We start from the raw sequence: 70696 nt of genomic DNA, 5'->3' as shown, positions 1-70696 counted from the left end.
CTGTGTATCAGCCCTGACTGTCCTGGAACTCGCTCTGTAGACCATGCTGGCCTCACAGCTGAGGCCTGAAGTGTGCTGTGAAAAACCGGACTGGCTTCCAGAGAGCGCCTGTCCCCAGAGAACTCACTTCCCCTTCCTGGAAATAATTCACACACACGTACACGGGTTGGGAATAGCTCAGTGATATGAGCACTGGCTGAAAGTCCCGTCCTGTGAAAAACGAACCGAACACCCAGTCCATCCTGCCTTGCTTCCTATGTGAGCAGTAGTGTACCACAGGACTTTTGCCCGAGACAGAATCTCATCATGTGGCCCTAGCTGGTCTAGAACTTGCTGTGTAGACTGGGCTGGATTAGAACTCAGAGAGCCACCTGCCTCTGCTTCTCGAGTGTGCACCCCTGTCCAGCTTCGCCTTTTGTTCTGTACTGCGGCACATCAGATGCGCAGCCCGTAGAAGGCCAGCTCCGCTGCTTAACGGAAGGCTTCCAGTGCTCGCCTGCCAGCTTTCTGGGTTTGTTCTCTGTCACCTGTGTAGCCAAGGCTGGCTTCAAAGTTCAGGTCTTCCTGCCCCCTAAATTCTGGGACAAACAGGTATGTGGCACAGCACTTGGGCAGGAGAAAATAATTTGAAACACTTTTATGAAAGACATCATGGATCAACTAACTAAATCCATGTAAGTTTTAAAGACAAACGTAAGATTTCTGCTTGAATTCCTGAGGGGTCTTAGAGGCTATGCCTAACATCCTCAGACAGAAGGAAACTTAGGAGGAAAATGTGGGTGGCAGGCACAGAAGACAGCAGACAAACAGAACCAACCAGCTCCTTCTCCAGATCTGAGGAGGTGGATCTGGGTGGCTCACAGGACAAACTGACAATCACTTATTTGTTTTTGTTTTTTTTTTAATTGTTTAAGACAGGATTTTAGGTAGCACAGGCCAGCCTCAAACTGACTATGTAACTGAGGCTAGCCTTGAACTCCTGACTCCTGATCCTCTTGCCTCCATTTGGGAGGTAAGTGCTGGAATTATAGTGCATCATGCCTGTCTTCTAACACCTCCCTGGCACACTGCTGTGAGAATCTTGCCGAGTCCTAGTGCTTTTGATACCCACGTGAGTGGCCAGCGTGGGCATTTCTGCCTGTTCCTGCCATGGAGGTGGAACCTGGGGCAAGCCCCGGCCATCATAAATACACCTAGACCACAGCAGTCAGAGCCCAGTGAAGAGTACAAGCAGCTATTCAAGAATGGGAGGGAGGAAAGAAAGGAGGGTCCCCAGGCACACCCTACCAATCACACACACACACCAGCAGACACACTCATGAGGGCCCGATGGAATGAGGCACACACGCAGCCAACCTTGGCAAACCGGTTGCTGCCGGTCCTCTCCTTGTGCAGGCTGTAGTCCAGAAGCCTCTTGCAAATGGTCTCAGTGACTTCAATTAACCGTAAGTCCCTGCGGAGACAGCAGCACAGAGGAGCTGAGTTCTCTTCCCAACCCCGCAGCGTAGCAGAGTAGCGGTCTGTCCCTCCAGCCCTGCTGCCTGACAGAGGCCTGCACATCTCACCAAGGGGAAGGCAGGGCCAGATGGAAGACAGGTCATCTGGCCTGGGGGTCTGAAATACAGGGACACAGACCAGAGAGACAAGGATTTAAGAGATCTAAGGGAAGGACCTGTGTGTGTGTGTGGTGGGGCTTATCTATCGAGCCTGGGTCAAAGCCAGTGCCTTGCACAGGTCAGACAGAAGCCCTACCACTGAGTCCCACCCCAAACAATCTATTTGTTTTTACTTAAAAAGAATGTGTGTGTGTGTGTGTGTGTGTGTGTGTGTATACATATGCCACGTGTGTGCAGGTACTGACGGAGGCCAGGAGAAGGCACTGGATCTCTGGTGAGCTGCCTGACATGTGTATTGAGAACTGAACACATGTCTTCCTCTAGAAGACCCTTGGTCCTGGGGATCAAATCCAGGACATCACACATAGGAGACAAGTGCTCTGCACCTTAAACCTTTTTCCTGTAAACAAAATGTGTCGGTCTTTTAAAAAAAAAACAGTACTTTTAATTTGTCACTATTAGTGAAGATATCATTTATTTACTTTTTTTTGTTTTTTGTTTTTTCTTTTCCTCAAGACAGGGTTTCTCTGTGTAGCTTTTGGAGGCTGTCCTGGATCTCACTCTGTAGACTAGGCTGGCCTCAAACTCACAGAGATCCACCTGGCTCTGCTTCCCAAGTGCTGGGATTAAAGGCGTGTGCCACCACCCTGCCTTAGTGAAGACATCATGAACAGGTCTTTCTTAGTGCTCCCTGGAAACAACTTATTAACCATTTTTTAAAAAATATATGTGTGTGGTATATGTGTGTACATGTCCATGTGTGTGCATGTATGTACAAGTACACATGAATGCATACATACATGTGAAGGCCAGAGGTCAACATCAGGTATCTTCCTTGATCACTTTCCATTTTTTGAGACAGGGTCTCTCTGAATCTGCAGCTCACTCTCTGGACTAAACTTAGGTATGGAGCAAGCCGCAGGATCGCCCTGATCCCTCCCGTCACTGGGATCAGAAGTGAGCACTACTCCGCCTTCCTGTAGGTGCTGGGGACCAAAGTCAAACCCTCACGCACAGCAAGCACTTTCCCAACAGCCATCCCCCAACTCTGATTAACCACTGCCTTTTTCCTTTTTGTTTTTTGGAGGTCTCACTGTGTGTAGCCTTGGCTGGCCTGGAACTTGTCATGCAGAACTCAGAAATTCACCTGCCTCTGCGGGATGCTGGGATGAAAGGGGTGCACCACTGCACCCAGAAAACCATTTCTTTCAAGTCATCTGTCTGCACCTCTTGGGTCCCGACCTCATCATTTTTGGGATCTGGCAGACCTGTCTATGCCAAGCATGGCAAAGCTTACCCATCTGGTTGGAAGGCTCACCTGCCTGATTGTTGCATTTTTTTAGTAAAACCAACATGAAACAGACGGAGGAAACAATGACCAGTATCTAGACAACAATATGAGCCCCAGTCATGGTGAAATGACCATTACATTCATAAATCGCCGTGTGCTGTTTGAACTCACTGAGAAGCGAACTCCGGAAGCGGGTTTGTCCCACCTACTGCACCCCAACCCCACTCGCTTAAGCGTGCTCAAGGCACCTGGTTTGGGGAAGGGCTGGTCCCCCAACTGTGGCAGGGAAGGAGAAAACAATAAACCATCTCCCGGGCGATCCTGGGTTCTGCACCCTTGAACACAGCTAGAAGATAAACTGTTCCGACAGATGCCGTCACGTCACGTCTATCCCCTGACCAAAATAAATAAATAAAATGAAATAAATGCTCGCATGGGACAGAGAAGCAGGGAGGTCACCATGACTGGCTTATGCGTGGACAGAGAGCCGCTTAACTGGGAGCCCCAGCTGACCGTCTCAGCTCCTCTGGTTTCCGGTGGATGTTGGTGAGAGGTTGATCTGACTTTATCTCTGTCATTTACTGGAAGCCTTGCTTGAGGGACACTAGCCTGTAGGGACTTCTGATGGAGAACTCTAGCGGGCCGCTTCACAGGGCTCCCCAGTCAGTTTCTCCGAGAAGCTTTGATACCTGATGTAATGCCGTCAGACCCTCCCCTCCCCTCCCTTCTATCTCCACATCCAGCTGCTGTTTATTCTTTCACTTTGCCTTGCTGGATACGTAATCATTCACTCATTCAAAACTAAAAATACGCCTTTGATCCTAACACTTGGGAGGCAGAGGCAGGAGGATCCCTCGAAGTTCTCAGCCAGCCTAGTCTACAGAGTGAGTTCCAGGAAAATTGGGGCTGTTGCACAGAAAAACCCTGTCTCGTTTAAAAAACAGTAAGTCTTGCCACATAATTAATGGTTTGTAATAAAGATAAGTCTCCATAGGCATTCTCAGAGGATAACCTTAATCTAGATAATCCCTCAGACATGCCCAGAAGCCCATCCCAGGGCAATCCAGATTCTGTCAAGCTGATAATTAACACTAACCATCATGCCCAAGTAGGGCCTGAACTTAAATTTGTCACCATCCTGCCTTGGCCTTCGGGTTCGAGATGCGCCATGCCCAGCACGTATCTTGTTTGTCTGGGCTTCTGTTCTGTCCCTATGTAGCTCTGGGCAGCCCTGAACTCTCAGGGCAAATCAAGGGGCCTCAAACATGCAATAGTCTTCCACCTCCACCTCCCAAGAGTCTAGGGTATACCCACTGCACCTAGACATGTATCATTCTGATGGCAAAACATGTCTTTTTTTTTTAAGTTAAAAAAACTTTTATAATGAAGGTGTTTTCGACAGGCAGTGGTGGTGGTGGTGGTGGTGGTGGTGGTGGTGGTGGTGGTGGTGGTGGTGCACGCCTTTAATCCCAGCACTCGGGAAGGAGAGGCAGGAGGATCTCTGTGAGTTTGAGGCCAGCCTGGTCTACAAAGGAAGCTCCTGGACAGCCAGGACTGTTACACAGAGAAACCCTGTCTCAAAAAACCAAAAAACCAAAAACCAAACCAAAACTAAACCCAAAAACAATAATTTAAGTGGTGTGTGTGTGTGTGTGTGTGTGTGTGTGTGTGTGTGTGTGTGTGTGTGAGATATATGGGCATGCCTATGGTGTCCAGAAGAGGGCATCAACATCCCATGGAGCTGGAGTTACGGGTGATGGGTGAGTCACTTGACATGGGAGCTGGGAACTGAACTTGGGTCCTCTGAAAGAGCAGCAAGTGCTCTTAAGGCAGAGGTTTTCAACCAAAACCCTACAGGGGTCACATATCAGATACCCTGCATATCAGATATTTACATTACAATTCATAACAGTAACAAAATTACAGTTATGAAATAGCAAAAAAAATAATTTTATGGTTGGGGGGGTCACCACAACATGAGGACCTGTATTAAAGGGTCGTAGCATTAGGGAGGTTGAAAACCACTTTTAAGGGCTAAGCCATCTCTTCAGCACCTTCACTGTGTGTGTGTGTAAAAAATTACATTTTATTTGTGTGTGTGTGTGTGTGTGCGCGCGCGCAAATATAAGGTTTGGTGGCAAGTGTCTTTACCTGCTGAACCATTTTGTTGACCCTTATTTCACTTTAATTTGTTATTTATTTATTTATTTGCTTGTTTTCTGAGACAGCTTTTCTCTGTGTAGTCCTGGCTGTCCTGAAATTCACTCTGTAGCCCAGGCTGGCCTTGAAGTCTCAGAGATCCACCTGCTTCTGCCTCCTGAGAGCTGGGATTAAGGGCATGTGTTCACCATCACCGCTGGGCGTCTTTAATTTCTTTTCATTTTTATTTTATGTGTATGGGTGATCTGTCTGCATGTCAGTCTGTGTACCATGTGCATGCAGTGCCCGAACAGGCCAGAAGAGGGCGCTGGATCCCCCTGGAACCGGAGTTACAGATGGCTGTGCACTGCTATGTGGTGCTAGGAATTGTCATTTTGAAACGATGATCTTAACTGACAGAAGCTGGGTTTTTTGGTTTTTTGTTTTTGTTTTTGTTTTTGTTTTTTGTCTTTTTTTGGTTTTTCGAGACAGGGTCTCTCTGTGTAGCTTTGCACCTTTCCTGGAACTCACTTGGTAGCCCAGGCTGGCCTTGAAATCACAAAGATCCGCCTGGCTCTGCCTCCCGAGTGCTGGGATTAAAGGCGTGCACCTGCGCCGCCACTGCCACCACCCCCGCTGCCACCCGGCTGTTTTTTATATTTTTATCTAGCTAAATAAAAGTCTGATAATCCAGCTTACACACCTTTAATTTCAACACCTGGGAGGCCAAGGCAGGAGGATCACTGTGAGTTTGAGGCCAGCCTGGTCTACAAAGTGAGTTCCAGGATAGCCAGGGTTACAAAGAGAAACCCTGCCCCCAAAAAATAATTAATTAAAACAACAACAACAACAACAACAAAAAAACGTCTGGTAATCCCATGTTAGCAATTTTTGTTTATTTTGTTTTATTTTTTGAAACAGGGTTTCTCTTTATAGCCCTGGCTACCCTGGTTCTGGATCTGCTGCTGACCAGGCTGGTCTGAACTCAGAGAGTGCCCTGCCTCTGCTCCCAAGCGCCAGGATTAAGGACACACCACCACTGCCCAGCAATATTTTTATAAATTACACTGGCTGTGAAATCTATGGCTTCAGGGACTCGTCAGGGACCCGCCAGGTCTCCTGTGAGCAGTCTTACTTTTCTAGATGAGGCACTTAAGGCACACAGAAAGGCCTTATGAGGGTCACCTAACCTTTAGTGGCAGAATCAGTGGGCAAATTTGAGTCTATCATTGTGACCAAAGTCTCTGTTGTACATTTGCCTGCATGGAAGGAAAACAGGGGCCACAACTCAGCCCTCACCCCAACCCCACCACACAACCCAAAACAAACACAGCCCAGTCACCAAGTCCCCTTTCACTTACGACTTGGTGTACTTGACTCCAGAGGCCTTCCTGTCCAGAATGCCATAGCCTGTGTCGATCACTTCCTTGGTCTTCCCGGTTTCTTCAAAAGCTGATTTCAGCTCCACTGCGACATACTTGCACACTGGAGAAGGTAAACATGGAGCAGCCTGCTGAGTGCACATAACTTCTGGGAGGCCAGCATGCAACCAAACAAAGCCAAAGGGGCACCCTTCCTAGCCTGGGCCAAATCAATATTCAGTTTGAAAATTAGTTCCAGGCCACAAATAGAGCTCATTAATGCACATCCATTCCTGGCCTTTATCTATATAACTCAACTCCCATCACTTTACCAAAGGGGGGAAAAACACAATGGCTAATATCTCTAATCTGAACGAGTTGGGAAGCTGAGGCAGGAGGATTGTAAATTTGAGACCAGCCTGGGCAACACAAGAAACAAGGGGGGAAAAAATCTCAAAACATAGCCAGGCATGGTAGCACACATCTTTAATCCCAGCACTCAGGAAACAGAGGCAGGAGGATCTCTGTGAGTTCAAGACCAGCCTTCTGTACCTAACAAATTCCAGGACAACCAGAGCTCCACGGTGAGACTTATGTCTCAATAAGTAAACAAGCGGTGAGGTGCCATGGTTCAGAGCACTGACTGCTCCTGCAGAGGACCTGGGTTCCGTTCCCAGCACCCACATGGCAACTCACAACCGTGCTATTCTAGTTCTGAGGAACCAATGTCCTTTTCTGGCTTTTGCAGACATTACATGGATGAGGTGCACATACATACACATATACACACATACTTGCAGATAAGTACATACACACAAAATAAATCTTCAAAAATAAAATAAAAATAAATGTGCTGGAAATGTGGCTCAGCAAATGAAGGGGTCACTACCAAACCTAGTGAGCTAAGTGCCATTCCCAGGACCCACAGACTCACATAAGCTGTCCTCTGAGCTCCACAGGCACACTGTGGTATCTGCCCCTGGTCACCCCTCCAGCCGCCCAACAAATAAATGTAAACAAAATTTTAAAATAGTAATGCTCATTACACTGACAGAAGAGGATGAACATTTTCATTCTTCTCCTTTTATTCAACAACTGTGAATGATTTGCCCTGCAATATCTATACTTACTAATCCATCTCAACAATTATACATCATCATGTACTGCCTGTGAACATGAACTCCATATAAACAGAAAGAAATCATGGTACTCGGGAAATTCATGGGAATCTTCTTGATTTCACGTACTCCAGCTCTCGCTGGCTGTCAAGTTACTCTGTTCCAGAGAGGCCTGCTTGTGTGCATGTTTTTTCCTCCCCTGCTCAAGTGGGTATTAAGCAACTGCTGTGTGCTGAGCACTGGGGACAGGGACATGGAAAACATGGTCCCACCTTTCTCTGCTCACTGTCAAAGAGCAAAGCATGTTACCAATTAACCAGGAGGCCACCACCCTCCATGTCAGCACCTCCAGTGTGTGATGCACCTACGGCCCTGGGAAAGGGGTTAATGCTCTCTAGAGGCTTCTTTGACCCAGTCTCCTGACACTCCATTAAGTGTCCACCCCAAGAAAGTTCTGAACTAGTCTCATGTGCGCCTGCCTTTATTGGGCCTCAGTGAGATGGCTGTGATTCCTGGAAGACCCAGCTCAGACATACAGGGTCTTCAAGGGTAAGCATCGTCGCTGGACTTCTGTGTTGTCCTGGTCTGGTGCCCTGTATATGTTGAACGCTTGATAATTATTGCTGATGGAGTTCATGTTGGATTGTCTGAGTGGAATTTCATCTGCAAGCTACACACACACACACACACACACACACACACACACACACACACACAGAAGATAATGATGACACTACCCCCCGAAGGCTTGTTTGATGTAATTTTATGTAACAAGTCCATTAATTGATGCTTGGAGAACTTGGAACACAAACGTCCCAATTACCAATTATAAGCTGGTGATTTCAGAGTCCTCAGTGTACCAAGGTTTTCACCTCCCTGCTTCCCCATCCTGAACCATCTGGCTCCCTCCCCACCCCTGCTCTGTACTCCCTGAAAACTCATCACTCATTGTTCTGGCTCCTCTACCCCATTTTCCCACAGCCTCAGCATGGGGTACTCCAGAAGGGAGAAAAAAAAAAGGTTTTGAACATCCTTTCTCTTGTACCCAGCAAGTACACCTGCTTTGCCACTCTTCCAGAAATCACTTCTTCAGGACCACCCCATGGGGAGGAGCCCTCTCAGAGCCAGACTTGGGAGAGACTCATGGCACAGACCCCAGACCCTCATGGACAGCCGCCTACATTTTCTGGGCAGGTTCTCCTTCGTCTGTGCTGAGGCCTGTCCCACTCAGACTACTAAGCCCGAAGGCAGGCTCTGTGAGCCAGATAACAGTCAACAATTCATAGCAAAGGCGCAATAATAATAAACATAAATAAATACAGTATTAAGAGGAGCCTAAGGGTCAACGTTTGCCAAACCACTCCATGACTGAAAAATCCTTTGTAAAATTAATCTTCACTGATTACAAAATCAGTTTGGGCTTGATGGTCTCTAAGACCCTTGCCAATGCTATGCTTCTGGGTCTCTGAAGCTTTCCTAAGGAAAAGAAATGAGCTTGTGAATAAAATAAAATAAATTTAAAAAAAAAAAAAGAAAAAAGGAAATAAAAGCCCAGAACTAGAGGAAAAGAGATGGAAAGCATCGTGGTACAGGCAGGACTCTTTTTTTTGGTTTGATTTGATTTTGTTTTGTTCCAAGACAGGGCTTCTCTGTGTTGCCCCAGCTCTCCTGGAACTCATTCTGTAGACCAGGCTGGCCTTGAACTCACAGAGCTCTAACTGCCTCTGTCTCCTGAGTGCTGGGATTAAAGGTGTGCGCCACCATGGCCTGGCCAGGTAAGACCCTTTACCGGGTACCTTTCCAGTGAGGTCTGAAGAGTCTAGAGAGTCTACTTAAATAAGAAAATTCCAAGGCAGAGGCAAGAGGATCTCTATGAGTCTGAGGCCAGCCTGGTCTACAAAGAGAACTCCGGGACAGCCAAGGCTACACAGAGAAACCCTATCTCAAAAAACAAAAAAAAAAACAACAACAAACATCTCCTGTGTATTCATTGACTCACTTAAAAAACAGAAAAAGATCCTGTGTATGTGTGTGTATGCATGTGTGGGTAAGCACATGGAGGCCAGAGGTGCATTCTGATACTGCTCTTCACCTTATTTTTCTTCAGACAAGGTTTCTCACTTGAACCTGGAGAGTGATTATTTGGCTACACTGGCTGGTTAGCAATGTCTAGGGTCCTCCTGGGTATGTCTCCCAACGCTGGGATTACAGGCACACAAACATTGCAGCATCTGGCATGTTACATTTGTCTCGGGGATCGAATTCAGGTGCAGCAATCATTTTGCCCACTGAGCCGTATCTCCTGACCCCATTCTCACTTTTTAACTGCTGAAATGGAAGGATTATATGTCAAACCAACTGCCCCACGTCCCAGTGCTTAGGGAACATCTGGCCTGGTGAAGATCTGGCTTGGTGCAGGCTTTGAATGAACATAAAATGGATTTCCGGAATACTTTGGGGAAAGCTTCAAGCTGGGATGAAGGGGGTGGGTGGTGGGTGGGATATGACTGTAAAGGCCGGAGAAGAAGCCAGAAAAACGACAAGCAGGACAAAAGGGAGGTCTGAGACCTCAACAGCCGAGCTCCTCCTGACTCCACTCCTGGTCCTCTCAATTTATAAAATCTTCCTCCTTCACCTAAATCTCTCCTGGGCTTCCCCAAAGTGACCTCTGATCCTCTGAGCCTCCTCTCTCCACACACATGTAATCGTATGTATTCCAAGAGCTTTTTTGTTCGTTTGCCAATAAATATCTGCAACCAAGTCCTTGCCCTCAAGAAGCAAACAACTATACACACATTAGGTTGCAGTGAAGGCACACCGGGGAATGTTTCACGTTCCTTTTCTGAGTCGTATGGACCTTTTCAGTTCCTCAAACTCGCCCTTTGCCTTCTTGGCCTGCAGGGCCCCTTCATTTGCCTGGGCTTCTGCGGTTTACGCGGAGTGGGTTTTCTGCACTTTCCTTTTCCTGGCCAACTCTTAATTTCGCAGCAGGCTTAAATTAAGCCTTCCCTCCACCCCCACCTCCAGGCTAGATAAGCAGCTGCGCCTCGGCCGGCCTGAAAGCCCGGACATCTATGTAGTTTATCCCAGAGGCCCAGCGCCTAGCAGTGCGGAGCACACGGCAGGGTCAGTGAGACCCCGAGCCCAGGACCCTTCCCCACAGGCCCCGCCCCACCCCGCCCCTCGGCCGGGGTACGCCCCGCGGCCCCGCCCCCTCACCTTCGCATTTGCTGGGCAATCGCACCCAGTCGGCCTCCTCCGCCCGGGCGCGGCTGGGGCCCAGCAGGAGCAGCAACGACAGCAGCAGCAGGGGAAGCAGGAGGCAGCGGGGCGCGAGCTCCGACATCGACTCCATGGCCCAGCCGGACCCCGAGCGGAGCGGACCCGGCGGCGCTTCCTCCAGCAGCGCGCGCAGAGCTGCTTCCCCCGGCCGCTTCCGGGACTGCACACGTGCCTCCGTGTAACCACGGCAACAGCGAGCCATGGCCCGCCCCCTCCCTCGCGGCCTCGGGCGGCTTTCGAAACGGACCGAGGCCCCGCGGGCTACGCAGCCAATGGGTTCGCTGGGCGTTTGCTTTTTTTAGCAAATGGGGGGGAAAACGATCTTTTTTTTTTTTTTCCACCTCGGCCAATCAGAGAGCGGATGGTGGCTGCGGCGACCAATCGCGATCTCTCTGCCTTCTAACGGAGCCTTGGAGAGGCTGGAGCGTCTAGTCCTCGGGAGTAGGTGGACCGGGTTTGGCCGCTCTAACCCTGGATAACGTGGAGCGGCCTATCTTTCATAGTTTTTGTTTGGGGGTTGTTTGTTTTTCGAGACAGGGTTTCTCAGTGTAGCCTTGGCTATCCTGGAACTCACTCTGTAGTCCATGCTGGCCCCAAATTCAGAGATCCACCTGCTTTTATGTTGGGGAACGACTGAAATCAGTTGCTTCCTTCCACCATGTAGGTCCTGGGCATCAAACTCTGGCCCTCAGGCTTGACGGCCACCTCTTTTACCCGCTAAGGCATTTCGTCAACCCTCTTCATGGTTTTCTTTGCATCCCTTCATAGACACCTGCTTTTGAAATTTATTATTGCAGCCACCCACTCTAATACATGCTAAGGGACTCACAACAGCCCCGATGCCCATTACCCTTGCATTAGTGACTTCTCTGACCAGAAGGCTATTTGTTTGATGACAATTACCTTCCTCCTACATCTCTGTGAACCTTGCCTGTTGGGAAGCTCAAATCAATCCATGAATTAATGGTTTGGTTTGGTTTTTGAGACAGGGTTTCCTCTCCGTGGTCCTGAACTCACTCTGTAGACCATGAACTTAGAGATCCGCCCTAACTTTGATCTGCCTTTTCTGACTGCTACCTTTTGCCTCTGTCTCCCTTCCCTTCCCTTCCGTTGGAAACATGTAAATCTTGTCTGAGAGTTTCCTAAGGGTGCAAAGCCTATGCAGAACTTGGTTGGGGGGGGGGGGGACGGGACTCCTAACTGAGAATTTTCATTTGGCATTGTCTCCTTGGGGAACTTAGACTTATCTAAGGTGTTGGTTTATGGAAATTGACTTAAGTCCACCAAAGGCTGATTCCCCTGCAGCTGGAAGGGCTAAAAAATCATCCTTAAGTGCCTCTCTCTCTTCTTTCCATGCCAGACACAATAGCCTCTGCCTCCCTGGAATTAAAGGCTTGCCCCACTACCATATAGAATTAAAGGGCCAAGGAAAGAACACCCTGCCCCTGACTTGACCCCCAGCCTAGGGACAAGAAAAAGAATCCCACCAATCCCTGAGCTTGCCCCTAGACCAGGCCACCCTGGAAAGCTCTGCCCCCTCCCAAGAAACCCTATATAAGCCTTGCCTCCTGCTCAGTTCCCTGCTGCTTCTCAATCAAGCAGAGGCAGCTACCCTCCTGCTTTTTGCCTCCCAATCTCTTGGGTGAGGTTTGTTGTGCATTGTGACTCTGGTATTCCTTAGCTTCGGATAGCTCCCGATGGCTCAGAGCTGGAACACACCGAGGAAACCTTCCCCCACAGGAGCAGAGCTGTGTTACACTTGCACTGGGGAAGCTTTTCCCCTCAGAGCTGTAACATTTACACACCCCCTGGCATAAGGAGGGATTAAAAATGAATGAACAAGCTATGGGTAGCTCAGTGGTAGAGCCCTTGCCTAGCATACACAAATCCCTGGCGTTCCACCTCCAGGCTGGCATTCGATCCCTAGGCTGGCATAAACTTGGAGCTGGGTGGTGATGCAAACCTGTAATCTCAGCATTCGGGAGGCAGAAGGATTAGAAGTTCAAGGCCATCCTTGGCTGCACAGTCATGGTGTGCAGCCTGAGCTGCAGGAGACCCTGTCTCCCAAATAAAAATCCCTTGAAATGTATGGAGCAGATGGAAAACATTCCAGTATTTTTAGCATGCGATCTCAGTCTCTTTATTTCTTTGTATTCTGAGCTTCTAGAAGGCAGGAACCTGGCATTGAACATTTACATTTCCTTTCTGCCTCTGTGACATCAGGGTGCCCGGCACTAGCTCTTTGTTAAACAAAGAAAATTTCAGCCAGGCGGTGGTGGCACACACCTTTAATCCCAGCACTCTGGAGGCAGAGCCAGGCGGATCTCTATGAGTTCGAGGCCAGCCTGGTCTCCAGAGTGAGTTCCAGGAAAGGTGCAAAGCTACACAGAGAAACTCTGTCTCGAAAAAACCAAAAAAAAAAAAAAAAAAAAAAAAAAAAGAGAGAGAGAGAGAGAGAGAATTCCCTGACTGAACATTGCCTTGTATGCATAAGGTTCTGAACTCAATCTGGCACCAAACACAAAAGTGAGCAACATCAGTTAGGTGTGATGTACCAGCACTTTGATTCCAAGTCTTGGAAGCTGAAAGCAAAAAGACCAGAGGACTCTCTGGGTTCTTGGCATTGCTTTAAACTGACTCTGGGCTCAGCTTCTCGGGAAGCTGTCCACAAATGCAGCTTCTCCCACAAAGCCCTGTTTTCTCCCTCAAGTCTAGGTGTGTTTGCTTATGAAGCTCTCCAAGCCCAACAGGTTGCGGTGTAGTGTCCTCTTTAAAGCAGTTGTGTCTGTAAGCTCCTCCAGGAGAGTGGCGAGCCCTGCCTCCAGACTTCTCTGGCTGTGTTACAGCTCTGAGAGAAAAGACTTTCCCAAAGCAAGTGTTAGAGCTCAGCAGGGGGCAGAAGTCGGGGGTGGGAGGCAGGGGGCAGGGCTGCCTGGTAGCAGCCTCATGGAGTCAAGCCTGACCCCCAGGTCTCCAAGGGTAGGGCTTGCAACAGGTATCTTCCAGCAGCAGGAAAGCCAGAAAGCCAGACCTGCCACCCAAATTGGCATAAATAGCCAACAACACAGTCCCTGCTCTATAGGAAAAAAAAAAAAAAAAAAAAAAAGCCCAAGACGAGGGCACAAAATCCCACCAATCCCTGAGTTTGCCCAAGATCAGGCCATATAATCCCTCCAATCCAAAGCCACCCTGGAAAGCCCCCACACAAGAAATCCTATATAAAGCCTTCCTCCTGCTCAGTTCTTTGCTGTTTCTCCCCCCAAGTAGAGGCAGCCACCCTCTTGTGTCTCTACCAATAAATCTCTTGTATGAGGTTTGTTGTGTTGTGTGACTTGTGATATTCCTTGGTGTAAATGGAAGTTTCTGTTCTACCAGCATCTCCCAAATACCCATCAGCCACTTCCCAAATTACCACTCAGAGGCTTATATTAATTATAAATGCTTGGCCGATGGCTCAGGCTTGTTACTAGCTAGCTCTTACACTTAAATTAACCCATAATTCCTATCTATGCCTTGCCATGTGTTTCGTGGCTTGTTACCTAATTTTCTACATGTCTTGCTTCCTCAGTGGCTGGCTGGCATCTGCTCAACTCCGCCTTTCTTCATTTCCATCTTCAATTTGATTGTACAGCCTAACCTTATTCTGCTTCATCATTGACCAAACAGCTTTATCAACCAATGAGAGCAACACATATTCACAGCATACAGAAGGACATCCCACAGCACCCTGGCTTCTGACTGTCAGGATGACTTTCCCTTCAGAGCTGTAACACTCACAGTGTTGGTATCAGGGCACATTGGCTAGATGGGACTATGGCACCTGGAACACAGTATTGGAACAGTCTCTAGGGTGTCTCTACTTTCTCAAGGCTCTTTTAGACTTGGGGAGGCTCAAAAACTGGCCATTGTCCTTGACTCACAAGACTTGGAAGCCCTCCTGGAGACTATTCAGCCACAGTGGTGACTTAAGGGACTGGAGCAGGACAAGGTTGAGAGTGAAGGAACTCAGCTTCTGGACCAAGGGCTGCTGAGGGGACATTTACAGAGGCAAACAATTAGCTTCGGTTCAAAGCCTACACTGATAGCTGGGAAGGGACAATGTTTAAAGAAATAGAGGCTACAGCTGGACCCCTCCTGAACTTGACCATGGAAGAAAAATCAATTCCTAAGGAGGTAGGGACAGTCTCATCTCTAGAAGATGTGCCCCTGCTACCCAAAGGATCTGTAGAAAGAGGCAGGAGATGGGTTGGGGAGATGGTTCAGTGGTTAACATGCTCACCACACAAGCATGAAGACGAGAATTGAGATCCTCAGAACCCATGTAAATGTCGCAGAGGAATGGTATCGTACTGGGTAATTACAGTGTTCTGTGGAGACAGGATCCTCAGAGCCCAATGAAGCTGGACTAGTCTTTATCTGTGAGCTCTAGATTTAGTTGAGAATTCAGGGGCTGCAGAGTTGGCTCAGCAGTTAGGAGTACTTGTTGCTCTTGCAAAGGCCCTGAGTTCAATTACCCAGCACTACACGGCAGCCCATAATTATCTTTAGCATAGCAGTGGTGGCTCACACCGTTAATCCCAGCACTCGGGAGGCAGAGCCAGGCAGATCTCTGAGTTCCAGGCTAGCCTGGGCTACAGAGCGAGTTCCAGGACAGGCTCCAAAGATACAGAGAAACCCTGTCTCAAAGAAAAAAGAGGAGTTCAGAGTTCAACCAAGAGACTCTGCCTCAATATATACAGTGGACATAGATTAGGAGTCTCAGGGCTGGATATGATTGTCAGGACATGCCTTTAATCCCAACACTCAGGAGGCACAGAGAGGTGGATCTCTGTGAGTTTAAGGACAGCCAGGGCTGTGTAGTGAGACTCAGTGTCTTTTTTTTTTTTTTTTTTTTTTTTTTTTTTTTTTTTTTTTAATGTGAATTGGTGTTTTGCCTGAATCTGTGTCTGTGTGCAGGTCCCAGATCCCCTGGAGCTGGAGTTACCATTGTGAGCTGCCATGTGGGTACTGGGAATTGAACCTGAGTCCTCTGGAAGAGCAGCCAGTGCTCTTACCTTCTTAACTTCTAAGGCATCTCTCCAGACCCAAGACTCTGTCTTAAAGAAGCAGAAGTGGAAGAAGATGCAGAAGAAGGAGGAGGAGGAGGGAGAGAAGAGGAGGGAGGGAGGAGGAAGGAGGGAGGAGGAGGGAGGAGGGGGGAGGGAGGAGGAGGAATGGGGGAGGGAGAGGAAGAAAGAAAGAAAGAAAAGAAGGAAGGAAAGGAAAGAAAGACAGACAGACAGGCTCAAGGGATGGAAAGATGAGCTTCCAGAAGCCTGTGTTGAGTACCCACACTCATTTTAGGTGGCTCACCACCATCTATAACTCCAGCTCCACCTCTAGTCTCCATGGGCTCCTACTCTCACATGCATGCACGCACGCGTGCAGACACACACACACACACACACACACACACACACACACACATGATTGAAAACAAATTCTTCTCTACTGTGGGAACCTCATCCTCAGGCCATGTGAAGGCTGTCTTTGGGGAACAAGGGAAGATCAACAAAGCCAAATCTCTTTAGTACCTGGCTCCCGGCGGATGCTGAGTTACTACCTGTCAAATGAATAATGACCTTTAATTAGTGTGAAGGTTTGCAATTACTGTCTTACGCTGCTAGCATTGGATGTGATCCTGACACCCGGGAATCCTGGCTCTGCACCTTTCCTTCAAGTCTGCACAAGACCAGCAGATGAGCAGTACCTCCTTGGCTCCCTGACTCCGCCTTGCCCTCTCAGAGAAGCTGTGCCAGGGTAAGGGGGCGGAGAGGACCCTTGTCCGGTGACTGACCGTAGGAGAAGCAGACTCCCTACAACCTCTCCCCCCCCCCCACCGCCATCCCCAGGCCCACCAGGCAGTTTCCAGGTTCCCGCTCTTCTTCCAGAGAGCCCCCCCCAGATCTCTGCTTCCTCTTTATCTGGTACACCATCTCCCCCAGGCACACAAATGAAAAGCTTTGCAATGTGTTTGTGTCATCTAAGCTCTTCTGTATTGTGCCTGATTACACACACCAGGGCACATCCTCACCCTCCTACCTGCTGATGGGAGAGACACAGTCCTTTTCCTCCCAGAACCTCAGGCTATGAGGGAGGCAGAGCCCCGTCCCAGAAAGCCCCATTTACAGGAAGAGGCCAACCACATACAGGAAAAAAAAAAAAAAAGTTCCACAACTTGAGTAAGGAACACAAAGCAGGCAGTCCTGAGCTGCGGGCCCAGCCGGCCTCCTGGAAGCCAGGGTTTGTGTCCAGCTGCAGGCAGCAGGAGTGTCCAGCGTCGCCATCTAGGGCTCAGCAAAGAGCCTCAGAGGAATGGGTAAGACAAAGCTGTGTCCCTCATTACGATGTCCAAATTCGGTGGGTGGGACGCAGGGACCCGCGTGGGGGTGGCGGCAGTGGGTGCTGGCCAGCCAGCACACAGAGGCGGCTGCAGGTCAGAAGCACATCGGACAGAAGCAGCTTGAAAAGAAGTAGTCGCAGGGCACTCAGCCGCAGGAACTGACCCGGTGTCCCTGCAGAAGAAAGAGTGGGGGAGTCCCCAGGAGCACAGACCACCCAAGGGACAAGGAGGGCCATTCTCCATCTCCAGGGAGATTCCTTCCCGGTCTCTAACCTTAGTCTCTACTGGTGATAACGCATGCCTCCTACTAAGCCCTCATTTTACTTTATGAAGGACCCCCACCAAGGGCCCAGACACAGTTCCCCCAGAAACCCAAAAGAGTTTTTTTGTTTGTTTGTTTTTTGAGACAGGGTTTCTCTGTATAGTTTTGGTGCCTGTCCTGGATCTATCTCGCTCTGTAGACCAGGCTGGCCTTGAACTCACAGAGATCCACCTGCCTCTGCCTCCAGAGTGCTGGGATTAAAGGTCTGGCAGGGAAGAGATATCTTAAAATAAACAGAGTCAGTTCCCCCTTCCTGGAGAGGGTGAAGTCAGGTGTTTTCAAAAGAACAAAGTCAGGATGTCTGGTGGTGACCGATTAACCATGAGATGCCCCTCTCTGGAGATAACATGACCAGACCCCAGGGATGGGCTGTAAAACTCCTGACAGGGCCAACAGATAAGCTAAAATAAGACAAAGTCCAGTCCCAGGAAAAACTGGACCAATCAAGGATGGACCCGTACTAACCCTCTCTCCTCTAAGAAATTTTGTGGTTTTTGCTTATAAAAACTAACTTCCCCAAGAAAGAGTAACTCCTCCCTGCCTCACTGCGGCCAGTGAGTGCTTGAGATGAGTTCCCTGTGGCGACTTGTAACGGAAATCAACCTTGCTATTGCATTCTGGACATCTTTGGTCTCCAGTGGTCTCTTTGGGGGTCCTGATCTGGGCAGAACACTTTATTTGGTGAGGGAGGCAGGCATTCAGGAAGGAGCATCTGATGCAAAGAATAAATCGCTCAAAATATCTGGGCAAGAAATGGGTGTTGTGATTACTAGCCCAGTGCCCTTCTCAGGCCTCCTGAACACCTCAGGAGTTCAATAATGCATAGGCCCTCATCCTGAGCCCACCAACCACCCCTACCCACATGTTGGCTCTCATCTGTGCTGCTCCATGGGGTCTAGGAATTAGGATGGTATCTGAAAACCCCACCGTATCCCAGGGAAGCTCAGGCTAACCCTTAGCAAATCAATCCCTTAATTGGAAACTCCTCAGTCTCCCAACTGCAACTTCAGGAGACCCACAGTCAAATTAGAGCTTAATGCCACCTGCCAGGTACCAGTACTCAGACACTTGTTCCCAACCATGCCACCTGCCAGATACCAGTACTCAGACACTTGTTCCCAACCATGCCACCTGCCAGGTACCAGTACTCAGTCTCTTGTTCCCAACCACCATGCTACCCCACCACCTGACTCACCCCTATGAGGCTCCTGAGAGCAGGTCCTGGCTGTGGAAGCTTCTCCTGTGAGCCAAGAAGAAGGAAGTGAGTACCATGGGATGGGGGCACCTCCCAGTCCAGGCCTATGCCTGGCCCTAGCCAACTTGCAGGGCAGACGGACATATGTGGAGACACTGAGCCCGCTTGTTGGCAGGTCCTGAGAAGCCAGCGCGGGCTCCCCTCCCTGCTTGACAGTTCTGTCCCTAAGAGGTACCTCAGTCCCTTCCCACAGGGAGCCCACTCTCTCTCAGCGCTTGCTTGCTGGAAGGCAGGGTATTTTTTCAGAAAGCTACCCTCTTTGGGAGGTAATAAAACTGAGGTGATCCAAATGGCTCCGTCATGGCAGTGCTTGTAACACAAACTCAGGACCTGAGTTCCATCCCCATGTTAAAAAGGAAAGAAAAGCAGAAACAGAGCACGGTGGCCCATGTTTCTAATCCAGTGCTGAGGAGGTGGGGGCAGGCAGACTCTTGGGGCTCACCCACTAGCCAGCCTAGTTTGTTTGGCTTAGGAGGTGGCTTAGCTGGTAAATGCTTTCTTGAGTTGGAACCCAGGACCCTCATTAAAAAGCCGGCAGAGGTGGCGCACACCTTTAATCCCAGCACTCAGGAGGCAGAGGCAGGTGGATCTCTGTGAGTTGGAGGCCAGCCTGGTCTATAAAGCGAGTTCCAGAACAGCCATAACTGTTACACAAAGAAAACCCTGTTTCAAAAAACAAACTAACTAAAAGCAAAACCAAAACTAAACAAAAAGTGCATATTGCTTTCCCAGAAGACCAGGGTTTGGTTCCCAACCTTGTTTGTCAGGAGGCTGGTAAGTGCCTGTAACTCCAGCTCCTGGGGGAGAGGGAGTGAGGGGAAGGTAGGGATGGGAGGTGGGGAGGGGAGGGATGGGGATGATGATCCAATGCACCTGCTCTCACACACCACACCACACACACACACACACACACACACACACACACACACACTTCAAAGTAATAGTCTTTACAAACTTTAAAAAGAAGCAGCTTTAGGACAGGTGCTTGGCATAGATAAACTTGGTAAAAGGTGATGAGTTTATTCTTTTTTTTTTTTTTTTTTAAAGACACAGTTTCTCAATGTAGCACTGGCTCTCCTGGAATTCACTCTGTAGCCCTAGCTGGCCTCGAATTCACTCTATAGACCAGGCTGGCCTCGATCTCACAAAGATCTGCCTGCCTCTACTACCCAAGTGCTGGGATTAAAGGCATGCACCATCATTGCCCAGTGATAGGGGTTTATTCTTTAATTATTGTTTGGTCTTACAGGATTTGTTTATATATATACACACATATATATGTATATACATATGAACTGTTTATATAGATTATATATAAAACATATGTATATATGCACTTATGAATAAAACAGTTATTAATATATCGCTGGGCAGCAGTGGCACACACCTTTAATCCAGCACTCGGGAGGCAGAGGCAGGCGGATCTCTGTGAGTTCAAGGCCAGCCTGGTCTACAGAGCAAGATCCAGGAAAGGCACAAAGCTACACAGAGAAACCCTGTCTCAAAAAAACAAGCAAAAAAAAAAAAGTTATTAATATCTCTTAGCAATCACACATCAGAGCCTGGATTTGCTTTTGTTTTGGTTGTGTGTGTGTGTGTGTGTGTGTGTGTGTGTGTGTGTGTGTGTGCTTTGTTTCTTGTTTTTTTCGAGACATGGTTTCTCTGTAGCTTTGGAACCTGTCCTGGAACTCGCTCTATAGACCAGGCTGGCCTTGAACTCACAAATACCTGCCTGCCTCTGCCTCCCGAGTAAAGGTGTGAACCACCACCACCTGGCTTATTTTGAATCTGAAACAGAGCTTCCTGTAACCCGAACAGGCCTTGAACTCACTTGTCAAGGAGCCTTTATCCTCCTCTCTGTTTCTGAAATGCTGGGATTACAGGCTCAAGGGCAACCTGAACCATATACCACAGCTGTCAATCCCAGGAATCACGGCCTCAGAACCACTCTCCCTGGAGCCAGGGTCTCCCCTTACACATCCTTCATGCCTGGTGCCTGGAGCCTCCCTTCCCTCCCCACTGTATTCTGACTCCAGGGTGTGGAAAGGGACAGGACCCCAGGCTGCTTCCCCACCTGACAGCTGGAGGGGGAGTGTGCTCCGGCTCTGGCCCCCAGCCCCAGGCCTGGCGTGGCACACCAAGGACTCCCAGGCTTCCAGTTCTTCAGAGAGCAAGGAAAGCTGGGCCAGGCTAGTCCAGGTGCCGTCTGGTGCCGGGGAGGGCCCATAGGTGAAGGCGTCCAGTGCACTGCCGTTGCCTGCTGAGAACCAGATGGGGCTGTCCAGGCCAGGGGGTGCTGCATCAAGGACCAGGCAGACCACCAGCATCTGAGGCCTCCCATCCACCAGCAGTGTGATGGGCGGAGCCAGAGAAGGAAAGGGGATGGCGGCCAAGCCTGCAAGAGAAGAGAGTGTCTGTGCGGGCTCCCTGGGCTCCTGCTTCCAGATGGGAACTTTCTTGAAGGTTGGAGTTCTGGGTTCTGTCGTCTCACGCTGCCCTCATACCATTACCGTTCAACATCGTATTCCTCAGTCTACCCCTTCCCTTCCTGAATCTACTCATTCTGTGTCCCTTCTTCGTGTGTGTGTGTGTGTGTGTGTGTGTGTGTGTGTGTGTGTATGAGTGTTTGTATATGTGCCGATGTGTAGATGTAAATACCATTTACACATGGAGGCCTGTTCTATCACATGTCACCTTATTCCCTTAGGATAGGATTTCCCACTGCTCCTGGGCTAGGCCTGCATTCAGCCAGCCCCATGACCCTCCTGTCCCTGCTGTCCACAGTGCTGGGATTACAGACATGCTTAAGCACTTGAACTCAGGGCCACGTGTTTATATAGCAAGCATTCTGACTCACTGAGCAGTCTCCACAGCTCTTGGAGGCACACATCCATCCATCCCCACCGTTCTTCCTACTGTCCACCTATCTACCCTCCTGAGCCCCTTTCTCCGGCAGGTGCTGGGTATATAACATTGAGGAAACCATTGCCAGGCCTTTGGAGGAACTCCGTCCTGTGGGAAGGATATTAGCTTCACAAACAAGTGCTTCAGTACCTAGCTGGGCTGCCTGAGGGGAGCTGGTGCCTCTGGAGCGAAGGGCCTGGAGTGAGAGCAAGGGACTTCAAGTATGCCTGGGCCTTGCCTTCTTGGACAGACTGCTTAAGCGTGGTGCGGCCGGCCGGCCGTGCCCGTAACCCCAGAATGTGGGGGTCTGAGGCAGGGGTATGATATGAGGCAGAGAGAAAGCTAAATTGTTTCAGAGGGAGGGGGAAGCAAGCTGACAGGATGGCTCACTGAGTAAAGATGATGCCAAATCTGAGTTCAATCCTAGGATCCTTTCTGGTGGAAGAAAAAACAAGACCTGACCCCTGAAAGTTGTCCTCTGATGGCCACACTCCTGCCCCACACACATGTGAAATTTACAAATTCATGTGAACTAAAATAAAAGCAGGAAGAGGCAGGGTGCTTGTCTTTAACGCACACAGCCCTGAGTTCGGTCCCCAGCACCATGGCGGGATGACAGGATGGCCTATCAATTGACATATAGGAATGAGCTGGAATAATGGAGGTTAGAAAATGGTTGACATTTTACCATAGTCAAATCGGATCTTTTTAACTTCATTTTGGTTTGCTTTTGAGACGTCTTACTATGTAGCCCAGGCTGGCCTCAAACTCCCAATGGAGTCAAGGACCCCTTTAAACTCTGGATCCTCCTGCCTCTGCCTCCAGAGTCCTAGGATTGCAGGCATGTGCACACCACGACAGATGATGGGGTGCAGCGAATTAAACTCTATCAACAGAGTCACACCCCCAGTATGTAGTCTTATTCTATTTAAGATTTAATTTTTATTTTATTATATATGAGTGTTTTAACTGTAAGTATATCTGTATACCATATGCATGCAGTGTTTGCACAGTCAGAAGAGGGCATCAGATCCCCTGGGATGATAGGGGTCTGATCACAGATGGTTGTTAGCCACCATGTGGGTGCTGGGAATGAAACCCAGGTCTTCTGGAAGAGCAGCCAGGCTCTTTTTTTTTTTTTTTTTTTTTTAATTTATTTATTATGTATACAGTGTTCTACTGCATGTATCCCTGCAGGCCAGAAGAGGGCGCCAGATATCACCACAGATAGTTGTGAGCCACCAAATGGGTGCTGGGAATTGAACTCAGGATCTCTGGAAGAACAGCCAGTGTTCTTAACCTCTGAGCCATCTCTCCAGCCCACAGCCAGCCTCTTAACCATTGAGATCTCTCTAGTCCCCCCCCCTTTATTATTATTATTATTATTATTATTATTATTATTATTATTATTCGCAGGGTTCTCTGTATAAAAGTCCTGGCTGTCCTTGGAACTTGCTCTGTAGACTAGGCTGGCCTTGAACACCCAGAGATCGGCCTGCCTCTGCCTCTGAGTGCTGGGATTAAAGGCGTGCGCTACCGCTGCCCAATATCCTTTTTCCTCTTCCTAAAAACATTTACTGGGCTGGAGAGATGGCTCAGTGGTTAAGAGCACTAGCTGTTCTTCCAGAGGTCCCAGGTTCAATTCCCAGCAGCCAAATGGCAGCTTACAACCATCTGTGATGAGATCTTGCCCTCTCTGGCCTGCAAGCATACATGCAGGCAGAACACTGTATACATAATAAATAAATAAAACTTAAAAAAAATGTACTCTGTGTGTGTGGGGGGGGGCATGTGTCTGTGGAGACCAGACTACAACTTGGGGAGTCAGTTCTATACTACGCTTCCCCAATGGAAGTCCCAGGGCTTGAACTCGGGCTGTCAGGCTGGCGGGGAGTGCCTTTGCACATGGAGCCATCTCACTCTTGTCTAATTCTTTCAGTAAAGATGACCCATTCAGGACACAATTAAAGGTTGTTTTTAAATAGGATTTTAAAAATCATAAATAGAATCTCAAATATTAACAACTGAAAGTAAATTCACACTATGAGCTCTGAGTGGCCAAGGTAAAGGAGCGCCCCAGGGTGCCAGAGAGCCTTGTGGAAGGTGAGCTGAAGGTATTAGGGGCCAAATAACAGGTCTAGGGCACCGAGCAGATATGCAGTCAGCTTTTGAACCTGAGCCTCTGCGACCACAGGTCTCATAGTCTTCTTTGCCTTAAAAAATGTCTGAACTTTTGTCATATGACACAGGAATCAAGCCTTAGACAGGGCTGAGGTTGGTCCCTGACTCAATCCTCTTAATTGACTGACATTAAAATGTCCCGACAATATAATGGCCCAGGAGAATCTTTGTGAAGAGTATTAGCTACTATAATGCTATTATTTATATTAATATTCCTAAAGCCCTTCAAAGAGACAACAGGTGGCCAGGAGTGAGCCCCAGGACCCTCAGCCTCCTCAACCGAATCAGCTTCCACCTCCACTATGAGGCCTCCCAGATTTCCCCTCCATACCCCAAGTATCTCCTTCCCAGAGCTCAGGCCTCCTGCTGTATCTTCAACAATCAAGGAAGTCCCACGACACACTAGGGGTGAATTTAGATCAAGTAGACTCCCTGACTCAAAAGTCCAAGGCCTCCTCACCGTATGTGTCCATGCTTCAGATGGACTGGGACTCTGGCTTTGATCCTTGCCTAACTGGAGCTAAACTTTTGGCAAGTTGCTGACACCTCGGGACCTCACTGAGTTGGAAGTGAACTTGAGACACCCTGGTCCCTGTTGGAAGAGGGTACTCTGAGGGCAGGAAGGACAGCCCAGGAGCTCACAATGTTGCCCACAGTGCATCACCCTACATCACACAACACGGCCCTGGCTGCTCCGTGACTCCAACTTCCATGGGATCCCATCCAGCTTGCTCTTTCTCTTTTTCAATTCAGTTCTGGGAATGAACCTAGGCCTCACGCATGACAGCGAGGCAAATGCTTTACCCCTGACCTATACCCACACTCCTCTTTTTACCCTTGAACTTGGATTCTCCTGTCTCAATCTCCTGACCAGCTGGGGCTGCAGGCCTACACCACCAGACCAAAGATGCTTTTACTTCTCTATGCTTCCAAGAAGGACAGCAGGCCCTGCTGACACTCCATTTGGAGGAACCAGGTAGGTGGCCATGGATCCCAGCATCATTGTAGAGGCTCAGCTGGTACCAGGGGATGGCTCAGTGGCAGCCAAAGAGGGAGGCAAGAGGGACTTACCTATGGGCAGAGTCTGACCCCTGAGGGCCAGGAAAAGCAGCAACCATGTCCTAGCCATGGCCCACTCGAGAAGAGGCATGATCCAGCTTCAGCCCTGAGGTGTGGGCTGGGGGAGGAGGCTCCCTAGACTCCCTCCCAGGCCACGGGCCCAGCTGCAGCCCTGAGGTGTGGGCTGGGGGAGGAGGCTCCCTTGACTCCCTCCCAGGCCACGGGCCCAGCTGTATCTCAGCTGCTCTGCCCCGAGCTGAGCTGTTTCCCTACTCCCTAGTTCTCAGACCTCTCTGGGGAGGAGGGGTGTCAGGGAACTCAGATGCCACTCCCATCCAGGAGCTGGGTGCCCACCCCAGGTGCACGGCAGGACCTCCACACATAGCTCTTCATGTCATCCTTCAGCTGCTTCAACTCCCAGACGAGGCAACTGAGCCTCAGGGAGCCTGGGTGGCCTACCCAAGGTCACAGCTGGCAGAGCCAAGGTTGACTTTTTATTATTATTATTTTTTACTTTATGTGTGTGGGTATTTTGCCTGTATAGATGTCTATGTGCCAAGTATGTGCCTGATGCCCAAGGGGAACAGAGACAGGTAGATCTCTGTGAGTTTGAGTACAATGTGAGTTCCAGGACAGCCAGGGCTACATAGAGCACTCTCTCTCTCTGTCTCTGTGTCTCTGTCTCTGTGTCTCTGTCTCTGTGTCTCTGTCTCTCTCTCTCTGTCTCTGTCTCTCTCTCTCTCTCTCTCTCTCACACACACACACACACACACACACACACACACACACACACACACAGAGTTTTTAGTTACCTGACATAGGCACTGGGAACCAAACTCAGGTCCTCTGCAAGAGCAGTATGTGCTCCTAACTGCTGAGCCGTCTCTCCAGCCACCAATTTGTTCTCTTGAGGTCTCATTTAGTCCAAATGGCCTTGAGTTTGCTATGTAGCCAAGGATGGTCCTCCTGCCTCCTCCTCCCAAGTGCTGGGTTATTTCTTTAATATATTTATTCATTCTTTGGCAATTCCACATCTGGATCCACCCCTAATTCTCCCTTCCCTCTCCCCTGCACATGCCCCAGCTCTCCTCCAATAATCTTTATGACTTCTCCCATTTTTTTTCTAACCCCGAGTCTGGTTAGTCGCTGGACTGCTGACTGATCTTGTCAGAATTGTGTGCAACTTGGCACAGCTGCAGTGAGTTCATGAGCACCAAAGCATCTTACTCTAGAAGAGAGCGTTTCACAGCACTCCTCCCCGTGCTTCAGCTCCTTCTCCACAGGATGTTTCTTGAGCCTGGTGAGGGGTGGGGTGGGGTGGTGGTGATGGAGATGTCCTATTTGGAGCTGAGCACTCAACAGTAGCTCATCTGGACCAGCCCTGAGTCTCTGCATTAGCTGCTGCCCCTGCAGAAGAAACGTCTCTGGCCAAGGTTGAGGGCAGCACTGTATTGTTTTGTTTTTGAGACAGGGTTTCACTGTGTAGCCTTGGCTGGCCTGGAGGTCCATAGACCAGGCTGGCCTTCAAATCGCAGAGATCTACCAACCTCTGCCTGCCGAGTGCTGGGATTAAATGCATGCACCCCACCCCCCATGCCTGGCTGTAGTTACTTTTTGACATGGGGTCTTGCTGTGTTGCCCCCCCCCCATGGCCTCATAGAGTCTGAGCAGGAGGCTGGTAAAGTACTTGCCTGCCATGTGTGAAGCCCTAGTCGGCCCTATGGTCAGGATGAATCTCTCCCCCCACACCCCACAGCCACTTGGTCCCAAGTAAACACACAGAGGCTTATATTACTTGCAAACTGTATGGCTTATGAGTCAGGATTCTTGCTAGCTAGCTCTTATAACTTAACTCAACCCATTTCCATTCATCTATATGCTGCCATGTGGCCATGGCGTTGTGGGTCTGCTGACATCTTGTTGCTCACTGGGTGGCGGACTGGCATCTCCTCTCACTCTTCCTTTCTTCTCTTCAGTTTGAATGTCCTGCCTAACCTTATTCTGCCTAGCCATTGGCCAAACAGCTTTATTAATCAACCAACCAGGGCAACACATATTCACAGAGTCCAGAAAGACATCCCACAGCACCCTATTTGATCCCCAACTGCATAAACCAGGTAAGGTGGTGTGCTGGTAGTCGTCACAGCTCTGAGTGGAGGCAGAAGCATCAGAAGTTCAAGGTACAAAGAGAATTTGAGACCAGCCTGAGATACAGGAGACCCTGTCTCAAAAAACCAACAATCAAAAAGCAAATTCTGGTCCTCCAGAAGAGTAGCAAATGCTCTTAGCAGCTGAGCCATCTCTCAAGTCTTTCTTTTTCTCTTTTATGTTTTTGAGACAGGGTTTCAAGGTATGGCCCAAGATGGACCCAACTCTCTATCCTCTTGCTTCAAACCACCCAAGTGCTGGGATTACAGGCCCTGGCAGCCACGAGCAGCGGATTTCCTAGGCCCAGATAGCTATCCTAAGTGGGTGGGCACAAGGGATATCTCTGGGGTAGTCACCAGAGAAGACTGCTCGGACATGGGTTTAAGCCAATAGAAAGTCTTTATTAGCTGGCCAGCACCTATACTGAGTGTTGGGGATCCTAGTGTAATGGTGAGCCTTTCTTGGGGTGAGCTTTTAAGCACAAAAAAACCATGTTCTGGGCTGACATACTTCAGTGAACAAGCACAACTAGCCAGAAGAGGAACTACAGAAGCCAAAAAGCAAGGTGGGTCCACTGGAGACTTTCCCAGAACTGTGGACTTGGATGGAGTAGGCCTTTGTTTTCATTTTGGCAGGTGGTATTGTCTACATGCTGAGTTTTACCACGCCTCTTCCATCATGGAGTCAGCTGTGCTAAGGTCTGGGGACCTAAAGTCTGGTGCCCTGTTAGAATAATTTTGTTGGCTGGGTGGTGGTGGCGCACGCCTTTAATCCCAGCACTCGGGAGGCAGAGGCAGGCGGATCTCTGTGAGTTCAAGGCCATCCTGGACTACTGAGTGAGTTCCAGGACAGACGAAAAGCTACACAGAGAAACCCTTTCTTGAAAAACCGGAAAAAAAAAATAATAAAAATTTTGTTGCATTTTCCTAATGGTTGGTAACATAGAGCATAAAGGCCTTATCTATTTAGAAAAGGTTTTTTGTCGGGATGTGGTGGCGCACGCCTTTAATCCCAGCACTTGGGAGGCAGAGGCAGGTGGATCTCTGTGAGTTCAAGGCCAGTCTGGTCTACAGAGTGAGTTCCAGGACAGCAAGGATTGTTACACAGTGAGAGAAACCCTCTATAGAAAAGAAAGGAAGGAAAAAAAAAAGGCTACCACCTCCAGAATGCTGGCATGCCTGCCCACTTTTTTCAAACCTGTTTGTTTGGTTTATAGGGACCAGTAAATGGATTTTAAACCCAGAAAGCCCTCCCCTGCTAGATAATTGATATCTTCTCAATTCTCCTTTCTACTGGAGCTGAGCACAGGGTGGGAGTTTGTGCTACCCCAGTATGCCAGAGGGTTCCAGGCCAGTCATGACTGCAGCCTGAGACCCTGCCTCAAAAAACACAAGGAAAACAAAAACAACTGTTTTTATTTGAGAGTGATTAGTTCAATCTAACCCACTCCATCTTCTCTCCCTGATAGATAATTTTGGCTTGCGTAAAGCACACAGGTTTTCCAAAGAACTAATTAATTACTCCAAATGACTCGCATAATAGCACTTCCTGACCCTTGATGGCTCCTTATTACATGTTGGTGTCTATTTTGCACAGAGCTTTATTTCTTCCTCCTCTTCACTCTTGTAGCCAGCCTCACCCGATCGATCGTGTGCCATTGTGCCACAAGGGCAGCTTCAATGGCCACTTCCCTGCCCTCTCCTGGCCCTGTGCAGGTGCTGTGGGTTCCTAGGCGTTCCCAGGCCCTGCTGTGCCCAGGTGCAGCAGCGGGGCGGCTTCCCGCCTGGGAGGATGGGCAGCAGGTGTCCCTAACGACTCTGCCTCTGCATTCTCCAGCCTGGGGGGAGTGCTGCCCAGGCCCTGCAACCACAGTGCAGATGGGAGAGGCCCCTGGAGATGCCTTCAGGGGACAGAAAGGTGGGCTGGTTTGGCGACCCCCCACCCAGCCCAGCTCCTGCCTCCCTCTTGGACTGGCTTCCCCTGCCTGTCCTCATGTCTGTTTTCTCTCTCCTGAAGCCCCAGCTCTCCCTGGCCCCAAAGTCTCAAGATCTTCGCCCAGGGCACACCACATGAGCCTGTCACTTGCAGGTTGGCTATGAGACCCAGACAGCTTACAAACCCTGCCCAGGGCCTTAATTGCATGTTTTCAGCTGAGGAACCCAGGCTGAGGAAAACCAAGCTACATCCCCGAGGGTATTTATTCTAGCAAGCCATGAAGGGGCGTAGGTGTGCTGGGCAGACCCTCTACCTGTCTTTGGCTTCTACATGGCCAGGATGACGTTAACTTTGTTCAGTCCAGAGAATCCAGTGCTGCTGACCTGGCCAGCAACTCATCTTTAGAGCAAGGCCAGGATGCTGGAGCCCTCCTCTTCCTCTTCTTCTTTTGTGTGATGTATACTGCATATGTACACATATGCATGTGTGCACATGTGTGTGAGTGAGCGTTCCTGCTTGCACAGAACATATATGAGTCAGGGACAACTCCAGGTGTCCACCCTTGCCTTCCACCTTGTTTGAGACAGGGTCTTCCTGTTGCCCCTCCAAGCTAGCTCAACAAGCTTCCATGATTTTCCTCTTTCCACCTCCCATCTTGCCTAGAGTCACCGGGAATCTGGACACATGCTGCCACGCCCAACTTTTAGGAGGATTCTAGGGATTCGAACTCAGTCCTCATGCTTGCTGGGCAGATGCTTTACCTCTGAGCCATCTCTTCAGCCTCCTCCTTCCCTCCCTCCATTGACCCCCCTTGAGACATCTTGCTATGTAGCCCAGGCTGGCCTTAGACTACTATTCTCTCCTGTCTCACCTAGGATCACAAGCATGAGCTGCCACATGTGGATCACCCCTACATTTCTTGATGACTTAGTTAGAGGAATGTGTTCTGGACCCTTCCATGTGTGGCTAGGACTAAAGTCCGCCCAGTCCACCATTCTCATCGCCAAAATTTCTGATTCCTTCTTCAGGGTGCCAGGGCAGTTCTAGCATTTCAAGCTTCCTAACTGTGGGCTGCTATTAAATCTTTACGGCTTTAATTAACCAAACAACAAACTACTAGTGCCCTCCCAGGTGCTGAGCCAACATATTAAATCCCAAATCTTGGCTGGGCATCCATGAAATGAACTTGGATAACCTAACATTCCAAGGGTCTGTGTTCTCCCCCCCCTCCCTCGGAGACAGGGTCTCATGGAGCCCAGTCTGTCTTTAACTTGAACTTCTGACCCTCTGCCTCCATCTCCCAAGCTCTAGAATTACAGGAAGACACCGCTGTGCGTGGTTTAGGTGGGGTTGGGAGTGGAACTCAGCTTCATGTACACTAACGCTCTATCAAGTCAACTACAGCTCCATCTGAGTTGTGTGTGTGTGTGTGTGTGTACACGTACATGTATATGTGTGTATGTGCATGTATGTGTGTGTATACATATACATATGACAACGCATGTGTGGAAGTCAGAGGACAACTTATACCCAGAGTTAGTTCTTACTTTCCACACTGAGTAGGGTCTCTCTTGTTTTTGTCACTGTGCAGCACATCTATCTTCATCTAGGACATAGATGTAGATATGTAGATACAGATATGTAAAGTCTCTGGCCCATCTCAAGGTCCCTGCCCTCACTAACTTACCTTTCTTACTTTTGCAAATGAGAGCTGAGATGCCAGGTGTGGGATTTCATGCCAGAATCCCGGACTGGAGATTAAGGTGGGAGGTTGGCAAGTTCAAGGTATCCTGAGCTATAAAATGAGATCCTCTAAAAAGAAGTAGGGTGGGCGGCTCCTGGAAGGGCTGAGCATTTAATCAGTACTGGATCTTGGTGAACTTGGTGATCTTATAGTGACATCTCAAGGCCAGCCTTCATCCAGGGTGCCATTCCCAGCTTCCATCAAGATGCTCTGGTGCATCCTCACATTCTGGCAGATGTTGAGGACCCCTTGTGCATACCCCTGTAAATACCAGAACAAGCAGAGTGGCCATGCAGAACCAATTCCATCACTTGTGCCCTCTTTCCTTACAAAGAATGAGATCATCAGTCATATGCTTGTCCCCTTCTGAAACATGGGAGGTCCAACCCTAACTCCCCACCCCCCATGCCCTGTCTCAGGTCTGCCCAGGAGGAACCATGTCTAGCGTTGGTAAGGAAAGACACAAAAATGACACAAGACCCTGGAAAACTGAAGGAGGTTTTAGCAGACTCCACTGACAGATGTGGACAAGGACAAGGAAATTCCCAGAGGCAGTGTACACATGAGGGAGTCATGTGTACATTGGGAAGTGTCAGGCCCCTCAAATCAGAGCTGTGTGGAGGGGCTGCTGCCAATGTGATCCCCCTGAAAAGGGGAAACAAAGAAACGTGTTGCTGGCCTTCTCTTCCTCCTGCTGCTCTCTCCCACCTCCTTGTAGGCAAGGGAGCCTACTGAACCACGTGAGGGTGTTAGGTCCAAGAAGTTGGGTGAAGTAGGACAGAAAGAGGGCCTGTAGGGGCCACAGGAGAGATCACTGAGGACCCTTAATAATGGCCCTCAGTGCTGGAAAGGTGGCTCAGTGGATAAGAGCATTGGCTGTTCTTCCAGAAGACCAGAGTTCAAGTCCCAGCACCCACATGATGGCCAAACAACCAAGGACTCTGTTGACCTCTGCTGGCTTTTGAGGGCACTGCATGCATGTGGTGCACAGAAGCACATAAAACGAAAATGAAGGGAAAAATTAAAAAGATAACGGCCTTCATCAAGCAGCCCTTGGGATCCTAGCTAACCAGCAGGGGTATCTTGGAAACAGGACAAAAGTCTGCAGCTGAGATAAATAAAAGAATTGGCCCCAAAGTTTCACAGTGCCAAGGTGGGAACTGGACCCAGGCTTGGACCAAATACACTTGAAAGTCTCTCTTTCACAGACTCCTTATTTCACCTGGCAGGTAACATGGACATCTCATCATGTGCCACACCATGTTATTTACGTGAAAACTACATGTAGAGGATGTTGTCATAAGCCCTTACTCACATGACTTTTGTCCCTGGCAGGCTGTGGTGTTTCCAGGTCATCGACCTGTAGGCCAGCCCTTGGCACTGAGCACAGGCTCTCCATCAAGGTTGGATGTCAACGTGACAGAAGCTGGAGTCGTCAGAGAGGGAGGAGCCTCAGCTGAGGAAATGCCTCCATGAGATCCAGCTGTAAGGCATTTTCTCAACTAGTGATCAATAGGGGAGGGCCCAGCCCATGGAGGGTGGGGCCATCCCTGGACAGGTGGCCCTGGGTTCTATAAGAAAGCAGACTGAGTAAGCCATGAGGAACAAGCCAGTGAGCAGCTCTTCCTATGGCCTCTGCATCAGCTCCTGCCTCCAGGATCTTTCCCTACCTGAGTTCCTGCCCTGACTTCCTTCAATCATGAACAGCAATGTGGAAGTGTAAGCTGAATAAACCTGTGTTTGGTTATGTTGTTTGGTCAGAGAAACCCTAACTAAGACACAGGAGCTCCCCAGAGCAAACAGGCTAAAGAGACTAGCCGTACCAGCAAGCTCTAGATTTGATTGAGAGGTTCTACTTTATTAAATAAGGTAGAAGAATGATCTAGAATGATTCCTGATATCTACCTCCATATGCTTGTACACTGTGTGTCCCTGGAGTACACACACACACACACACACACACACACACACACACACACTAAAACAAACAAATCAAGACTGTTTCGTGAGTTCAGGGCCAGCCTTAGGGACATACATGAGACCTTGGAAAAACCCTGGGATAAAGTTGCTGGCGTACCTGGTGAGCCACCTCACTCCCTTTTGTGTTTTTCACTTAATGAGTTCCAAGGGTTGCTTACAGTGAGGGTAAACACACTGGGTCCTTTTTAAATTACACCAGTTACGCATTACTTACTGATTTCTGGGGTGCGCAAAATTAAGCTGTTTATACTATTTATTTACCTCTTTCAGTTTGTACCCCAGGCTGGCTCCACGGCTCTAGCATATGATATTACAGGCATGGGTCACTGCATTCTGTTCAGGCTTTGATAACTTCAGAAACCTGAACATCGGAGCCAAGATGTATAGCTCAGCAGACACTGTGGGAGGTGGTGAGAGCCCTTGTCTCCAAACCAAAACAGGTAACAGAACACCTAAACAGCGGCAAAAACAAACAAAAGCCTGCGATTTGATGCTTAGTACACAATGAACGAAAGAGATGTCTAGAGAGTACAAGCGCTTGGGAGAAGCGGACAGAATCACAGCCTGGACCACAGAGCAAGGCCAGTCTCAAAAACAAAGAGGACTCGGCGGGTCCTGCTGCAGCCTGTGCGCGCGTCTGCATGTGAAGAAGGGAAGTGTTTTTGCAGCTCTGCTTCAGCACACTTGTCCCAGAGGGCATACAACTTTACTTTTTGACTCGTCCATCACTTTTTTGTTTCTTTTATAATTTCTTCTAAGCACATCCCACAATGTGGGATGAGAGGTGGGGGTTAACCGAGCCTGCAGCTTCAGCAGGAACAGCTCGTGTCCTGGAGGTCTAACCCGGGCTAGACCGTTTGGTACGGTCTGAGGTCTCCCCTCCCCTTCCCGCGAAGGTGGTTGCTCCCACACCGCCCGGAAGTGCTCGCGGTCGGTCCCGGGGGTGAACTGGTGGCAGGACTTGGAGGTGCGGGGCAGTGTGGACAGTCCGAGCGGAGCACTGGCGTCTGCCGAGCCGGCTCCGCCGACCCTGGCGCAGCTCCTGCAGCTGGTCCAGAAGGGCCGGGAACTCCCGGGTCTGGAGAAACGCCTCATCACCGCGATCCACGGCGTCGCTGCTCGCGCGGAGGCCCAAGCCCTGGGAGGACGTGGGCTCGGCCGCAGCAGCCCGCACCACCGCGCACACGCAGCCCCGACCGTCGGGGAACTGCCCCGGTCCGGCAGATTCCTGAGCTCGAGGGCTTTTACAGCCGAGAGCCGGAGGACGGGACTGGATCCTGCAAGAACCCGAGAGTCTGGACAGCTGTCACCCTTACTATCTTTCTGCATCTGGGCTGACCTGTCTCAACCGAACCCAGTCTTCCCGGGAGACTCAATGTTGCCCAGGAATTTTGGGTTTGGGCGCTGAATTTCAACTGCATACCATGTTCTAGTCCGTTGTGTGATTGAAAAAGCTTATTTTACCACCTGCGGTCTGTTTCACTTGCCGCAGTAACCTCCTAATGATACAGATAAAGTAAACCCAAGAGCCAGGTCATTTCTAATTTTGCAGTTGTTTGGGTTTGATGATAGTACTCGGTTCTGGAATGATGCAGCAAGTGAAATCTTTGTTATTTTGATACAGATTTTCCTCTGTAGCTCTGGCCGTCCAGGCTGGCCTCCTCTGAGTGCTGGGATCAACAGTGTGCACCACTTCCGCCTAGCCCATCACATTAAAAGCTGAGCGGCAATAAAACCCGAGAAATCCTGGCTCTTGAAACCAACTCCCCCCAAAACCAAGCTGTGGCTTGGCAGCAGGTGCCTTAGCTGAGCCATCTCCAAAGCTGAAACAGGAGCGCTGGGAATTACAGCATCAATGCTCTCCAACGGAGAGTGCTCCGCGTCAGATGGGGGTTGGGACAGGCTGAACAGGTCTTAGTCACTGAGCTATGCTTGGGCTCCCTGAAATCGTTTGTTTATTAAGACCCGGTCTCTTTACATACCCCTGCCTGGCCTTGAACTCAAGAGATCTGATCTGGCCCCGCAGTGGTGGCCCACGCCTTTAATCCCAGCACTCGGGAGACAGAGGCAGGCGGATCTCTGTGAGTTCGAGGCCAGCCTGGGCTACCTACCAAGTGAGATCCAGGAAAAGTGCAAAGCTACACAGAGAAACCTCATCTCGAAATACCAAAAAAAAAAAAAAAGGCTGGCCTCAAACTCAGAGATCCACCTGCCTCTCTGCCTGCATTAAAGGTGTACTCCACCCCCCCCCCCCCCCCCCCAGTAACTTCTGATTTTTTGAGGCAGTCTATGTAACCCTGGCTGGCCTAAAACTTGTGTGTAAATCAAAGTAGCCTCGAACTCATGAAGATCCATCCACTTGGCAAACACAATCACCCAAGACTCTAAATACACTTTAATGTTGGGGTTGGAGACACCTGTTAAAAGCCCTTGCTGTTGCAGAGGACCTGGAGTCGCTTCCAGCACCTCCGAGCTTTCATTTTGCCCTTAACTCCAGCTCTAGGGCACCACACATTTTCTGGCTGCTCTGGGCCTCACTCAGGGTACATACTCACACACAATACATCTAAAAATAGTCTTTTACTTACGATTATTTTAAAACTTGTTTTAAATTCTGAGCAAGGCAGACATCCAGGAAAACACTAGCTCCACTTTTCAGGCCAGGATCTGAAGCCATGCCCCTTATCTTAGATCAGAGGCCTCACACCTATTAGGGGAGCACCCTGACACTGCCTAGGGGTCCCTCATTTAGCATGGTACCCTGACTGCAAGGCATTTTTGATCACTTCATCTCCCAATGCTCTAAAACAGCAGTTACTGACGTCTGGAAGATCCTGGAATCCACTAACCTTGTAACCGCATGTTCTGAGGCACTGATAAAATTTTCTTTCCTTTTTCCCAAGACAGGGTCTCACTAGCTGTCCTGGAACTTGCTCTGTACACCAGGCTAGGAATGAATGACATGTGCTACCAGCACCCGGCTTTGGCTCGTCATTATTTCTAACTCAGATTCACAGTGTGCCAAGGTTATAGGAAATCTCAAGGGAAAGCAATAGTTAAAAAGTAGACCCCTGGCGGTTTTTTTTTGGGATAGGGTTTCTCTGTGTAGTTTTGGTGCCTGTCCCAGATCTCACCCTGTAGACCAGGCTGGCCTTGAACTCACAGAGATCCGCCTGCTCTGTCTCCCGAGTGCTGGGATTAAAGGCGTGGGCCACCACCGCCCGGGCTGGTGTGGGTTTTAAGGAAAGGCTGATAGGGGAGTCTCCAAGGAAATCCTGAAAGCCAAGGTGAAATTTAACGGGCAATTCCCGGACACATTTTCGTTTGAGCCATTTCTGTGTGTGGCCCTGGGAGTCCTGGAACTCTGCATAGCAGGAAACTCAGGATCTCTGCTGCCTGTCTCCCAAGCACTGGGATTAAGGGGTATAACATAAGGCCCAGTTCTAACAGGAAACAAGCAACACTAAACTTCTAGTCTCTTCTAGCACAGAATGCTAGACCAATGCTCATAAAAGCAAGCTGAACTCATGTAAGAGGCACCTTGGAGTTCTCAGCACAGTGGGGGTGTGTGTATGATTATGAGGCATGCGTCTTCCTACCCCCATCTTAAACAGTGGGTCAGGGTTCAAATGGCACCACACCAACTTAGGACAGGCAAGCCTGACCAAAGCTGACACAACGTCACACCACGGCCTCACAGCACGAGACCGCACACTGCTTTCTCTAGCCACCTTTCATGTCTGAGGAGTAAGTTCCCAGGCTGGGGGTGCACACACCTGTAATCTCAGCACCTAGGAGGATGAGGCAGGGGACTGCTATGAAGTTTAAAGCCAACCAGGACTGTACACAGTGAGACCCTGTCCTAAACAAACAAACAAGCATGCCCCGGGTCTGGTCCATTGCTTTAGTCTGAAGCGGGGAGGGATGTCTGAACTGACTATGTGCCCACCCAACACTACACAAAGACACCAGGCAGGACGAAGCAGGGCAGCCCTTCCCATGGAACTGAGATTCACAATGCTTGGACCCTGCTTTCTTTCTCCTGGCCTCTTCCTTCCAGTGTGTGAAAGCAGAAATCATCTTCTCTGAAGATAGTTGGTCATCTGAGATACAAAAGCACTCTTCCAGTGCACCGTGCTTTTGGGAATCCTAAGGGAGGAAGACAGACAGTCGCATCAATACAACCTGGTGCAGTAGCAACACACGGTACCCGGGGTGAGATCCTCTCACCACACAGCTAACTAGTCCTCAAATTCCTTCTCAGAGTAGCTTTGATGGGATCCCTCTTCCACTGCGGGCTAAATGTCCACAGCACACAGACGATTTCTAGCCTGTAACCTAACAGGGACAGCCTCATGTCCTCATCAGGCGTTGACCTCTGACAGGTCAGCATGCTTGTTCCCATCTTAACAGGATTCTCAAGTACCAGCACACACAGGAAGAACTTCTAGCATTGTAGGGACTAAGAACTTGCATCTGTAGTAAGTTCTCAACCACTAACTATACCTCCAGCTCACAGAGGGACTTACAATGGACAAACCAGACCCATGAAAAGTCAGACCAGGGGCTGACAAGATGGCTAAAGACATTTTGCTACCAAGACCAAACTATTCAACTTTGATCCTTGGAACCAATATGGGAGGAGAGAACCAACCCCCACCCCAAGCTGTCCCTGACCTCCACATGAACATTATGCTATACACATACACACACAGATGGGGGTGGGGGGGAGATACGGGACGTGGGGGGGGGAGGGAGAAGGAGAAAGAGAGAGAGCACATGAGCAGTCTGCAGCATGGCCTCACCTGGTCCCACTCTAGTTCAGCTGGCAGATGAGCTGATTGATGCGTTCACCCCGATAGCCTGGAGAACGCATCTCCTTGAGGAACCCCACTCTGTTCTTGGTAGCATGCTGGGCCACAGAGAGGTGGAAAGGGCACAAGAATGAGGATATCTCCTCAAAATGCTTTCCCGGGAAGGCAATTTCATGGATGAGGTCTTCCAGGCAAATGACACCAAATCTCCCTGAGAAGAGAAGGGCATCAATTCCTTTGTCCATCATCTAGCCAGAATACAGGAAGTGCTCATATGGCAACTGGGACCACAGGGCTCAATGATATGTATGCCCTGGACCCCAAACCTCAGCTGCCAACACCTGGCTTTCTACCCCAGCTGACTCCAACAGCTGCACTCACCCAGTTGCTCCTCAATCACTGTGTTGTCTGTCAGAGCGATAGTCTTATTGTTAATCCTTGCTTGTCCACGTTTCAAGATGAGTTCCCGGACAGACTTCAGATTTGGAAATCTATGAAGGCACAACACAGCATCCTGCATTACACTGGCCTCAGTTCTGCAGCTGGCTGAGAGGATTTAAAGGGCCCTCCCAGTCGGGCAGTGGTGGCACACGCCTTTAATCCCAGCACTCGGGAGGCAGAGGCACGCAGATCTCTGTGAGTTCGAGGCCAGCCTGGGCTTTGGAGTGAGTCCCAGGAAAGGCGCAAAGCTACACAGGGAAACCCTGTCTCGAAAAACAAACAAACAAAAAGCCCAAAAGGCCTCCCACCCCAATTTCCCAAAACCAGGGAGTGAATCACGGTCTCATTTTTGCTGGATTTTCAGGAGAAATAATTGACAGGAAGGATGAAAAAGTGGGGTGCCTGCCACGCTAGCACCCGAGAGGCTGAGGCCAGGGGATTCTGGGCTGCACAGTGAGTGTGAAGTGCGCTTGGGTTGTCCAGCAATAGCTTGACTCAAGTAAGCTAAAAACAAGCCAACCCACCAGTCAACTAAAACCCCAGAGTGGGCCTGAGCATACAATTAGTCATTACGATATTTCTTTGAGACCAGGTCTTATTCTTGTTGCCTATGCTGGCCTCAAACTTGCAGCAGTCCTCCTGTCTGTCTTTGGTGCATAGGATTCTGGGCCTGAGGCACCACGCATAGTTCTAAATTTGGTTTGAGAAAGAGTCTTACAGCATAACCCGGGCTGACCTGGAATCCACAGCAACTTCCCTATTTTGGCTTTCTAAGTTCTGGGGCTATAGGTGTGAGCCACCACTCAGCGAAGCCCACACTGCCACACAAGCACTGCCAGTTCGTTGGCTTCAGGTGTTAATCTCTCTGTCATTCATTTTACTTAGTTTTCATCTACAACTGAGTAGTAAGTCCTGAAATGATTCTGTTGGGGCCATCATCAGCATCACTGGGCCTTCCTCATACCCCAAGGCTCTCTATTTTTGGTGACTGGCCAAAGCAAAATGCCCAACACAACACCAATCTTGGAAAACAATACCCATGTGCCTTAAACACTCAAAGTACAAGGGGATTCACACGGAAAACTATACTCACCCCCAGGTCACATAAGGCTCCACTGTGCGCAGCATTTTCACACTCTGAGGGGTGACGTGGACAAAGACACCACTGAACAACTTCTTCAGGCGAAGTTTTGCTATGGTCTTCTGTACCAATAAACTCACGCCTTCTGTCCTGAAAAGAACAGCCCTCAGTGTCTGACTCCGGGCTATGCTAGCCTGTCTGGCAATTCTGAAACACACGACTATTTCTAGACACACAGAACCCACCTTCGAGCTCAGTGTCCTGGAAGGCAGATTGGAAACAGACCATTTTCCCATTCTACGGAGCAATCCTGGATTCTACAGGACAGTCTCTGAATGGCGGACTGGCATGGCAGGGCAGGAGGGCAGGCTAGAGTATTAAGTGTGTCTATCTAAGGAAGCTGAATCACTTCAGTGGGTGGGTAGTAAGAGCAAGGAACATGTTTAGATTTCTTTTTGCCTGTCGCCTCTAGGGCAGAGCCAGGGCTGACCTCAGAAGCAGGGAAATCCAAATCCAGGAAAGAGATTATGGGCAGCGGCAGGAAGGTTAAAGACGGCAGAGCTTGTAAATACTTACATCTCAGAGGTTTTACATCAAATACAGCTTATTTGATGGGAACAAATACAAAATCCTGCTAAGTATGGACGCTACTTCCTAGCACTGTATATCCTGTATTGTCAAACCCTTCACCAGGATACATGCCCCTGGGCACACTGGACCCTTCACGTCTTTTGTTTCTCTGATTCAGTGCTGGGGTTAAAGGCACGTGCCACCACGCCGGGACTACTCTGCCTACTTTCGTGTCTTGTGTCAAGTTGCTGTTCCTGTTTTGGAAAGAGTATCACTGAACAACCCCGACTTCACCTGAGTGTCTGCATCACAAATGGACCTTATTCTACCTATTGTCCTAACAGCACCCCAGCACAATTTGCTATAGCACGTTAGGCTTTACCTCCTACCTCCCAAAGCCAACCCAACAGTTCACCCATCTCAGGGACTCTGAGAAGACACTGGTACCCTACCTTTCCATGCGTATAACAAAGGCCAAGGAATGTTTATCAGGTACTTCCAATGCACGAGGTTTCTCTTCTAATCTCCGGACACGCACCTTGTCACGCTGCTGCCGCCAGGAATCATGTACGAATGATTCCAGTCGCTTAAACCTGAATACTTTTGATTTCCCCTAAGGCAGAATACAGGCATCACCATCTCTTCCACAATTAACCCAGGAGCCACGAAAAATAAACACTTTTAGCTGTGTGTGGTGGTGCACACTTTTGATCCCAGCATTGGGAGTCTAGTAAAGGCAGGTGGATCTCTGTGAGGACGAGGTCTACAAAGTTCCAGGACAGAGAAACCCTGCTCCCCTGCCTCCACCAAAAAAAAAAAAAAAGAAAAAGAAATACTTTCACCATTACATAAGGAAACACAAGAAACCCAAGTGAAGGTAGAGCTAAGAAAATTTACATATTATGAAGAAAAGCTTGTGGTAAATTAAATTATATGTTGGTAACAATTACTTTGTTTATGAAACCCAACACCATATTAGGCGTCATTAAATACAATAGGTCTTTCTTCTGTCCTCAAAAAAAATTTATATATTCTGTGCACAGACGACACATACAGAATAAACATTAAAAATTGTTGGATACTTTTGGTTTGAGACAGGTTCTCATTATACAGCCCAAGCTGACCTTAAAAGTCTCCACCCTTCTGCTCCAAGCCCTCAGAATGCTGCTGGACTTTTACTAGTATGCCACGACTGGCAATTTAAACCCAGACTCTGGAGGCCGAGGCAGGCTGATCTGCTAGTCTGAGGTCAGACTGGTCACATGGATTTCCAAATCAGCCAGAGATACAGAGAGAGAGGCCCTGCCTAAGGAAAAAAAATATTTTTCCCTGCCAAATTTGGTCTTTCACCACTTAATTTGAATCAGAGTCTTCACTTTTTCCTTTAATGCTAACTCACAGAAAGATGTTGGGTAAATCTTTGCTAAATGGAGACCTGAACTACACTGTTTAGGGGAACAACTTGGGGGGGGGGGCAGGGGAGTCTGATAACAAATCTAGTTCAACATATGCTCAATAAAATGCATCCACTCCAAACCCTAATATCCCGCACCCCGGTTCCCCAGAATTACCTCCCGCTTTGCCAAAAGGGCCTGCTTTGCCTGGGTTGCTTTGAGAGCCTGATAAACCTTCCTCTTTTTCAGGAGATTTTCCGGAACCAAAGGGATCTTTTTTCTCTCCCTGATAAGGAAAAATTGACATCAATGAAAATAACAAAATGAACATTCAATGGCTTTCCAAACCAATTCTGGATCCTGGTCTTTTAGGAACACGTCAGTCTTTTCAGATTGTCCGGAAACCTGTGGTTTCTGATCGATCATCACCGTAGACCTGTAAAGCTCACTGGTCCCAAAAGCCTTAAAACAAGGACACCTTTGGTCCCTGGGTTAGTACAGGTCCGGGGAGCTTTCCGGAAATGTTTGGGGCGGTTACAGACCCACCCAGGAGAATTAAAGCCAGGGTGGGGGAAGAGACTTGAAAGGAAGAGGTTGGGGATAAGGGATAATGGGGAGTCTTTTTTTTTTTTTTTTAAATACAATTTATTTAAAATCAGTTGAGTATCAATATCTTTTTGTTGTTGTTGGGTTGTTTTTTTGAGCTGAGGATCTAACCCAGGGCCTTGCTTGCACTTGCTAGGCGAGTGCTCTACCACTGAGCTAAATCCCCAACCCTAAAGATTGATTTATTTATTATGTGTACAGCATATATGACTGCACACCAGAAGAGGGCACCAGTTCTCATTACAGATGGTTGTGAGCCACCACGTGGGTGCTGGGAATTGAACCCAGGACCTCTGGAAGAGCAGTGTTCTTAACCTCTGAGCATCTGTCCAGCCGGGGAGTCTTGTATGATCAAAGCACACCGACACACGTGTATGAAACTGTGAAATACAGACTTAGGACAGCCAGCGAACCCAACTCCGGCACTCCCCAGCCACTCTGCCCTCCGAACCTGAGTTTCCTCACTCGCTGTCTCAAAAGTCGCTCCAGATACCCGAACCTCGGTCGCGGCCGCTCCGCAAGCCCCAGCCCTACAGCATCTCAGTCCCCACCTTTGCTGGATAATACGAGCCTTTATTTTCCTTTCTGCAACCCACAAGTACCCTGTAGTATCACCGGAGTATAAACAGACAGGATGGTATCGGATACGCAAAGCCGGTTTGAAAGTTTCAACCACCAAACACTTACCCTTCCTCCGCCATCTTTCCGGTGCGATCGCTACTGCTCATGCGCAGTCTGACTGGGTGGGGTAGATGAGGCTCGCTCTATGGCTCCTTGATCATAGAGACGCCGCTCTCGCCCACTCTGGAGGACCCTGGCAACCTGCGATCCTTTAGCGGCTGTGAACTTCCGAGAAATGGTCTTGCTAGCCCTGAATCCAGCCAGAAAATCCCAGTTTCCTTCGCATCCCTTCCAAAATTCCTAGAGTCTATGACATTCATCAAGACCCAGCCCTTTTCAGTTAGGCTGTAGTGTCTGGAACGCGGCCGTTTGGCTGTGCACAGGAGACGATTCCCACAATGCACCTGCACTTCCGGCAGGGTCCCTGCAGCACTCTGCGGAGGACCTCCGACGTGCTGAGGGATGGTGTTTGGGCTCCACGGAGACTGGAGAGACCATCCTGGTACTCATTCGGACGGGATTATTTGTAGAGGCTTTTGGGGAAATAAAAAGGTGGTGTCTCGGACTCTGAGCTGTTGAGCCTCCTACCTTTCTGCACCTGGGTATGAGGACTTCCCCGGTAGCCGCTAGAGGGCGCTATGAGATTTATAGTGTTGGCACACCGACCGTGAACAGTCAGCCCTGATGTTACTGCCTCGTTTTCATCTCAGAGCCTTCCCGTGTGTAAGTCTCGCGGAATGTACTCACAGTGCCACGTGTCTAGCACAGTGCGTTCATTGATGCTGAAGTCTAGGACAATGCATGGTTTGACCGCACTTGACGCCGACACCTTTGACTTACCGTCCCCTTAACTGGGTTGAGTGCTCTTTGAGGACACAAGACTTATTTCCTCTGTGTCTCTTCTACGCCACCTCACTACAGTGAGGATCTGCAAGGAATTGTTAAGTTCCTGCCGCTTGGGGTATCATTTTGGTCCACACTAAGGTACTAGCCCACTTAGAAAGCTAATGCCATTGCCTGGGCTCATTACCAGAAGAATATTAAAGGGGAGTAATGGGCTAGGGAGGTTCAGCTGTTAGAGGACCCAGGTTTAGTTTCCAGCACCCACACGGTGGCTCCCAACCACCTGTAACTCCATTTCCAAAGGCTCCAATGACCTCTTCTGGCATCCGGCAGCAGGCACAGCGGCACAGACAAAACATGCATACACATGAAATAAAAATAAAAGATGCTGGGAATGTTGGCACTTGTCTTTAATCCCAGCACTCAGGAGGCTGGGGCAGGTGGATCCCTGTGAGTCCAAGGCCAACCTGTCCATAGTAAGACCTGTCTCAAAAATAAATGTGAAAGTCAAAAGGGACAATAACATGGTGTTGTTACGGATGGTGGCCTGAGGCTATACTCTTAGTACCTTAACTATGTGTCTTTGTAAAGAGAAGACTTACCAAAGTGCAAGTCATTCAGTGGGCAAAGGTAAAACAACAATATTTTGTAACTTCCTGTAGATAAAAGTTAGGTCCTATCATATTGACAGTGTCAAGGGAAGAGGAACTCAATGTCACTAACAACTCCCCACTAATTGGGACTTCTAAGTTCTCAAAGCAAAGCCACCTCTCCACCATTCTGATCCAGACACTGGTTCCTTCCAGGTTCCCTGCCCCACTCCCTCGTCCCCACCACACTGAGCACTGACCATGTGTCAGTGTGACTGGGGAAGACACAACACGTTAGTGAGAATGTGGCATTGATACTTAACAGTCTTAGGAAGTTTACTCCTTTTTTGTTTGTTTGCTTTTCGAGACAGGGTTTCTCTGTAGCTTTGGAGCCTGTCCTGGACTAGCTCTGTAGCCCAGGCTGGCCTCGAACTCACAGAGATCCACCTGCCTCTGCCTCACGAGTGCTGGGATTACAGGCATGCGCCACCACCGCCCGGCAAGATCTACTCTTTTTAACCTTCTCAAAAGTTCTGCTCTTGACGTTTCAGCTGTCCTCTACTAGAGAATGATTAAATTGTGGGAGGTTGTGCAATTGTGCGGAGCCACATGGGTTTTCAAGTCCTGAAATCTCCTGTGGCTGTTTTTATTTTCCACTAGTAATGGTCATTCTCATGTCCTAACACTATTCTGCTCCATTGTGAACTGCTATCTCCCTCAGCAGACTTACATCTGCAGTCCATTTCTGCACCCATCATCTTCTTCAGAGTGTGATCCTCCTTGTGGTCCACCTCTCTGTGTTTCAAGTTTTCCTGGTTGTGTGCAATGCTGGCTAGTTTTATGTCAACTTGACGCAGCTAGAGTCATCAGAGAGGAGGAGGCCTCAGTTGAGAAATGCTTCTATAAGATCCAGCTGTAAGGCATCCACCAGGTTTAAATGAATCCCCAGGGGAGTCTTGGCCCTGGAGGAGATGGGAATGGAGGAGAGGGGCTGGGGGAAGGTGGGGCGGGGATGGGAGGGGGGAGGACAGGGGAACCCATGGCTGATGTGTAAAATTAAAACACAAATATAATAAATAGCAAAAAGAAGGCATTTTTAAAATTAGTGATCAGTAGGGAAGGATCTACCCAGTCCATTGTGGGTGGTGCCACTCCTGGACTGCTGAGCCTGGGGGTTCTATAAGAAAGTAGGCTGAGGGCTGGAGAGATGGCTCAGAGGTTAAGAGCACTGACTACTCTTCCAGAGGTCCTGAGTTCAATTCCCAGCACCCACATGGTGGCTCACAACCATCTGTAATGAGATCTGGCGCCCTCTTCTGTATACATAATAAATAAATAAATCTTAAATTCTAAAGTCTGAAAGTCTACTTAAAAAAAAAAAAAGAAAGAAAGAAAGCAGGCTGAGCAAGCCATGAGGAGCAAGCCAGTAAGCAGCACCCCTTCATGATCTCTGCATCAGCTCTTGCCTCTAAGTTCTTGCCCTGTATGAGTTCCTACTCACACTACTTTTGATGATGCACTGTCAATATGGAACCGTGAGTGAAATAAACCTTTTCCTCCCTGTGTGGCTATTCTTGGTTGTCAACTTGACTATATCTGGAATGAACTACAATCCAGAAATGGAGGGCACATCTGTGAGAGACTTTCTGCTCGGTTTGAAGTGGGTGAATCCACTTCTAGTCTGGACCTTTGAAGTAGGAGGACATACTTCTGATCCAGAGCTTGAGTCAGGAAGACACACCTTTAATCTGGGCCACACCTTTTGCTGGAAGCCTGTATAAGAACATAGAAGAAGGAACCTTTTGCTCTTTGCCTGCTTGTCCTCACCTTGCTAGCCCATCCATTCTTTCACTGGCATTGGCACCTACTTCTTTGGGATTAGAGCATATGCAGAAGACCAGCTAAAACATCCAACTTTGTGGGACTGAGCAACTACTGAATTCTTGGACTTTGTGTTCACAGCTAACCATTATTGGAGTAGCTGGACTGTAGCCTATAAGTCATTCCAATACATTCCCTTCACACACACACACACACACACACACACACACACACACACACACACACGAGAGAGAGAGAGAGAGAGAGAGAGAGAGAGAGAGAGAGAGAGAGAGAGAGAGAGACAGAGACAGAGAGAGACAGAGAGAGAGAGAGAGAGAGAGAGAGAGACAGAGAGAGAGAGACAGAAAGAGAGAGAGACAGAGAGAGAGAGAGACAGAGAGATATCAGCAGATGAGCCTGGAGTTGGGGGAAAGGTTATCAACAAGAGCTATTGATTTGGATTAAAAAAAAAATAAGCATGGAGAGTGGTGGGGGAGAGCAGGTAATGGTTTAGCCATTAAGAATGAGCACTGCTTTTCTAGAGGACCTGAGTTCAACTCCCAGCACCCATATCAAGTGGACAACTGACTGTAACTCCAGCTGACTGGACATCTGAAGCCTTCCTCTGGCCTCCACTGGAAGAAAGCATGTGGGCAGGAGCAGGTTTTTGGGGTGGAGGACAGACACAGTAAACTAGGAGAGAGGTGGACAATGGGTAACAAGTTAAGCTCAACACAAAAGAGAAAAGCCCAAATTGTTTCCAAGTTATTTCAGATGAATGGAACATTGGCTCTTTACTATAATCTGTCCTTCAGTTACACCCCATATTATACCCCAAATACAGGGCCAGGACAAACTGTACTGCTTAATGGGCAAAGAAACTGAGGTAGAGAGCAACTTGTACAGCTGATTCCAAGGGGGAGTGAGGCCCTGGCCTCCATTTGATTATGTCATCCAAGCCTTTCCTGCCTGCCCAGCCGCTCTGCTCCCAGGATCTTCACAGCAACATTTTCCCTAAGTGATTTAAAACAACAACAACAAAATTTGTTTTATTAGTTTTATGTGTTTTTTTTTTCCCTGCATGTATGTATGTGCACCACATATGTGTCAGATGCCTGTAGTGCTCAGAAGAGGGTGCTCAGAAGAGGGCATCAGATTCCCTGGAACTAGAGTTACATAGGACTGTGAGCAGCCTTGCAGGCTCTGGAAATTGAACCCAAGTCCTCTGCAATAGTTCACTCTTAACCCATGAGTCATCTTTCCAGCCCTAATAATTATGATATGTTTGTTTGTTTGTAGTTGTTTTTCAAGACAGATGTAGTACAAATTCTAATTGGTCTTAAAAATAATAAGAACCTGGAGCCAGATATCAGGGTATGCGGAAAGACCAGAGAAACAAAGGAGCAAGCCACAGCCCCCTCTTACCTTGACAAGTCCTCAGCCAAAAAGGGGTGAGCTCCTGTCTCCTCTCACCTTATATTCCTCTCTCTGCCCAGACATATCTCTACCTCCATAGTGCTGGAATTAAAGGTGTGTGGCTCCACTGCCTGGCCTCCATGGTTAACTATTGGCTAGCTCCACACTCTGATCTCCAGGCTAACTTTATTTGTTAGAGCACAAACAAAATACCACCACATTTCCCCTTTTTTATCTAAAATAAAAAAGGTTCTAACTAATATAAGAAAAACTATACACAATAAATACAATAACTATATACAATATATACAGGCAATAATACTTTAACAATGTCTAGTCCATTAACAATAGTCAAATTCAGAGAAAATACTCCATATCTATTCTATCTTGGTGAGCCAAAAAGGTTGTACCTAATTCACTTTCTAACTTACACTACCAAAATTATCTTTTAATGTCTCTCAAGTTTATATACTTTACACTTCTTTAGTGAACTTCTTTTCTGAATCTGGTAACAAGGGAAACTATAACTATAAAGTTTTCAACTCCATAAGAGACCCAAGAAGGAAATAATATTACCTGAGTAAGCAGGAAGTGCAAGCAAGTAACTTCCAAAAACATGTAAGAAATGACAGAAACAGCTGGCTGCCTGGACAGTCACCCAAGGTTCCTCTGTAACAGTGGGGTATCCTTCTTTGACCTACAGGCCTAATATATATGACAGACTTTTCTGTGAAGCAGGTTATTCTAAAGGACTGTCCTACCTTGTCTTGGCAAAATTCAGCAGTCCTTTCTTTTGTGTCCTGCTTATCCAATTTGGACAGAATAACTGTCAGCATTTGAGGCAAAGGGACTTTCTTGCCCAGTGGTGCTTGCAGTAGGTGACTAACTACTAACCAGCATTTATTATCCTAAATAGTTTATAATAATAAAATCTCAAGGATTAGCAATTTGTATTACATTGTTAAATGAGATATATAGATACAATACCTTGAACAAGATTAGTAATGTATGTACAGTATATTCTAACAAAAATAATCCCAACTTTGTATCAATAAACAAAGATTCATATTAATGTAAAATATTTAAAACAAGTAGTTGTGTTTTTTTTTTTTTTTGTATGTGGAGCTGAGGATCGAACCCAGGGCCTTGCACTTGCTAGGCAAGCGCTCTACCACTGAGCTAAATCCTCAACCCCAAGTAGTTGTTTTTTAAAAGCAGATTCAATAATCTACCCTTTTATCCTTTCATTTCTATATCCCTCTATGTGCTTTTCAGAGTAGGCTCAATAATCTATCCTTTATCTTATCATATTTATATCTTTTTTTCTCAGAATAAGAACCCTGAATCTAATCTCCATTGTTCATTTTTTTTCTTTTAACCATTACCAATAACTTGTAACTAACTACCCTAAACAATGACAAATATCCACAACTCATTGAACAACCAAAAACCACCCACCCCACCTCTTGAGAATGTGGCATCATGTTCTTAAGTTTACTTCCTGCTGACTGAGGGTGATAGCATCTTTAGGGGATCCTGAAAAGAAAATTTTGGGTTAATTGTCAAGTCCTGGGAGAGGTAGCTGTATTATTTATTGTCCAGTCTCTGTGTGATGGGAAAGTGCAGGGCTTGTCTCAAGTCCTGGCTAGAGTAGTCTGTGAGGCTGGATCATCTCAGCTAGCCATCTTGGTACTGCCCTGAGCAGTTTGTAGTCCAAAGCTGATCTTTGGGTGATGTTTGTCAGCTTAGTGGTGTTACCATAGTCCACGTGGAATCATCACTGTGGGGCTCCATCCTCCTTTTGAAGACTTCAAAGATTGCTGTTAGGTGAGGTCATGGTTCACTGCAGAACACTTAAACTTTTTTGTTTGTTTGTTTGTTTTTCTGAGACAGGGTTTCTTTGTATAGCTTTGCGCCTTTCCTGGAACTCACTCTGTAGCCCAGGCTGGTCTCGAACTCACAAAGATCAGCTTGTCTCTGCCTCCCAAGTGGGATTAAAGGTGTGTGCCACCACTGCCCAGCTCACACTTAAACATTTTAAAAGTCATATGCAGCAGATTTTGAAGAGGTTAAAGGATCAATATTAGTTATGTACATCCAGAGTACAAAAACGGTTAATTCCTAGTTACCTGATAGAGACTCAAACCTGAAATCATGAACAGGCAGCTAGATGAAGCCTTTTTCTAGAATTAGTTAGTACTCTGTATGACCATTCATATCATGACAAAAACTTTAATATATATATATATATAAATCTTTAAAAATTTGGGATAATATTTATACTTTAAGAAAATCTTTAAAGAAAGAGTTAAAATAAGACCAAAGGATCATGAGATTAGTAGCAATAGAATAGTCCTGAATTTGTTTTGTTTTGTCCCTTATCAGGTGGCTCTCCTGACCTGAGACAGAGATTTGGGATTTTTCTTTAACAAGCATGCTTGGGTTTAGAGAAGAAGAGGGCCACACTCCAACTCCAAAGCCAGCTTTAGTTTTCAATTGAATTGGACTACAAAAAGACCATTTGCTTTATGTGTCTGTAGAGAACAGCAGAAACAAACATTTGGGAAGATTTATGAAGTTTTATCCTGGTGGGTATGTGATATATCAATAGGCCAATTTACTCTTTTTCTTGGGACATTTTTTTTTTTTTATAACTTGTCATTTTCCTTCAGATGTCTCATTTGTCCAGTGTTCTTCAGATTCCTTAGCTGGATGCCTTCATTCTCCTGAAAGAAAAAAAACCAAACCAAACCCTGCCCCAACCCTAACTTGTATGTTATTAAAAGGACCAGCCGTAATAATATACTTCCCAGGGACTCAGAAGAGAAACTACAAATGCTGAGAATTATTTTTGGGAAGTGCATCTAACTACACCAAGCTCTTTGTCCATCTACTCTATTCCTCTGGAATAAAATCCTATCTACACAGCTACAGCTCTGTACTCAAGCCTAGCTCCTTTCTTGCCTGATTTCTCTCTGAATTTATCTACGGTTCCCTCTAAGTTCTATCTTAATTCTCTCATCTTAATTCTGCCCCGTCTAGTACTTCTCATCTAGTTCTTACCCAGCTAGTATTTCTCCTTCTGGCTCTTCCTCATCTTCCATCTGTTAGGATTCTGCCACTCCAGCTATATGACCACACATGTGCAGTTCAGTAGCTAAGTAAGGGGTCTTATGTCTTATGTCATCAGTGTGCTGCATGATTGTGCAAATGTGCCCAGCACAGTCACACAATCAGCACATGTGTGGCAAAGCTCCATAAGTCCACCTGCGCATGTGCAGGGGAATCCTTAAAAAGCCGGACACAGACCCCTCCCCTCTCTTCTCTCTGTTCTCTCCTCTTCCTCCTCCTCCTCCTCCTCCTCCTCCTCCTCCTCCTTCTCTCTCTCTCTCTCTCTCTCTCTCTCTCTCTCTCTCTCTCTCCACGTGTGTCTCCTCAGGCCTGCTTACTCTCTTCCGACCCCCACTCCTCCTAATAAAGCTCTGGTATTGGGTTTTGTTATGTCTCATGACCTTTTTGCCCGGTAACAGCACCGCTTATGATTTTTTAAAATAACATTGGTGCCGTGACAAGACAGACTCTCCCAGTGCTCTGCATCTGGGGCTCCATGTCTGGGACCCTGTATGAAGGTTCCTTGGACCTGCGACTGTCCGCTCTGCCTTTTTCATTTGCCCAGTTGCCACGACTGCTCTGTACATCACACCGGCTACCCAGATTGGTGAGTTTTCTCTTTCCAATCTCTCGCCATTTCCCACAACTGTAGCATGAGATATATTTCTTGCGCCAGACCACCGGGGTGGGGGGGTCCTTGGGCTGTGTACCATGACACAGTCTCTCTTGATGAAATATTAGATGCTATCCGGACTCCCAGGAGTCTCCCACTACATAGGCCCCCCAGCCCTTGCCCCACCCGTGATGACGAGTGGGGTAATTTGTGCTGATGCCGGTCACAGATTACCTGCCCTTGGGGATACCCGGGATGGGAATCTAGGATCCCATTTGTTATTTTAATTTTTTATTTTTTTCTCTTGGCTTCCTCCTCTTGGTCCCACTCCTCCTCTGAGAAATGCCTTAAATATTCCCAGATGCAAGTAAATTTGGCCTCATAATGGCTTCTTGAACCCCAATATTTCATGGAAATTATCTAACTTCTGCCAGAGAATGGGCACTGACAGGTCTGGAAGCAGGCTAGGATGCATGCAAATAAGTTTACAATCAGGCCCACATTGGGATCATAATAATCTGGATGGCTCTCTAGCTAGAGATCAGTTTACAACCTGCCTCCTAGCAGAGGACATGGACTAAAATCCATCTCTTGTCTCCCAGAACTCCCTGACATTAGGGCTAAACTTAAGCATCTGGAGAGCAAGGCTCCTGATCCCACAGGCAGATGTTTCAGCTGTGGCATTTAAGGTACTATGGAAAAGATGAGAAAGCCTGGGAACAGAATTGCCAAACGCTGGCACACGCTGTCCAAGTGGCTGCATAAGGGCACCCAGGTCCCTGTTTTAGAAAGCCACCCGGGCTAGTGCGTGCCCTGCCCCTTGGGATATCAATTGTCCTTGCTCAAATGCCACCTAGAGAGATAAGAGGTCAGCTGACTGGCCCTGTGCACATCAAGGTATGGGGACATCAAAGACCTCCAGCAGATCTTCTAGGCTTGGCCATGGGCTCAGAGGGAACCCAAGATGCAGCACGGAGGCAATCCATTTCCCTCCTTCTGGACACCGGGGCCACTTTCTCAGTCCTGGGGGAGTTTTGGGGTCTCACCTCCTCATTTCCCTATTGTTGGGGTAGGGGGACAGCCTCACCAGACTTAATTGTCCTTTCAGGGTTATTTAATGGGAAGAGATTTTCCAGGTAAGGTAGGAGCTTTCATTTCATTGCTCCCGCCATGGGCCTCACTCCAGACCGGTCAGCAGTGCTTCTCCTCCTCATGCACAGGGACACAGACAGGGCCCTGATCTCTCTCAAGTTCCAGAAAACATCAGGATCCACTGCCTTGTCACAAATTCCAGAAGAATGAGGACTTAACCCACAAGCTTTTCTCTTCCTGGTTCCCTCTTCTAATTAACTACTCAGCTAACTGTTACAGGATCACCACAGAGCTGGAGTCCAAGGACCATCAAGTATACCCAGATGGTAAGGAATTTAACAGTCAAAAAGTATTCATTCTAACCTGTAAAAAAAAAAATACCCCCTGACCCAAAAGGGTCTGGGCCCTGAAAAAACAGACTTTAATATAACCATTTACTGTTAAATGTTCTCAACAATTGATCATTTGTGTTTCCTGGATGCTAAACTAATAAAGGAAACAGGTGCCTTAAATATAATTTGTCTCTGATAAGGCTTATCTCAGGTAAAAATTAAAGACATGTTCCAATCTCTCTCTCTCTCTCTCTCTCTCTCTCTCTCTCTCTCTCTCTAACACTAATCAATGTAAACAGTACTTAAACACTTAACACTACAATGTCATGGTCACTAGCACAAGACTTTAATTTTTGGGGGGGGGTTTCGAGACAGGGTTTCTCTGTGTAGTTTTGCGCCTTTCCTGGAATTCGCTTTGGAGACCAGGCTGGCCTTGAACTCACAGAGATCCACCTGCCTCTGCCTCCTGAGTGCTGGGATTAAAGGTGTGTGCTACCACCTCGGACAAGACTTTAATTTTTTCATGGCTGCTTCTTAATATGTTCAAAATTTTTCTGAGCTCCAGAAAATCCACCTGGACATGTCAGTGAGCTCTGGAACTGGCTTGAATCCACCTGGACAGCACCTTGTCAGACAATTCCCAAAGCAGAAAATGACCCCAGGATGCCTGTCTACCTTCCCTACCTACCCCCTCAAGAGTCAACAGACACCCACCAAGTCAGCTAGAAGCAGTTTTCTGGGAGAAACAACACCCCTATTCCTGTTCACATGCTTTTTTTTTTTTTCAAGACAGGGTTCTTTGTGTAGCTTTGCGCCTTTCCTGGAACTCACTTGGTAGCTCAGGCTGGTCTTGATCTCACAGAGATCCGCCTGCCTCTCCCTCCCAAGTGCTGTGATTAAAGGCGTGTGCCACCACCACCCAGCTTCACCTGCTTTTTTATAATAAGCAAAAAACTTGGAATGTTAGGATTCTGCCACTCCAGCTATATGACTACACACGTGCAGTTCAGTAGCTAAGCAAGGGGTCTTAATCTTACATCATTAGTGCACTGCATGATAGTGCAAATGTGCAGGATGTGGTCGCAAAATCAGTGCACGCATGGCATAGCTCCATAAGCCCGACTGTGCATGTGCAGGAATCTTTAAAAAGCTGACACAGATTCCTCCCCTCTCTCTTCTGTCTGTCCTCTCCCCCCTCTTTCCATGCATGTGCTGACTGTGTGACCGCACTGTGAGCATTTGTGTGACCATGCAGCACACTGATGATGTAAGGCATAAGACCTCTTACTTAGCTACTGAAGTATGCATGTGCGGTCACGCAGCTGGAGGAGCAGAATCCTAACACCATCTTGTCCACATGTTCTCTCTGGACAAAGTCCTTCTTATCTCTCTCAGTCCTCCACTCCTTTCTTCCTCTTCATCTCCTTATACCTCTAAATCCTGTCAAGACTCTGAGGTGTTTAGTTATAAATCCAGCCATAGAGATCCCCCTCTATAGAGCCTGGTCCCCAGGCTTGAATTCCTACAGGGTCATAAAGGCAGGTGAGAATTTTCCTCAGGCAGTGACTGGCAGGCTTTTGTTTACAACCTGGAGATGGAGTGGTTAAAGGAAGAGGTCAATTGAGAGCTGATGACCGGTTAGTATATCAAGAAGGGGATCTATGTGCTCAGGCTACATTCCTGGGAGTAGTTAGCTAAGAAATTAGGTGTCTATTAATAAGGCTGTAAGGAAAGAGGGTCTCATCCTAAATTGCACAAGAAATAAAGCTATCCTCCTGACCTAGGAGACAGGTGTTGTTTCATTTGGCGTTGGATGCTTGATAGGTATTTTAGATAATTACACTGTTAGGCATTCTTGGAATCACACATAGCATTGCAAGAAAATCACTGTAGGAACCAGCTAATATATATACAAAAGCTAAAATATCACCAAAACCTCTTTTTTTTTTTTTTGGTTTTTTAAGACAGGGTTTCCCTGTGTAGCTTTACGCCTTTCCTGGAACTCATTTGGTAGCCCAGGCTGGCCTCGAACTCACAGAGACCTGCCTGGCTCTGCCTCCTGAGTGCTGGGATTAAAGGCATGAGCCACCACCACCCGACTTCACCAAGACTTCTTAAGCCATGGCTTGACCTTTGGAGAAGACTTTTCCAAGTAGTAGCTTTTGTGATAGTAGCTGAATTCTATTACGTTTTCCTGTGGTTTGCAGCAAATATCACCACACTCTTCCCAAACATAACACATTTTCTGACTTCCATTCTGAGATCAGCACATCTTTAATGTATACAGGCTGATTTAATTCTGTAGATTTTCCTATTATTCAATGTCTTTCCACAGCTGTCGTACCTTTATCATTAGCATTTAGAAAATTCAAAGTTAATAAAGCATTATGCAATCTGTTTCAGGAGGTCTTTATTAGCCCTTTCTGTTTATTTAGCATGTCCTTTAGAGTTTTAATTGATTCTATGACAGCTTGCCCTGTAGGATTCTGTGGTATACCTGTAACATGCTTTATATTTTAATAAGCAAAAAACTGTTTCATTTTACTAGAGACATATGCTGGAGCATTGCCAGTCTTGATTTGTATAGGTATATGCATGATGGTAATAGCTTCCAGCAAATGTGTGATTAGAGAATCAGGCTTTTCATAACTCAAAGCAGTTGCCCATTGAATTCCTGAATAGGAATAAATGGTATGGTATACATATTTTGTATTTCCAAGTTCTACAAAAATGGAACACATCTATCTGCCAAATTTCATTCCTTTGTGTTACTTCCTACAGGTAGTAGAGTTTGGTGTATAAAGAACAAGTAGGACATTTCCTTATAATTTCCTTGGCTTATTGCCAAGTGATGGAAAAATCCTTTTTCAAATCTTTCCTATTGACATGGTGTTTTTTTTTTTTTTTTTAATGAAACTCTGAGGCCTCTAGCATATTTCCTATCAATAGTTGATCAATTTCTTCATTACCTTGTCCTAGATTGCCTGGCAGACCCATATGGGATTGGATGTGTGATTCCTATTCCTGGTTATTTCTTGTAACTGAGTAAATAACAAAGTTAATTCTGACTCACCAGGAATAAATTCAGCAGTTTCAATGTATAAAATAACTTTTTCTGCATAATGAGAGTCAGTAACTATGCTAAGAGATTCTGTAAAATCCACTAATACCATCAAAATAGCATATAATTCTGACTTCTGAACAGAATCAAAGGGCTTTGGACTACTTTTCTTAAATTTCCTGATTTATAACCCTTTCCTGATTTGTTTGCATCAGTATAAAATGTATGGGCTCCAGAAATTGGTGTTCCCTGTACAATATGAGGAAGAATCCAATTAGTTCTCTTTATAAATTTAGTTCTCTTGCTTTTGAAATATTTGAGTTAATCTCTCCCCCAAAATTACTGCAATTTCTTTTCCAAGGTTCACTTTCTGCCCATAATTTGTCAATTTCATCATTAGTAAAACGTACTACAATTTCTGCTGGGTCTATTCCTGCTAATTGATGAAGTCTCAACTTTTAGAATCAACTCAGAGACTTTTTCCTCTCAAGTTTTTAATTCTTTACTCTGCTTATGTGATAAAAAAAAAAGATCCATTCTAAGAAAACATCTTCCCTTGGCAGTAAATTCCTGTAGGACAATGAGTAGAGGGTAAAATAAACAGAATGCAATTAAGCTTTGCATCCAAACAATCCACGTGTGTATTCTGTAATTTCTTTTCCATCAAAGCCAATTCTTTCTCAGCTTCAGCTGATAATTTTCTTGAACTATTTAAGTCTTTGTTACCATTTAAAGTTTTGAATAAGTGATTCAGTTCATCCTTTTTTACCCAATAGTAGGTTGTAGATTGGAAATGTTTCCTAGCAATCTTTAAAATCATTAAGACTCTGCAATCAATCTTTCCTGATTTGTAACTTTTGGTCAAGTACTTTGTAGACATATTTTATACCCTAAGTAATTAATAGAATCTCCTCTTTGTATTTTTTTGGAGCAATTTGTAATCCCAACAAGGCAAAATTTTCTTTACTCCTTCAAACATTCTTTCTAAAGCCTCTATATTTGAATCAGTTAGTAAGATGTCATCCATGTAATAGTAAACTATAGGTTGAGGAAATTGCTTATGTATCATTTCCAAAGATACAAAATATTGGCACAGAGTGGGTTAACATTCCCTGTGTGAGAACCTTCCATTGATATCTCTTAACAGTCTGGGAATCATTATAAGTAGGCACTATGAAGGCAGGTTTTTCTGTCTTTCTCTTGTAAAGGTATAGTGAAGAAACACTCTTTTAAATAAGTAACTACAAGAGGCCATTCTTTAGGTAACAGAGAAGGCAAAGGAATTCCAAACTGTAGAGAGCCCATTGGCTGAATCACCTGATTAACAGCTCCTAGACCAGCTACTATTCTCCGTTTTCTAGATTTTGTTTTAATAACAAATACAGGATTTGTTATTAAATTCCAAGGGCTGGTTGATTCTTCAATATGCTGAGTATTTAGCCGCATTTAGCAGCTATTCTAAGGCTTGCAGCTTCTCAGATGTTAAAGCCATTGCTCAATCCATAAAGGTTTGTCTGTCAACCATTTTAAAGGGAGGGCTGTTGGTGCCTTTTAAAGATCAGCAGCTGTTGTGCCTGTTCTTGTACAACCTAAATGGTTGGTGACTGTTCTTTATAACACTTTCTAATAACTTTCCAAGAAACATACATTAATTTATAGTTTCTGGGATTGGAGGAATGTGTTGTGGATATCGCTCTGTGTAAATAAAGTTCTGATTGGTCAGTGGCCAGGCAGGAAGTATAGGCGGGACAAGAGAGAAGAGAATTCTGGGAGGTAGAAGGTTGAGTGGAGAAAGACACCGCCAGCTGCCGCCATGACAAGATGTAAGGTACTGGTAAGCCACGAGCCATGTGGCAAAGTATAGATTAATAGAAATGGGTTAATTTAAGATAAAAGAAGTAGATAACAAAAAGCCTGCCACGGCCATACAGTTTCTAAACAATGTAAGTTTCTATATGTTTACTTGGTTGGTTCTGAGCATCTATGGGCCTGGTGGGTGAGAAAGATTTGTCCTGACTAGGCCATACAGGAAAACTCTAACTACAGGAATGTTAATCTGGGCATTCTATTGCTGTAATAAGTCACATTCCCATAAATTTATTGCTATATTAGCCACATATGGCTTTAATTTTCCTCTCTCTGGGGCTGGAGAGATGGTTCAGAGGTTAAGAGCACTGCTTTGTTCTTCCAGAGGTCCTGAGTTCAATTCTCAGCAACCACATGGTGGCTTACAACCATCTGTAATGAGATCTGGTGCCCTCTTATGGTCTGCAGGTGTACATGCACACAGAACACTGTATATATAATAAATAAATAAATCTTTAATTTTCCTCTCTGTCCTTTTGGCCCTATACATTCTACCCATCTTATATTCTGTTTTACCAGAGCTAATCTTCCAACTCCTGAAAGCTGAACATTACCTCCTGAAGAGACCAATTTCAATGCCAAGATTCTGGTGCAATTATTGTTACATCTGCACCCATGTCTACAAGACCTTCAATGACAACATTATTCATTCATATTTTTAATTTTGATCTTTGTTCATTCATGGATGTTTGCCAAAATATTTGCCTTATGGTTTCTCCTTAATTTTTTTGTTTTGTTTTGGTTTTTTGGTTTTTTGAGACAGGGTTTCTCTGTGTAGCTTTGTACCTTTCATGGATCTTGCTCTGTAGACCAGGCTGGCCTCGAACTCACAGAGATCCACCTGGCTCTGCCTCCCGAGTGCTGGGATTAAAGGCATGCCACCGCTGCCCAGCTGAATTTTTTGTTCTCTCTTTTATAGCTGTTTTACCATCCAGAGCAGTATGGTTTCTTACAATAGGCATTAGGTTCTTTAATTGCTCTGGGAAGGAGTTTCCTCCATGATGACAGGAAACAACTGAACTGAATTTGACATGGGGGCCTGAGGGAGGCCCCTCAAGGTGTTTCCTGATGGCAAAGGGTTACCTTGATTGTCCCTTGTTGATATGCATTCATTGGTCCAAAGTCTGCCTTTGCCACACCTTCTGCATAATCCAGAAGGGAAGAGCATTCTGTTTGGATTATTCTTAGAAAAAACATTGTTTCTAGGAATGCCTTGTTTACAATCCCTTTTTAGGTGACCTTGTTTACCAGATTTGAAATACTTGACATTTTGATTTTTCTTCAAATCTCTGGAAATCATCTTTCCTATCCAAGCATCATTATGGTTATGAGATTCAATATTGATTTTGTCTAGGATCCATTGCTCCAAGGGTGCTGGTCTTGCCTTTAATGGCTTATTTACTCTTTTGCATCGTGCATTAGCATTTTCTTTTCTTTCTTTTTTCTCCTTTTTAAAATTTATTCTATTTGTGTTTTAATTTTACACATCAGCCATGTGTTCCCCTGTCCTCTCCCCTCCCGCCCTCACCCCTACCTTCCTCCCAGCCCCTCCCCTCCATTCCCATGTCCTCCAGGATCAAGACTCCCCTGGGGATTCATTTAAACCTGGTGGATTCAGTACAGGCAGGTCCAGTCCCCTCCTTCCAAGATGAGCAAAGTGTCCCCACATAAGCCCAAGGTACCAAACAGCCAGCTCATGCACTAAGGACAGGCCTGGGTCCCATTGCCTGGGTGCCTTCCAAACAGTTCAAGCTATTCAACTGTCTCACTTATCCAGAGGGCCTGATCCAGTTGGGGGCTCTACAGCTTTTGGTTCATAATTCATGTGTTTCCATTAGTTTGGCTATTTGTCCCTGTGCTTTTCCAATCTTGGTCTCAACAATTCACACTCTTACAGTCCCTCCTCTTTCTTGACAATTGGACTCCTGGAGCTCCACCTGGGACCTGGCCGAGGATCTCTGCATCCACTTCCATCAGTTATTGGATGAGAGTTCCAGCACGACTGTTAGGGTGTTTGGCCATCTGATCACCAGACTAGGTCAGATCAGGCTTTCTCTTGACCATTGCCAGTAGTTGACAGTGGATGTATCATTGTGGATTTCTTGGGACCTCTCTAGCACTTTGCTTCTTCCTGTTCTCATTTGGTCTTCATTTATCATGGTCTCTTATTCCTTGTTCTCCCTTTCTGGTCTTGATCCAGCTGGGATCTCTTGCTCCCCTAAGCAATCTTCCCCTTGAACCTTGCCCTTCATTACTCCCACTGTCATCCAGGTTGTTCATGTAGATCTCATCCATTTCTCTGTCATTGGGTGATCCCTGTGTCTTTCCTAGGGTCCTGTTTTCTAGGTAGCCTCCCTGGAGTTGTGTAGCAGTCTAGTCATCTTTGTTTTACATCTAGTATCCTACTATGAGTGAGTACGTACCATGTTTGTCTTTCTGAGTCTGGGTTACCTCACTCAGGATGATTTTTTCTAGATCCATCCATTTGCCTGCAAACCTCATGATGTCATTGTTTTTCTCTGCTGAGTAGTACTCCATTGTGTATATGTACCATATTTTCTTTATCCATTCTTCAGTTGAAGGGCATCTAGGTTGTTTCCAGGTTCTGGCTATTACAAACAATGCTGATATGAACATAACTGAGCAAATGCCCTTGTGGCATGATTGAGCATTCCTTGGGTATATGCTATAGAGTGCTATAGCTGGGTCTTGGGGGAGATGGATTCCCAATTTTCTAAGGAAGCGCCATATTGATTTCCAAAGTGGCTGTACAAGCGGTGCTGTCATAACTGGATGTCAACATGTAGAAGGCTGCAAATAGATCCCTATCTGTCACCATGCACAAAACTTAAGTCCAAGTGGATCAAAGACCTCAACATAAATCCAGTTACTCTGAACCTGATAGAAGAAAAAGTAGGAAGTAGTCTTGAATGCATTGGCACCAGAGATCACTTTCTAAATATAACACCAGTAGCACAGACACTGAGAGAAACAATCAATCAATGGGACCTGTGGAAACTGAGAAGCTTTTGTAGAGCAAAGGACACAGTCAACAAGACAAAGCAACAGCCTACAGAATGGGAAAAAGTCTTCACCAACCCCACATCTGACAGGGGGCTGATGTCCAGAATATATAAAGAACTCAAGAAATTAGACATCAAAATGACCAACAGTCCAATTAAGATATGGGCTATAGAACTAAACAGAGAATTCTCAACAGAGGAAGCTCAAATGTCTGAAAGACATTTAAGGAATTGCTCAACATCCCTAATTATCTAGGAAATGCAAATCAAAACGACTCTGAGATACCACCTTACACTTGTCAGAATGGCTAAGGTCAAAAACACAGAAGACAGCTTATGCTGGAGAGGATGTGGAGCAAGTGGAACTCTCCTCCACTACATTAGCATTTTCAAAAGTCAGAGATTCAATTATTATTTGCTTAGATTCTGATTTTGGTATCTTTCTATTCACTGCTGAAGACAGCCTTTGCAAGAAATCAGTTTTCTTTTGGGTTCTATATAACTTTAGTAAATGACTCAGTTCTCTTTCTTACTTCTTCAATTCTTTCCCAAGCATTCAAAGCTGCTGCGTGGCATAAAGCCAGTGTGTGGTCATCATATAGAGATTGCCTTTCTACATTATAATACTCTCCCTCTCCAAAAAGTTGGTCTTGGGAGATTTCCACACCTTTAGGCCTACTTCACTGTTCAATGGTCTTAGCTTCATCATGGATGTAGAGGGGGGTCCAGCCTCGAAGGACTGAAGCCTTTTCCCTCGCTTAGGGCATTTTTATTTCTAATTACAGTTTAGCCAGTTAATTTCCGTACCTTCAAAGCAACCCAAAAGGAGCTCCCAGAGACCAAACATCAAGTGCAAATTACTTGATTTCTCAGGTACTGCGGTTTTCCAGGTTTCCTGAGCCAAGTTTTGCATAGGCCTTTGATCCCTGGGAGACTCTCTGATCTTTGACTCTCAAACTAGATTCACTTAGGTTGATAACAGAAACAAAAGGTGTGGTTAAACAAAGGAAGGATTAGGGCTAGGTGCTGCTCTCTGGAGCAAGGCCAGGAGCTCAGCAGGAATGCACTACAAATCCCTATAACCCTTAAATCGATTTCTAAAGCACCTGGTCCCATGCTTGCTTTCTATGTGATCAAACTAGAGATCAGTGTTGATGTTGGCCTTGAGACTTATGGAGGCTACTCTTATGTCCCGTAGGAAACATGATGCATATTCAGGAAAGCATTCTACCTTTTATGCAGAATGGGGAATCTATTATATCCTAATTAAGGACCCATGGTACCTCAGATGGGAGACAGGGGTCATTGGTAAACTTTACTGGAGCATGGAACAATCCTTTTCTACACTATGAATATGTATTACTTTCTTTGGGTTAATAAAAAACTGACAGGCCAGTAGCTGGGCAGGAAGTTAGGTGGGAAAGTCAAACTGAGAATGATGGGAAGAAGGGGGGTGGAGTCAGGAGAGATGCCAGCCAGCCTCCTGTGGACTCTGTTTGTTGGCAGTGAGCAGAGGCACGGCTCCTTTAAGAGATGGTTTCATGGCTTGGTGTAGGGGAGTTGTTTGCAAGTTGTTATGGATAATGATCAGGAAAAAAGCTAAACAAAGGAGGCTAGATTCAAGGATCTTGTTCTGAAAAGAAAAAGAAGGGATATAGAAATTATAGGATAAAAGGGTAGATTATTGAATCTACTTTAATCCATAAAAAAACTATTAACTGTACATATTTTACATTGGTATGGATTTTGACTTATTGATACAAATTTAAAGTTAATTTTGTTATACTGTATGTATATTTCTACTCTTGTTTAGGGTATTATGTTTATGCAGCTCATTTAAAGGAATGTAATATATAATTTTAAGAAATACAGATTAATATCTATAATAGCAAACTTATAGTCATTTTAGTTATGTTTTCAAGGTCATAAAGAGATATACTTCAGATAGATAGGTAATATTCAAACACTTCAGAGACCTACAGAATATGGCATTTAAAATGTCTTAAGAACTTAGACTTTTCTCGACAGTGAGACACATCTGTTCCTGCCAACACCAATTTCCTCAGAGGATGATGGTCACTGAAGAAGCTCTGTATGGAGTTTGCTTTCTTTATGGCAAAAGCTAGCCATGTGGGCAAAGAAACTGCCCTGGTGTAGTTGGAGTTTTTCTGTCTGGCCCAGTCAGGACAAATCTCTCTTACCCGCCAGTCCCACAGTCGCTCAGACCCAACCAAGAAAGCACACAGAAACTTACATTGTTTAGAAACTGTATGGCCATGGCAGGCTTCTTGTTATCTACTTCTTCTCTCTTAAATTAACCCATTTCTGTTAGTCTATACTTTGCCACATGGCTTGTGGCTTACCGGTGTCTTTACATGTTGCTTTTCATGGCAGCGGCTGGCGGTGTCTCTCTCCAACCTTCTACTTCCCAGAATTCTCTTCTCTCTTGTCCCGCCTATACTTCCTGCCTGGCCACTGGCCAATCAGAACTTTATTTACACAGAGCAATATCCACAGCACTTTCCCTTTTCTTTTTTTTTTAAGGAAGGTTTTAACTTTTACATAGTACAATTACATATAACAAAACAATTATCAAGCAAGAATTATAGTTACAATATTAAAGAAGATATCCTATCTATCTTATATTTGTGAGTCTAAGGTTTTATATCTAACTTATCTTTTATCATAACTGAGACAATTATAACTATCTAGTCTTCAACCACATCAAAGACCTCAGAAGGATATAATATTACCTGAGAACTGGGAGAAGGATGCAAGCAACTTTCGGGAGTGTTGCAGGGTAGACAGAGACAGCTGGCAGCCTGGACAGTCACCTAATGTTCCTTTGTAAAGTTGGGGCATTTGTCTTCAGCTCACAGGGCTAGAGTCTCTCGGTCACTTCTCTCAGTGTCCTGTAGAATGTCTGGCAGTTTCCTCTGTGAAGCAGGAACCTGAAGGACCATTTTGAAAGCAAAGTTTAGTGGTCACCTTTCTATGGGTCCTGCATTTCCAGGTGATCGAGCAGTCCAGGCAAGAACAGTTTCTTGTCAAAATGGCTATTTTTGCCAAGGTGAAGATAAACTCCATATGAAGTGTCTTCAATGCCCATCTTCCTCTCTGAAGTAAATCGGTGCTGCCAGGAGCAGACATGTCTCACTGTCCAGAAAGTCTAAATTTTAAAAGTATTTTAAATGCCATATTCTGTAGACCTTTGAAGTGTTTGAAGATTACCTGTCTATCTGAAATATCTCTGTGTATACCTAGAAGACTTAACTAACATGGCTATGAGTATGATTATCATAGATTACCAGTTATTAATCTATTTTTAATTATCCATTACAATTTTAAATGAGCTGTACAAACATAACACCTTAAACAAGAGTAAAAATATATACACAGTATAACAAAATTAACTTTAAGTTTGTATCAATAGACTAAAATCTATGCCAATGTAAAACATTTTAAATGAGTTGTTGCTCTTTAGAAGTAAGTTCATTAATCTACCCTTTCATCCTATCATATCTATATCATATCCCCTTTTTATCTTTAGAAAAAGATTGCATTTGTAATCAACCTGCTTTAAATAAAATAGTGGTTTTTCTCTGTCCCACACCAGAGGGCTCTTTTGATTTGGGAAATAAGAATCTCTTAACCTTTTCTTTTAGCAATATATCTGGGTTTAGAGAAGGAGTGAGCCAATTCCATTTCCAAAGCCAGCTTGATAATTTTGGGAATGTGGGCATAGTTTGTCTTACTACTTCCTGCTGGAAGGGGGCTCTGTATCTTATGGGGACATAAAGAAAATTTTAGGATTATGGAGTAGTCCATTAGTGTGAAACTCTGAGCCTGTTGCCTTGAAAGTATTCTGGATGTTGGATCATCTGGGCCATGGTGTCATTGGAGACCTTTCAGGTGGTCTTGGCTGATCAAACCTGATGTATCTTAATCTGGAACAAATCCACAGCTTCTGGCTTTCTGTGGAAACAAAAGCAGAGACTCTTTTCCAAAGCAACATATCCTTACATCCAGATTTTGAAGTCAAGGTACCTTTAAAATTTACATATTTGTTTAACTCGACAGCTTTTACGATCAATCTTTTTCTGCAGTTAAAAGTCCCAAAGACAAGACAAACCAGATTCTCTGTGTAATATCCATCTTTGTAAGATTGAAACACTTCTGTGGCTGCTGGCTCTGCCCACCTCAGCTTCCCAACATGGCGGTGGTTCAGTTTACCACCAGCTCTGTGTCTGGAGCCATGTGTACCATCAACTATCAGAAGCAGTTCTATTAAAGCAGCACACAGCCCAGAAATATTTTTTTTTTTTAACTAGCAAAGGCTAAATCCACCACGCAGCAGAGTAAAGTGTCACTTATAGATTCCTCATTCCCGCCACACTGCAGGTCAGATGCATATGCCAGAAACCCGCCACAGTAGCTCAAACCGGCTGGCTGCCGCTAACTTGAGACAGACAACTAGGAAGTTCTTTTTAGCTCTGTTTTAGAATCTTTTTTCTCAGGTTTTAGGTGGAAATTCTTGCCAACACATTGGGCGCCATTTGTAGTTGGATATACATATATAATATCTTAGATAGGATATATTAAGTATTAGACTCAGGTTCTTTAGGATAGGACACCTTTTGGAATGATCTTTGTAACATGCCACCTACCCATGCCCTAGACTTCCCTGGATTTTACTATGTGTTTTTTGCTTGATATTGTTTGCACTTATTGTAATTCCAACTTATCTAGGTCATTATCCCTCATTACTCCTGGACAATATTTGATAACCATCTCTTTGTATATAGTCTTGTATTAGGTTAGAACTTTCTTATTTAGACAAAAGGGGGAGATGTTGTGGATAGCCATCCCAGCATTGGCCTGGAAGTTCCAACCCCCATTGAGGCTTCGGTAATGGTCACGCCCACAAGGCAGGGCGGAGGAGGAAGCAGAAGACCAAGGATCGGGAAGAGGTCACTCTCTTGGTTCCCGGACTCTGGATGCTAGAGGTAGACCGAGCAGAGTTCTCCAGAGAACACGGCCGGACTGCACTATACCCTTGCCAGACCCTGTAACCTACCCCCTCATTTGTAAGTTACCCCACAAAATAAACCTCCCTTTTAACTACGTGGAGCGGCCTTAATAATTTCACCAATACCCTGGCCTCAATTGCTGACAGTTACTGTCCAAACTGGACCAGCAGGACCCAAGTAAGGTGACTGCCAAACTTTGCCAAGACAAGGTAGGGCAGTCCTTCAGAATTCCATGCTTCACAGGAAAGTCTGTCAGGTATGCTAGGCCTGTAGGCTGAAGAACTTGGGGTGACTGTTCAGGCAGCCAGATGTCCTGTTGTTAGGTAACATTTCACTCTTCTAGGGTCTTTGACAGAGCTGGAGACTAGAGAGTCATCGTTATAGTTTTTCTTAGTGATGATAAAAGATAAGTTAGTCCTGGGTGTAACTGCTGGCGTGACCACTGGAACAGCAGGACTGACTACTTCCCTTAGCTGTTAACCCTCAGTTTTCTCCTCGGTTCATCTAGGATCTCCAGTGGGTAGCTCAGACCATCCTTACCCCCTCTCTTTGTGAGGATGTCTACTGCTGTGAAGAGACACCATGACCAAGGCAACTCTTATAAAGGAAAACATTTAATTGGAGCTGGCTTACAGTTCAGAGGTTCAGTCCATTATAGTCACGGTAGGACATGGCAGCACACAGGCAGACATGGAGCTGGAGAAGGAGCTGAGAATTCTACATCTTGATCTGTAGCAGCAAAAGGACACTGACACACTAGGCCTGGCTTGAGCATACGAAAGCCCAGCCCACCCCCACAGTGACACACCTCCTCCAACAAGGCCACACCTACACCAACAAGGCCACAGCTCCCAATAGTGCTGCTCCCTATGGGCCAAGCATTCCAACACATGAGTCTATGGGGGCCATTCCTATTCAAACCACCACATCCTCCAGGGCCAAACAGACTCACTGGCTGCTATAGTGCTACAAAATTGGGGAGGATTAGATTTAATAATAGCAGAGTGAGGTGGTCTTTTGACTCTTCCTCAGGGAGCAATATTGCTTTAAGTCAACCTGTCAGATATAGCAAAAGATAAGAGCCAGGCAGTGGTGGCACATGCCTTTAATCCCAGCACTGGGGAGGCAGAGGCAGGTGGATCTGAGTTTGACACCAATCTGGTCTACAGAGTGAGTTCCAGGACAGCCAGGACTGTTACACACAGAAACAAAGATAAGATTGGACAACTCCAGATGGATCTCCAAAATGTAAGAAAACAGCTCAATGCCTCTGGCCAGTGGATCATTGACAGTCCAATACAGAACTGGATACTATTCTTAACCACCTTCTCTCCTCTCTCCTCTCTCTCTCTCTCTCTCTCTCTCTCTCTCTCTCTCTCTCTCTCTCTCTCTGGTTTTTCAAGACAGGTTTTCTCTGTGTAGCCCTGGCTGTCCTGGAACTCACTCACTTTGTAGATCAGGCTGGCCTTGAACTCACAGAGATTCACCTGCTCTGCTTCCTGAGTGCTGGGATTACCCTGACTCTATCCAGACTCTTAGTTGCTATTACAGGATTACTGGACTTTAGCTATGGAGCCAGATGCCTGCAACTCCTGATTATACCTTGACAGTGAACATCAAACTTGCCCCATTCAACAGGAAGTAGTCTAAGGATAACATCACCCCCCTTTTCTAACCCCTTTTATCAATAATAAACAAAAAAAGGGGGATGTAAGACCAAGCCCCATCTGTCCCTTAGGAGCTCCAATTGCCAGGGTCTTCCCACAGAATGCTCTAGTGGCTAAAACAGCCAGACTTAGCCCCTTGAGACACAGGCAACCAAGCTCTGTCCTGCAGAGTAAAAAGCCCAAGCTCAGGACTTGAAAACACACCAATTCCTACCCTGGAAATCTCTACCCCGGAAAACTCTGCCCACAAGAAGCCCTACAGAAAGCTTGCCTCCTGCCCAGATTCTGTGCTTCTGTCCTGTCAGAGGCACCCTCTGTCTTACCCAGGAACTCTGTGGGAGGTGTGTTGTGCTGCAGAGTGACTTTGTGGTATTCCCTGGCTCCCAACTTCAGGATACCTTTCTCCTCAGAGCTCTAACACTTACAGTGTCCGCTGCAATGAACTGCTCAAGACACGGTTGCTGGTTAACTCTCTCATCAACTGGGCACCAAAAAAGTCCTACTCTGTCTTGACAAGGACACAGAGCTGAGACACAGCCATACCCTGGGGTGGATGGCCTCGCCCCTACAGGACAACACAGCTGGCCTTCTGCCTGAGTAATGCTGTGCCAGGGTCCCCAACTGCAGAGGAAGTTTCCATCTTCCCTGTCAATGTTTCCCCCAGTAGCCCACCTGCTGCTCTCTGCATCCGGAAATGCTGGGACACCATTTTCTGGCACCTGACCTCCTACCATAGACTGAAGCTTTCACTATCCTAACAGAAGCCTGACTTGCCTCTGGGCATGCCCCAAGGGAATACGGAGACCTTGGCCCTAACTGAGCAATAAGAAAAGCCTTCTTTTTAAAGGATTTACTACATTATTTTTATTTTATTTATTTATGTGTATGGTTGTTTTGTATGCATGTATGTCTGTGTACCACTGCATGCCTAGTGTCCTCAGAGGCCCTGGGGCTGGGGTTACTGATGGATGTGAGCAATATAGATGCTGGAAGTTGAATCTGAGTCCTCTGCAAGAGCAGCCAGTGCTCTTAACCACTGAACTATTTCTCAAACTCCATATTATTGTCTTTCATTTTAAAGATTTATTTTGGGGTTTGGGGATTTAGCTCAGTGGTAGAGTGCTTGCCTAGCAAGTGCAAGGCCCTGGGTTCGATCCTCAGCTCCAAAAAAAAGAAAAGAAAAGAAAAGATTTATTTTGTATACTGTGTTATGCCTGCATGTGTCCCTGCAGGCCAGAAGAGGGCACCAGATCCCATTATAGATGGTTGTGAGTTACCACATGGTTGCTGGGAATTGAACCCAAGACCTCTGGAAGAGCATCCAGTGCTTTTAACCTCTGAGCCATCTCTCCAATCCCGCTTCCCCTCAATATTATTTTCTCTAAAAATTTATTTTTACTTTATGTGTAGAGTATTTTGCCTCTGTGTATGTCTGTATACCATGTTTGTCTGGTGTCCTCTGAGGTCAGAAGAGGGGTTGGGATGAACTGGAGTAACAGGCAGCTGGGAGTCACAGGCAGCTGGGAGCCACTATGTAGGCACTAGGAAGCAAAGCCAGGTCCCCCGGAAGAACACTAGTGTTCTTACTTGTTGACCTGTCTCTCTAGTCCCGTATTATTATTTTCTAAATAATGTTTTGTGGTTGTTATTGGCTTGGAACTTGCCATGTACACCCGGCTGGTCTCAAACTCACAGAGATCCAGCTGCTTCTGCTTCCCTGGTGCTGGGATAAAAGACCTGTGTCAACAGGCTCTAATGATTAATTTTTATTTGTGCATGTATGTTTGAATAGAGCCTGTGGAAGCTAGATGGCATCAAGTCCCCTGGAACTGGAGTCACAAATGGCTGTGAGCTACCCAGCACAGGTGCTAGGTATTGAACTGCGCTCCTGTGAAGAGCAGCCTGTGCTGTTAACTGCTGAGCTGTTTCTCCAGTCTCTAGTCTGCCCTTTTAAAGCATCATTTCTGGGCGATATCGAAGGCAAAGGGCCTGGACAAGGGCCGTGTGCTGCTGGTTACACACATACACTTGGTGTGCAGAGAAACATGACCTCAAGGTAACGCTGTAAACCACACCAAAGGACATACCCACTCCACAATATTGCAACCTCTGCCAGAACCATGAGAACAATATCCTAGTTGTAGACTGTGCACCACTGATTTTTATTTATTTATTCACTTTTGAGGCAGGCCTCATGGGGCACAGGATGGTCTTTAGCTGTGCAGCTAAGGATGACCTTGAACTCCTGATTCTCTTGCCTCCAGCTTCAGTGTACAGGGGCTACAGGCAGGCATCCCTATGCCTAGAGTTTATGTGGTGGGGTTCAAATCCAGGACTTAGCTTGAGGTAGGTAAGCATCTGTTAACTGAGCTGTGTTCCTGAGCATACACTGCCCAACTTTTACTTCCAAATCCCCCAAGGAGTGTGAGTGTAAATTCTAAGCCCCCAGAGTGGAGAAAAATCTATAGGTCTAAGTCACATTTGTGAGGGAACTCAGAAGGCCTCCTAGGGCTGATGTTACAGAGAGGACCCCAGAATGTGTTCTCACTACAATCTGGTTAACTTAGGAACCAAATGTTCATTCTGGAGTGTTAAATGAGTTAATCTTATTTTCCCTTAGCTTTCTCCTTGATATGACAACTGAAAGAAAAAAAAAAGAACAAAACCAAACCATCCTCCTGCACAGGCTCACTGATGCCATCAGAAATGATCCCCACTTTCCTCCCTTAGCTAAGGACCCAAGTGACCAGCGGGGAGGGAGACCCAACTTTACTCACAACTTCGTTTAATCTGTCACTGTGGAGAAGCAGAAGTTGAGAGCCTGTCCTCTGACTGGAGGCTTTCTGATTGTGTTAAATGTCTCTACAGAATCCCACTGAACATTTCCTCTTTGCCTAGGGACAGGAGCCAATCATAGTTGCAAAATCAAGACAATCACAGTGACGCAGTTTCCCAAATCTTTGGCTGTATTGCAATGGTTGTTTCATTTTGTAATCTCCAACTGAACATTTCCTAACCATGGATTAACAATATAGGTACTGACTGGTTTAACAGTATTTATCCAACATAACAAAATAAACTGCAATTTGTTATACTTTTTTTTTTTTTTTTACAAAACATTTTATAAATATTTTTACAAAATGTATACAAAGCAATTTCAAGTGAGACATACTATACAAATGAAGGTATTTAAGCAAATAAAGCCCACACCACACTGACAGTGAGTGACCGTCCTCTGCGCCGGCCAGCCTGTGAGGCCTCCCTAATCTAACAGAGTCTACTCAATTCTCCAGAGCTAAAGGATTTCCTTTTCGTAATTGCCAGTTCAAAATTCGCTTCATCTTTAGGCAGTACTTAAGGACACAGAAAATCAATGCGTAATAACAAATCCGTACTTTCCACAATGACAAACAGATTAAAAACAAAGAAAAGAAAAAGTGATTTGTGTTACTGAGCACGAGGACTCAACTGGCTAATGAACCTAAACCACCAAAGGCTGGCCACTGAGGCAGACGCTTCCCTTCACCAGAGGGCGCTCGTCCATGAGTTGTGACCCGCGTGGGGTAACCTAATCACAGGGGGAAATACATTTTGTAATCTTCATTTGTCATTATCAGGAGTCTTTCCTCCATAAAGTGAACTTACATACAAGGACACAGAAATGTACAAGTTTCATTTTGGTACGTTAGGCTTTCCATTGTGGGACCAATGTCAGGGCTCCAAAGCCCTGTCCTCTGACATACAGGAAAGCTAGGGTTGGGATAGAAGGGTTGGAGGAGGAGGAGGAAAGAGGTAACAAATACACACGAGACTTTTCTTGTCTCAAGAATTCCACTGATTTGCAATAATTCATTAGTAGCCATGTGCTACTAATGTCCAGGGGCCATCTTGAATTAGGCAAGCATGAGGCTATCAGAATAGCCTGTGACATGGATGAGAGGGATCAGGGCAGCCTGTTAAACCCAGAGGGGCCCAAACAGAGAATTC

At 46.6% G+C, this 70696-nt stretch overlaps 4 protein-coding genes across 4 annotated transcripts in view; 1 reads left to right on the top strand and 3 right to left on the bottom strand.

Annotated features, from left to right (window-relative positions):
- The window catches only part of Cnpy3 (canopy FGF signaling regulator 3), a 13489-nt gene extending 2497 nt beyond the window's left edge, over positions 1-10992 (bottom strand). The window contains exons 1-3 of the mRNA XM_036168386.1: positions 10745-10992; positions 6408-6531; positions 1357-1453 (exon numbers count right to left, since the gene is read on the bottom strand). Of these exons, the coding sequence (XP_036024279.1) occupies positions 1357-1453; positions 6408-6531; positions 10745-10880 (357 nt within the window). The 5' untranslated portion in view covers positions 10881-10992. The remainder of the gene's footprint in view (positions 1-1356; positions 1454-6407; positions 6532-10744) is intronic.
- Positions 10993-17188: 6196 nt separating this feature from the next.
- Positions 17189-25096, bottom strand: Ptcra (pre T cell antigen receptor alpha). Its single transcript, XM_036168075.1, has 4 exons — positions 24923-25096; positions 20841-21161; positions 18707-18751; positions 17189-17361 (listed from the first exon to the last, which is right to left on the bottom strand). Exons 1-4 carry the CDS (start codon positions 24999-25001, stop codon positions 17189-17191), a joined length of 618 nt encoding a protein of 205 aa, XP_036023968.1. The 5' UTR covers positions 25002-25096.
- Positions 25097-28737: 3641 nt separating this feature from the next.
- On the top strand, positions 28738-34130 carry C18H6orf226 (chromosome 18 C6orf226 homolog). Its single transcript, XM_036168074.1, is given in 3 exon segments — positions 28738-28975; positions 33614-33827; positions 33829-34130. Coding segments are annotated over 3 exon segments (573 nt in total). The 3' UTR covers positions 33950-34130.
- A 2701-nt stretch (positions 34131-36831) lies between these two features.
- Positions 36832-42630, bottom strand: Rpl7l1 (ribosomal protein L7 like 1). The gene is made up of 7 exons (XM_036167919.1): positions 42311-42630; positions 41195-41303; positions 40076-40236; positions 39066-39203; positions 37913-38022; positions 37523-37742; positions 36832-36866 (listed from the first exon to the last, which is right to left on the bottom strand). Exons 1-6 carry the CDS (start codon positions 42349-42351, stop codon positions 37534-37536), a joined length of 768 nt encoding a protein of 255 aa, XP_036023812.1. The 5' UTR covers positions 42352-42630; the 3' UTR covers positions 36832-36866; positions 37523-37533.
- Between the last annotated feature and the right edge of the window lie 28066 nt (positions 42631-70696).

Source organism: Onychomys torridus, chromosome 18, assembly GCF_903995425.1.
Source record: "Onychomys torridus chromosome 18, mOncTor1.1, whole genome shotgun sequence".
Lineage (NCBI taxonomy): Eukaryota > Metazoa > Chordata > Mammalia > Rodentia > Cricetidae > Onychomys > Onychomys torridus.
This window is presented reverse-complemented; position numbering and strand designations above follow the sequence as displayed.

Excerpts from the sequence above, each read along its gene's own strand:
- Rpl7l1 (XM_036167919.1), bottom strand. The coding sequence starts at position 42,351 with ATGAGCAGTAGCGATCGCACCGGAAAGATGGCGGAGGAAGG. Across the intron at positions 41,304-42,310 it reads GGAAAGATGGCGGAGGAAGG|GGAGAGAAAAAAGATCCCTT; the intron begins GTAAGTGTTTGG and ends TTTCCTTATCAG. Across the intron at positions 39,204-40,075 it reads TTTGTTATACGCATGGAAAG|GACAGAAGGCGTGAGTTTAT; the intron begins GTAGGGTACCAG and ends TGTTCTTTTCAG.
- Ptcra (XM_036168075.1), bottom strand. The coding sequence starts at position 25,001 with ATGCCTCTTCTCGAGTGGGCCATGGCTAGGACATGGTTGCTGCTTTTC. Across the intron at positions 18,752-20,840 it reads ACTCCCCCTCCAGCTGTCAG|GAGAAGCTTCCACAGCCAGG; the intron begins GTGGGGAAGCAG and ends CTTGGCTCACAG. Across the intron at positions 17,362-18,706 it reads CTCTCAGGAGCCTCATAGGG|GGACACCGGGTCAGTTCCTG; the intron begins GTGAGTCAGGTG and ends TTTCTTCTGCAG.